Source organism: Chrysemys picta, chromosome 7 (assembly GCF_011386835.1).
Source record: "Chrysemys picta bellii isolate R12L10 chromosome 7, ASM1138683v2, whole genome shotgun sequence".
Classification (NCBI taxonomy): Eukaryota; Metazoa; Chordata; order Testudines; family Emydidae; genus Chrysemys; species Chrysemys picta.
The window spans coordinates 90493734-90565822 of record NC_088797.1 but is presented as its reverse complement, the minus strand read 5'-3'; the positions used below and the strand labels follow the sequence as shown (position 1 = coordinate 90565822).

The following is a 72089-nucleotide window of genomic DNA, read 5'->3' as shown; positions in this document are numbered from 1 at the left end:
CTTTTTTTTTAAAAAGGCTAATAGAATCTTTGTAAACTCTTTCCACCCCAAGCTACACATAAAAGATCTTAAGAACTCTTTTTTAACATCCTAAAAGGAGTATATACTTAGTAAGTACTATGCAAATACGATAAATATCTGCTGGGTACAATTTCGTTAGTTCATGGAGAAATACGTCTAGAGTCAGACTAACACCCGCACTCAAATTGAGTAGTACCTTGCTTCACAAGAAATGCCAGTGAATCCAATGGGAATACTAATGGCATAAAGAACTATTCAGTGAGAGTAGGGCTATCACAATTTTGCCCATAAAAGTAAGCATAAAAATCCAAAACCCTTTTTTAACCTGGGGGATGGGAGAGGGGAGTGATCTGCTGGCATTACACAGTTATTTTTACAAATATCTAAAACAGCTCAGACAAAATGCATCAGTTATTTGTTTAACTGTATTCACAGATGTATATGCAAGTTTTACTTATGCATTTAGGTGACTAATGGAATTGCATGGGAAATGTTCTCACCATCAGAGTGATAATTCACCCCATAGACTGTAAATCTCTTTTTAGTTCAATGTATTCTCCTAAAATAAATGGTATCCATCTGAATTTAATCTTCACCCTGGAAATATAGTAATAGAAACCACAGACCAAATTCAGACAAGTGGTGACTGTGGGTGCAACTCCACTGACTTCTCTTCTGGATGCTCTATTTGGAAAGCATTACTGGTTCCCCTTTGAAGAACATAAATTGTGCAGGGTTTTGCCTTTGAGAGATTGTTATAAATTCCTTCTCTGAAAGAGGCACTGAATCAAATTCTGGGGCAATGCCTAAAATAATCTAAGCGGGTGAGATTTTTTTCACCATGTAAGATAATGCCAACAGACTCCCTTAACCCTACCCTACCCTAAATCCGGCCCCATTACTTCCTGGGGAAGTGATTGCTCTGAAGATGGCAAGAGTGAAAACATTTTATGTCACACAGTTAGTCGGCCTACTGAATAGTGGGACTCATTGGAAAGTTTGAGGACACTTTCAGGAACTAAGTGTCTCCTTTTCCCTCTCATTTTTATAAGCATCCCTCTTTCTTATTAAAAAAAAAAATCTTTAATTTTTAAGCATGTCTTATTCACTGTTCGAGAGATTTGTAAGTGTCTATAAACTTTAGCATAATTTCTTACCACTTTTCAGAAAAATAGTTCAACACGTTTGAGAAACTTGGAGTATTCTCCTAAAATTAAAAAAGAATATCTAACAAATATTGTAATATTCCAATATGTCTTTTGTTACATAACACACATCTTAAGAAACCAAAATAGATTATTCAAGTTTGTTTCAGTACTAAAGATAACAACCAGAAATTAAGACAAAAAACAAATTCATGAAGAAATTTCTTAGAAACAGGCAATTTGATTTTAGAAAATGCACTTTTAAAAGTCATCTAGTTGGAATCAGCTTTGCATTCCAGCTTGTCCAAGATGTCTAAATAGCCAACAAGAATAGTCAGCCTAAAACAGAATAGATATAATTTTGGCAGGAATCATCTACTAAGAGTCTTTCAGCAGCTACTTGAATGCCAGTAAACGTAAAGACTAACTTTAAGAGTATTACTCAATAGCTATTGTACAGCATGATCGGGAAGTGTAAAGAACGTACTAATGTTGCCTGTGGTGTATTTCTTCTCTGTGTTAAGGCCCTATCTTTTGCACCACTGAAGTCAGTAGAGCAGCATAAAGGCCAAAAGGAGAATGTCTGTCCCTTGTGTCTCTCAGTTAACATGGATGGAAAAATGAATCACTTTTGAGGCTGGTACTTTCAGACAAGCTCTAAGAATCATCACATATTATTTAAAAGAGAGCAAGTGCTCTCTAAAACATTTTTGGCCCAATGGTGTAAGACAGAATAGAAGTTAATCAGAAAAAATATTGTATGGATATGATAGTTCATACCAGTTGTTCATATTATACTACCAACAAATCTTTTCTGATGTTTATCTCTTCTTCTTCTTGAGATTTATTTTTATAATGAACTATCAATATTTTTTTTAACTACTACAGTTCTTCTAGACTTAGATTCAGGAGTTTTAAAAGTCCCATAACTGCATTTATTGTGGATCTATGAGTGACACTGGGACTAATTAGTTATTGCAGGAAAAACCTGATATAATCAGGAAGCCACGCAGAGTCTGAGAGGATTGATCACAATTTGTTTCTTATCAGTTCTCATGAGAAATCCTAGAAAAAGTAATGAATTATGCCTGACACCAATTATTATTGAGCATATGCCTCATTCTGCCACCATTTTGTGCATCCTCAGGACATTGAACAAAAGTTCAAAATTCAATAAAAACAGCCAGAGAAAAATGCAATATTTTGGATATATTTTTCCACATCTCTTACAGCTATTAAACAATGAATTTTCACCAATGTCCACACAATATATGATTTGGGATACTGAGCCACACTTGGTAAAATACCACTTTATATTCCAAAACCACATTTTTTTGTTTAAAGATCCAGTTACGGTTTTTAAGTGCCAAACTGTATATTCACTAACATTTACAAAACCCCAAAACATTTAAAAAGGAAGGTAGAGGGGTGGTTCCTGGTCTTGCTTGTAGACTATGGAGTTCTGTAGCAAAGTGTGCAATCTAGCAGCAATCACTTTGCAGACAGTCTGGAAAGTAAGATGGGGTGAGCTGTGCCTCTCTGATTTAGGAAGCAGCAGGGGTTTGGGTCCTTGTGTGCTAGGATTCTCAATTTGAAGAAATAAAGTACATAAGAATAGCCCTACTGGGTTAGACCAAAGGTCCATCTAGCCCAGTATGCTGTCTACTGACAGTGGCCAGTGCCAGGTGCCCCAGAGGGAATGAACAGAACAGGTAATGATCAAGTGATCCATCTCCTGTCGCTCATTCCCAGCTTCTGGCAAACAGAGGCTCGTGTTACAGTGCCACCTTCCAGGAAGACTTATCTTATTATCTAACTTCTCTGCCATAAAACAAACACCAGTGTCTCCAAAACTTTACACACCATTTAATGATGATTAGGGTAGAGTGTTCTTTTGTTCCAGTTAGTATTTTTAGAATCTTCTATTTATATAGAACATAGTGAAGAACTGATTATAGAAATATAAATTTGCTGAGTCCACAGACTCAGTCAAATATGCGACACATACATTTATTTTTATTTCAATTCTAAAAATCAACTCCACACCAAAACACACCTATTTGGAGCTTTAGAGGAGAGCAAATAACACAGAGGAGTTTGGAGACCCATAGGTAGAGATAGGTCTATGTGACCTACAAAGTATGTGACAGGAATAGAAGACCAAGATTTAGGATGAAAATCATCCCTACACAGAAGGATTGCAGAAGTCTCTATGCATTACTGAAGTCAACACTAGGATTTAAGGTGAATAAGACTTATTGCAGGCCTTCTGTATTGGCGTGAATTTCACCCAGAAATTATTTTATTAAGCATTCCAGACTATATCATTACCAAATTGGCAGAATTCATGTTTGCAAGTCCAAAGCACCAAATTTCCTTTCGTCTCTATACTTTAATTAGTTCCCTCTTTAATTTTCAACCCTGTTTTCTGTACAGTATTATATTCTATTCATTTCTCTGTACTGTGCACAATACATAGTTTAGGCTAACAAAGTGTTCATCCTCCAAACATTCCATTAAAAGAATATTAAGATTGTGGCACAAACCAATAAAAGCAACGAAGATTGCAGTTCATAGTGAAACATACCATATGTCCTCTAACATTTATCTGCAATAGGATACATTAAGAGGCTATGGTACTCAATTATGCCTAGGTACTGAGGAATGTGGATGCATTAGAATAGATTGGAATTCATTCCAGTCTCTCTTTGGGGAAGCCCAGAGGTCAAAATAAAGATCTTTCATATATTTGGAAGTGAGCTAATGACATGTATTAGGTGTATGAATAATATATGAGAATGTAAAAATATTTGAACTAATATAAAATCGGCCCCTTTTCCTAACATTTAAATTTTGCATGTTGTAAAGCAATGGATTTTCTAGACAATTCATCCCTCCTTTCATTGTAGAATTGTTTCCTTATTCCCTTCCCACTCACTCTCATTGCCTAGCCTTGATTCGCATCTTTAAACAAAGTATGTATGCAGATGTTGCCAGTTTAGGATTTGTTGAAGCGAAGGGGAGTGGAGGTTGGCACTGTCTCCTCAGAATCTGACTCTCACCTCTGACATGCTCTGCTGCTCTGGAAAATGCAAAAATTAAGGTTGCCTCCTGAAACCTGAATCTTTTATAAAACTGTTGCTGCCTTCATTGGGTTGGCCCAGTTATGGAAAACAACAACAACAACAACTTGTAGCTGTATTTCCCACACACTTTGAAACAAATGTTTATAGAACTTGGACTGTAGAGGAGATGACATGAACTTATGGTATCCTTAGGACAATAGTTAGCAAACCTGTTCAAATTATGTATTGTGAATCATATGCAATGAACATAGCCCTCTTTCCTGTAGGTTATTTGTGAACTGATCTCAATTGAGTTGAATGTATTTGTTATCCTTATCTTTAAGAACTCAATGAAAAGAGTTTGGATAAATAACGTCCAGCCTATTTGTGTTGTGCGATTGATCCCATGTTATTGTTTCTGCTCCTTACAGAGCAGATTCAACCCTCCCAATTAAGTCAACAGAAAGAGTCCCACACACTTAAATAGTGCAGAATTGGGGCCTAACTGAAAACTTTTTTAGACAACGGACATTGAGGCCTTGGCAAGTGGAGGGATTGGAGTCATGGAATGGAATGACTCCAGCTGACTTCAACAAGCTTTGGAGCAGGCCCTAAAAAGGCTAAATCCTGTATACTGCTGATTACCTTCAGAAAAGGTCCTCAGTGAAGTCACTCTCAGCATGAGAATTCCTGGTAGAAAAAACAAGCAACACCATTACACCCAAGTAATCCAGAATCATCACAGCCCTCACTATAGAAGAAACAGATTTCGGGCTGAGGTTTTCAAAGTTAAGGGATATTTCTGATAATATAGACTGTCAATATTTAGCTTAATATAAAACTACAACTTTTGTAGTATATAAAATATGTAGATTAAAAGATTAGTGAATTATTACTGTACACTTTGTAAAATATGATTATATAATAAAACAAGAGGACAATACCTCACTCTTGCATAGCACTTTTCACTAGAAAAATCAGAAAGCACTTCAGGAAGGAGGTCAGTATCTTTATTCCCCATTTTACAGCTCATTAAACTGAGGCACAGAAACCTAAAGCAACTTGCCCAAGGTCACAGAACCAGAAATAAAAATCATCTCTCCCGAGGCCCAGTCCAGTGCTCTATTCACAATGCCACACTGCCTCCTCCATAAGTTATGCAGAGATAAATGTAATGTAAAAAAGCTATAAGAAATCTCACGATGCTATTTTATTGATATACAATAATCATAGAATAAAATCCAGTAAAGGAACATAAAATATGACACGAATATAAACCGTATATTATCAACGTTCTAACATACATAGATGTACTAAAATATAACTCAGTTACAGATATGCACTACTTAAATTATACAAATTTAAAAATATATAAAATCTTTCAGTCTTGAACCTTTCATTTCATGTGTTCAAATTTTCCTTATAACACTAAGGGATCTGTATGCTATTAATGTGCTACTGTGTTGCGTGGCTAGAAGTTACAACATTAAAGGTATGCCACATATGGTAATGGCTCAACCCAACTCAGTATCTATCACCTGTAAGACCCTCCCACCTCTGAGTCACTGGAAGGATGATTGATCTCTGGGGAAATGAAACTGACAAAAGATTTATTAAACGAAAGATCATACAACAAATAACCCCTTGGTTGAACTTGGAACTGTGGGCATTGAGCCTGGACCCAATTACCCCTTACAAATATGGGTGACCAACAATGGTGTTACTATACTTCCAGATGGACCTCCGGACATGGACAGGCTCCATGACTGCAATGTCAGATCATGGACCGACTGCCTACTACCTAGATAACAGTCAGCAAGAGGAATACGGAATCTGGATGAATCACAGCTACGGAGAACTTTGGATGGAGATCAGATAAGCTCTTTTGATGGTACATTGCCTCTGGACTTGCACGTCTCATGGGCTGCCACTCAGAAGGACAGCCCCGCTTTAGTCTCCCTCAGCCATAACACGTGACCTTAGATCCAGTGGTCTTCCCACGCTTTTACACTACATAACATAAAACACCTTACAACTGAGTCTATACCCTACTTATAATCTCTCAGTCAGTATTGAAAGATTGACTCCCACCTCTGATGCCATCCTCCATTACTCACTTATTAACTTTTCAAACAGACACTTTTGTGCTTTCTCCCATACTGCCACTTATGCTTGGGAGAAACTCCCAGTAAACATCCAAACAAAACTAACATCCTCCTCCATCATATCTCCTTAAAACTCCCTTTGCCATGAAGCTTAAAAAAAGCCCCCGACACCATTTAAGATGCTAGTGTGCCGAGATCACTGCCTATCATGCTGACTAATATTGCCCTCATTGTTTTCTTGCATTCTCCCATTGGTCTGTCTGTATCCAGCTATTGTCTCATCTTATACATAGATTGTAAACCCTTTGGGAAAGGGACTGTATTCTTGTTTGTACAATGCTTAGCACAGTGGGGTCCTGACCATCACAGGGGCTCATAAATCTGATGGTAACACATATAAATAATATTGTGATATAGGGCGGAGGGTGGGAAGTGGGGGAAGATGGTCCTGCTTTATGATACTTCTTGTTAATCACATATCAGCTGCCTACAGCACCATTGAATTGCCTCGGAGTATGGCTACACTACAAGTTGGGATATGATTCCCAGATCATATATACACACACTAGTTCTCATCTGAACTAGTGTGCTAAAGATAGTAGCGCCGCCGTGGTAGCATGGGCAGTGGTGGCAATGGCACGAACTAACCACCCTGAGTAAGTACCCAGGGGTTCAGGTGGGTTTGTACTTATGGCAGGAAGCCTGTGCCACTGCTGCCTGTGATGACTGCACTATTTTTAGCATACTAGCTCAGATGAAAGTTAGCATGACTATGTATATGCGAGCTGGGAATCACAGCCCTAGCTTGTAGTGTAGATGTAGCTCTAGTGACGCACCCTCTTTTTGATCAACCACAACCATGTTTCCAGATATAACACACTGTTAGTACCAGTTGGTAAATAATACACTTTTTGTCCTCTCTTTCTTTTGGATTAATTTATATATTAACTATTCTTTAGAATATTTATCTTCAACAAAGAGTATGTCTGAATTCTAATAGGTAACCCTCTTCAGGAATTTATTCATTGTGTTGTATTTAATAACTCTTAGACACTTACAATCTGTAAAACTCCAGATATTTTTGGAAACTATCTCCTTAACACACACATATATACATATAAAAATGCATACATATATAGACTTAGGAAACTAAAGAGATTATTGTTATAGCAGATGTTTTCTGTTGGTGAAATCAACATGGAAGAATGACTGGGGGGGTGAGAAACACCGACAGAGATATTAACTTGAAGAATTCTTCATCATTCCAGCTGTAAATAATCATGCCGTCATACATGAATCAGGTAAACTGAGAATGTATAGAAATGACATCACAACATATGTTTCTGAGGGAATATTCTTGACAACTAGGTTTTCTTTGTCTGAAGCCCTATATGATATTGATATGAAAACTTACACTGGGGGAATGAAAATTGTGCATCCCTTCCAAATGCAGGAAAGACACATATCCAGCTCTTAGTCTGACAACAAAGGGTGATAATGTATCTATTTCTGTATTTGGTATAGAGCTGTACTAATCTAACTAATAATCTTAGATTAAATAATACCAGTTGAGCCTGTTATTTTGACAATCTTGAGTCATTAACTCAGACATGCAACAATATCCTGGGTGACTAAGGCCTCAATATTGCAATCCCTAGTCATGTGGAAAGAAGTGGGATTACTCATGTGAATAAGGGTGGATGAATCAGACCTGCAGAGATGCAATTCAAGAAAAATTCAGTAACTAATTTGGTATTTAAACCCATTTGCTATTTAAATATGTAACCGACATCACTGTAATTTTATCCTGTTTTCCTCTGCAGAAAACTGTTTATCGGTTAAAAAAAAAAAAAATCCACCAGAGTTCATTGTCCAGAAGGCTCAAAGACATTAGCTACCTTAGTTGAGGAAAATCCTGTTCTGTTTATCCAGTAGGAACAAAAAGAGAAAAGGGTAATTTGATTAAATTAACTACAAATTGATTGCGTCACGTAATTAAACAATTTTTTTCATGGTTTCTTATGTGAATGCTGCACAGATGTATTTAATTAGACTAAAGAGTAGTGTAACCCCAGTGGGGTTGGTTTTGATTAAAGTAAATCAGATGCTGCTGGAAGAGTTAAACACATTTGACAATTATACAATTTTCAATATATATATTAAAATTACATTAAATCAGCTATATACCTAGAAAGGGTACATAACTGAAATGTGAAACCATGACATGATTTAAATGAATGAGACATACTGCTCATCGTGTTGCAAGATTTTCCTGTAAAAACTGCATGCTCATATAGCTATACCAACTACCATACCTCCAATGAAATTCAGATTCCAGCCTTCAAGCTGCTCTGTTTTGTGTCTATAATGGCCCTCAATGAAGTGGAGTACTGCTAGTATGTTCCAACCACTACCCTTCCTGCTTCCAGTATGCATCTTATACCTCAAAGGAGGCTAGGAAGGGCTGATACAGCTTTTATTTTACATAAGTTGGTGGTTCCTCTATGCCAGCAGAATCTATTTTAAGGCAGCTTTACCATGCTTTTCTTTCACTCTTGTGGTGCAAGAGGTTATAGCACAGACTGGATCTGACCCTCTATTGTGTTTAGCATTCAACTCCTTAGATTTATAGATTAGGGGTGGGAGGATTGGGAAAGTTGTGAAAAAGTTGATAATTTTATGTAGAATTTGATACATTATACGTATTTCAGCTCCTGAGAGAAAGTATTGTATTCAAATAAGTTGGCATAATCATCAGTTATATCTTCAGTGTGTATTCCGCTGTTGCAAAATCCAAGGGTGGAGACTAAGGCTATGTCTACACTTACCATTTAAAGCACAAAAAGTCCCTTTTTGGTGCTAAAATCGTGGAAGCGTCTATACTTGCTAGTGACTTTTTGCAGTGAAACTCAGAAGTTTCATCACAAAAACAAAACCACCTTCACAAGAGGCATATAGCTCTTACGCTGTCCTTTTTGCGCTGTTGTGAAAGCGAAGACACGTTCTACCAGCGTAAACACCTTTTGGCCTCCAAAGGATATCTCACAGTTCCAAAAGTGACCACTCTGGCCAGCATCTTCGCTGCTCTGACTCCAAGTAAACGGACGTCCGCCCCTCCCTCGTAAGCCCCAGGAAATTTGAAACTCCCTTTCCCTTTGTTTGTAGATATGGCAGGGAAAGCAGCCAGACAGCAGGGTTTTTTTTTAAAAAATGCCATGAATGAAACAAGGAAGTAATGGGGTTGCTGGACATGAAGCAGGGCAGCACAGGGCACTGAGCAGGGACCCAGAATGCCTTCCACTCACCCTCCCCTTCCCACAAGATCTATCGAGAGAGCTGCACTGTGGGATAACTGCCCTACAACGCTGCTCTCATTCGCGATGGAAGTGCTGGTAGTGTAAACACTATGACGCCTGCGGAATTGAGTAAGTACACAAACCAGCACTTTAATTTCACCGGTTCCCTATCACCGGTGAAACTTACAGCACAAAAACTATGCAAGTGTAGACATACCCTGGGTCAAAGAAGGTGGACTGTGTTGGTGGGAAGACCTCAGGCAGCTTCCCTGTTACTGCGGCAGCAGCAGATACTCAGCAGCAGTTTGAAGGCGTTTTAGGCCCAGTTCCTGCAGATGTGCATGAGTAATTTTACACATGGGAGTAATGTCAGTGCATAGGATTGATCCCATATGTAAAAGATACTCCTGAGGGTAAGTGTTTTCAAAACCGGGGCCTCGTTTTACAACAGTTTGAGTGCTAATGGTCTCTGACTGGTCAGTGGCACAAAGTCATGAACCAACAGCAAAAATAAGCTTGTATCCAGCCACGTGGCGATATTTATATTAAGCAAGATTTCCCCCCCCCCCCCCACACTGAACATTGAATTTTGGGAATGGGAGGGAAAGGTCAAAATAGAGGGTGTTCGCCCCTCCACACATACACAGCAGCAGGAAGTGTTAAGACTTAAAATAGAATCCCTACATATAACAAGGATGCATATTCCATATGGTTCATTTTACACAATTCTGACGATAGTGGGACCTGCTTATAGTTAGTCCAGCTGCTTCTATCCTACACTGTAGAAATTTAAATGTGACAAATACAAGCTAAAAAAAACATTCAAGGCTAGTACAGAATTATGACAGTTAAAACTATGTGTGTATATTATTAGAAGGCACAGGTTACAGATGGGAGATTACCACTTTATTTTAAGTCCATTTTAACTAAATTAATGGACTATAAAAATATTTGAACAGTAAACACTGAAAACTGTAGGAAAAAGCGCCTCAAAGATCTATAGTCAAACCTGAGGTCGGGTCAAGTTTGAAGGAAAAACTGGAATCAAACTTCACTGAAATATTCACAATATGTATTACCCCACAGTTCTTCCTTTCTCTTATTTCTTCCCCCCAACCCCTCATCTAATATTTTGGTGCCAAATAGAATGGTTTACATTCAGCTTACAGAATTCTTGTTCAAGCTGTGGGCCTTAGTTTCCCTCTGTTGGACTGTCATTTGATATTTTTAATTTGTTAAAATTGTGTAATTTTTGTTCTTGCATTACAACAGCAATTCTTCTGAAGGCTATTAATCCCTCAGTGTATACTGAATATGAAAGACGACATAGCATAGCATGTGTTAGGGCATTTCCCATAGTCTTCCACACACCTGAAAAAGCTTTAGGTAAATATTTCAAAGAATGAATCATGAAGACATCTTAATTGTCCACTGCTTCTTATGTCATAAAAAAGTATTTTTCCAACTTTTTTTTTTAAAATCCGGAGGAAAGGGTTTAAAATTTAGTAATTCAGTAGCAGTACCTTCAAAGTTACCTTTTGTTTTTTGTTTTTTTTTGTTTCTCCTGATTAGTTAAGAACATTAGTGTTGGTTAAAAATTCTTACAGAACCAATTAAACATGTAGCTCATAGCATCAGAATTCCCATTCAAAATTATTTTAATTGCTTGTTAGATTTGAGACGGTGTTAGAAGTTCCATGGTATTACAAATGGGGAAGATGTAAAACGGTGTTTGGAGTTACATATTTGTGAAAAACTGCAACTTTGATGTGATGTCCCTTCTTACTTAACGTCAAACTTGTTTGTTTCTTGCCTCGTTGTTTGTTGCCTCCTTATTAATAAAATAAAAGGAACAAAGCTGGCCAGTTAAACATGAACATGCTCATTAGATCCTCACTGAATTGCAAATTTATATAGCAAACACACTACAGCATTATGTACACACTGGATATTTTATCTATGGATATGTAAAGCTATGCTAATTTTGGCTTTTGTATTTAAGGGTTTTTTTTAAATCTAATGGATCTGGATGCCCAATACTTATTCTTTCAAGGCATTTTATTTAGTTTACCTGCACTTGGATGAATCCCAGAATCTAAATTAAATACTATTTATGATATGTAATGGTTTGCCTAACCTCAGTAGGGATAGAAAATATTATCTGAATGTACAAGAACCACTACCTTTGCTTGGACATTAAACTTAACAGAACTAGAACTTCTATCTGGTTTTACCATTCCCCCCCCGCTCAGGTATGGCTGGGTTAGAAGCAGAAAAGTAGAATACCCTGAGAAAGGCTATTGTCACAGAACCGCTGGTCCAGCCCATATCAAAGAATAATTGTTTAGTCCCATTGTTTCATGGGAAAGTCTGTTCTCATAAAAATAGGCATGCATAATCATCATCTGGATCGATCGGTCTTCAGCTGTCGTTAAGACTGTGCCGATCACAACACATCCACCATTCTTCTTGTACTCTTGCCTTTCTTCTCCACGTTCATCCGAGACGTTTAACAATGTCATCTTCCCGTCTTTTCTGTTCTCGCAGGTACCACTCAGCAACGATTGTCCGTGAGCAGTGCTGTGTGGCCCGCCCATCGTACCTTGTTATATCTGCTTTCCATGACAATATCTTTCACACCGCTGCATTCTCTGATCATTTCATTTGGGATACTATTCAGAAGGGAAATTCCCAACATAGCTCGTTCCATTGCCCTTTCAGCTACCAGCAGCCGCTGCTCTTCTCTCTTCATCAGTGCCCACAAGATCTGTGAGAGTAAAGGATCATCTTTCAGGATAGGTTGTAGATCTCTGATGATAACAAACCCCGATGCCAACTCTGTCCACATATCTATTCAAGTGACATCATCATAGGACCTAATCACATCAGCCATACCATCAGGGGCTCGTTCACCTGCACATCTACCAATGTGATATATGCCATCATGTGCCAGCAATGCCCCTCTGCCATGTACATTGGCCAAACCGGACAGTCTCTACGCAAAAGAATTAATGGACACAAATCTGACATCAGGAATCAAAATACTCAAAAACCAGTGGGAGAACACTTTAACCTGTCTGGTCATTCAGTGACAGACCTGCGGGTGGCTATCTTACAACAGAAAAACTTCAAAAACAGACTCCAACGAGAGACTGCTGAGCTAGAATTGATATGCAAACTAGACACAATCAACTCCGGTTTGAATAAGGACTGGGAATGGCTGAGCCATTACAAACATTGATTCTATCTCCCCTTGTAAGTATGCTCACACTTCTTATCAAACTGTCTGTACTGGGCTATCTTGATTATCACTTCAAAAGTTTTTTTTCTCTTAATTAATTGGCCTCTCAGAGTTGGTAAGACAACTCCCACCTGTTTATGCTCTCTGTATGTGTGTATATATATATCTCCTCAATATATGTTCCATTCTATATGCATCCGAAGAAGTGGGCTGTAGTCCACGAAAGCTTATGCTCTAATAAATTTGTTAGTCTCTAAGGTGCCACAAGTACTCCTGTTCTTCTTTTTAATCACGATAGAACATTATCACATTTGAACTGGTTCCTCCAGCCCAGATAATCTCAAAGGATAGGAAAGAAAGTTATTGGGATGGAAAACTAAATGTGAAAGAGACTAGGGATAGGAGAAGGGAGAGAAAAAAAAATCAGACAGGCAGAAGAACTAAGATGGAAGGAGACACTTGAACTTAAAATCTGTAGTGGTCAAGTCATACCATTCCTCCCAATTACTATCTATCTAGAAAAAAGAACAGGAGTACTTGTGGCACCTTAGAGACTAACAAATTTATTAGAGCATAAGCTTTCGTGGACTACAGCCCACTTCTTCGGATGCATATATGTTCCATTCTATATGCATCCAAAGAAGTGGGCTGTAGTCCACGAAAGCTTATGCTCTAATAAATTTGTTAGTCTCTAAGGTGCCACAAGTACTCCTGTTCTTTTTGCGGATACAGACTAACATGGCTGCTACTCTGAAACCTATCTATCTAGAGACCTCAGTGGTCTGATTCTGAAGGATAAGTGAAGTTTAGCAGATCTGATTACAGATGGAGATGGAGTAGTCTCCCCATATATTAGAAAGGGAATAACTACTCAAGTTTGATTTGGACTTTTTTTAACCCCTCCCCCCCCCCAAACCCAAACAAAAACAAACGAAAAAAAATATGCTGAGTGTCTTTCTATAGCCTGTTTTTCCTGCTTGGTGGGAAATACCCTAGAGAGCCTCTACGGTTTTGGTGAGTGTAATGTATTAGTATCTTAGAAGAACTCTGAAAATTTCTCATTGTATTTGATAGAGCAGGGGAGAATGTCAATAGTTTTTATTTTAGCATTACCTCTTTAAAATTTTGTAAAATGCAGGACATGAGTACTAGGGTTTCAAGCTTTCCAGGCAATTCCGTCCCTTGTTTGGTTTGTGGTGCACTTCTCTACATTCCTTACACTCTCCACTTCTGCTTGGCCTGCATTATCCACGGTCATTTATTGACATCTGGAAAATAATGTTTTTAGCGGAGTCTCTAGTGGGTGCTCATATGCATTTAGAGTCATTGCTTGATCATGTTAAGATAAAAAAAAAGATCATTTTGTCTAAATGATCATAATCTGTTAAATCCGATTCCTAATCTGTACTGATATTGATACAAGGGAAAGTGGCACAGTCCAGGCTCTTTATACCCAGCTCTCAGATTTCCGTATGGCTCATAGCTCAATCAAAACGACAATCCACACTACCAGCACTGTCAGTTGGTATGGTTGCACTCTGATCACTCAGATCAGTGGCTATTTCACAGCATTAGATTCCAAACTGCTTACACTCACTTTATAATGTCATCAGACACTTGTGCTTGGAGGCAGAGCTCAAGCATTTTTATCAGTATTTATCACATTTCTCAAAAGCTGTTTTTGGTGGACTGTGTTCTTACACGTGGATGCCAGATCCAACTAATTTTTTTTAAACATGTGACAAGCTATGTTTATCATCTGAGGTTTTTTTACACTTGTTTCAGTAAGCTTGTGAAATAGGGTTGCCTTCCTTTTTAAGGGCCAGGACAACAACCCAGCCAACTTTGTTCTGAGGCAGAGCCCCTTGAAATAAAATAGGTGTTTGGGTCTCACAGAGGGCATTATCAGGCCCAGCTGGGAAGGAATCAGGGGACTACCCAATTCTGATAAAAACTAAAGAGCTCAGTTTGAAAGAGGAGCTAAAGGAAGCGGGGAAGCTCTCGGGCACCTGGTCTTTAGGATAGCTGCCAGGAGCAGGGATGCTCTGGGTCAGGGGAATTCTTTGGCTGGTTTTATTTTGGGGTTTTGCTGAAGACTGTCAGTGCAACCAATAAATGCTGCCTTAAAGGAAAGGCCTGAATAGACTCGGTGTCATGGTAATCTTGTCTGGGCTGGGGATATAGGCCAGCAGCCTATGCCTTGAAAATATCAAACAGATCATTCTGTGGGACAGGGAAAATGTAAATAGAAGGTGTATAATTCATAAAGGGCTTGATCCTATGAGGTGTTGAGTATCTCTTGCAAATTGTTGCAGGCCTGCAATTCACAGTGACCTCCACTGGGGTTAAGAGTGCTCAGTACCTCTTAGGATTGGATCTGAAAATGACTTTTTCCCAGTAAATGCAAGTAATAATGTTTTTGGTCTACCAGTGATTCACTTAATGCAGGAAAAAAAAAATGTAGAACTCCAATAGATATACTATTTATGAAAGCTACACTGCTGCTGAATAAGTTCATCATGATTGATATTCATTATAACAACATCAAAGAATAAGTAATTTGGCCATTATTTTAGAGTGACATGTCATTTAAATATTTACCATTCAGTAATATTTATGTGGTTTTTCTTTTAGCTTAAAACAAGAGATTCTTTTGCATTCCCGCCCGCTGGATGACTTTATATCCTGCCTTATTACTTGTTTTACTGGTGCCACTAACACACCTATAATTAAGTTTGTATCTAAATTTTCCAGATGAACTGTGTTTTGAGACAGTTTTTATTGGCCATTAATTTTAAGTGATACAATTTCACTACGATGTTTCTAATGTTATGTAGCCATCATGTGTACTACAATGATGGGGAATACTTACCCGAAGGTGGCACACTGACATTGTGTCCTTTCAAATATCTATACATGAGCATCTTAATTTGAGGGGCTGATATACTTCTTTCTTGTCAGACATTAATGCCACTGTGCTTTCAGGGGTGGTGTGACCCAGAGTTCAAGCTGAGGTCCTATCCTATCTCCTAGAACTGGAATGGACCTTGAAAGGTCATCAAGTCCAGCCCCCTGCCTTCACTAGCAGGACCAAAGTACTGATTTTGCCCCAGATCCCTAAATGGCCCCCTCAAGGATTGAACTCATAACCCTGGGTTTAGCAGGCCAATGCTCAAACCACTGAACTATCCTGCCCCCTGATCTAGCAGAAGTTATCAAGGGATAGGTCCACAAAAGAGGACTAAGACTCAGCATTACAATGCCTAATTTTAGGTACCCTGCCACTTAGTGGAATCCACAGGTCTCAGTTATGCACCTTGGCTCCCTTTATAATGCATAGGGAGAGTGAGGTGCCTAAGAATGGTATTTTAAAAAAAATGCCAGCACTTTAAGCAGGGAACAGCCTTGTGTAGCCAGTAGGAAATGCTAAGGAGAAGAGTGTAGCCGGAGGTCCACTCCCTAACAGGAACTAGGTGCCTAACTCTGATACAGGTGGAGGGGCTTTCCGCCACTTGCGATTCACAACCATGAAACCTCTCCTGGAGTTAGGCACCTAAGCCAGGTCAGCCTTCTAGTCTTGTAGTTAGAGCATTCATCTGCAAAGTGGGAGACCCAGATTCAAATCCCCACTTTGCCTGATCTGGAGCAGAGAATTGAACCTAGATCTGCCCCCGCCCAGGTTAGTGCCCTAACCAGTAGGATATATAGTATTTTGGGATAGGAATTCTCAATCTACCCTGTTGAAGCTGGTCCATTTTATATAAACTACTTAAATTTCAACCACAGAGAATAACTCTGTAGCTAGTTATTAGGGTACTCACCCAGGAGACTCCGGTTCCAATCCCTTACATAAAGGTGACTATGGTGGGTGAGACAGTCCATTGAGCCCAGTATCCTATCTTCTGACAGTGGCCAGTACCACATGCTCCAGAGGGAATGAACATAACGGCAGGTATCAAATGATCCATCCCCTTTTGTCCAGTCTCAGGTTCTGGTGGTTGAAAGTTTAGGGACACTCAGCAATGGCTATTAGTAACCCCATGCTCTATCTTCCACAAACTTATCAAATTCTTTTTTGAACCCAGTTATGCTTTCAGCTTCACAGCATCCCCTGGCAACAAGTTCCACAGGCTGACTGTGTGATGTTTTCTGGACTGATGCTCCCATATGTAGTCTACAGTCATGTAAATGATAGTTGTTTTGAACCCTACTCCAGTTCAAGTTTGGCCAATACACATTGGCCAAAACTATTTGAAATACAAGCAGAGAAAGTTAGATTTCAGAGTTTATGAAACGGTTGTTGCCAAAATCCTTGATTATTCTATACAGGAAGATGTGTATAATTCTATATAATGTTGGATTTGTTTTAGTGAATGTGTTGCTTCACTAAAAAAGCAAGTCTAGGTTTTGTTTTGCTAGAGTAGATTATTCCATTCTGGACATCATACCTCCTGCTAGGATTTCAGTTTCATTGTCTCTATTCTTGGATTGCTGTTCTCCCTCAAGCAGCATGAAGCATCATCTTTGATGTATTGACAAAGTATAAGTCCTGAAATGCTGCGAGATAAAAATTGATACTCATCTCTTATTTAGGGCTCTCCAAGACAACCATCATGGTCCAGAACTCCCCCCCCAAACTCCCACAAAGACAAACAACATGAAGATTGCCTGCTAAAGCACACAAAGGTGAGAAAATGCCCAAGCTAAGGGTCACACCTGAAATCTACCTCATTGGGGCACCTGCTACTCCCCACCTCTGCAAGGGGCAGATAATCACCCTTTTTCACTTCCAGGAGACCAAGTTCTGCAATGAAGGCGGATCATTAAAGGCAAAAATAGACCAAAGTTTGTGAGGGCAAGCAAGTGATGCACAGACCCTGCAGAAAACAGATACTGGCTCTGTGAGACTCCCTGTGATCAGTGGGCTGATGCGGTAGATGGAGTGAGCCTACAAGTTTTTTTGTTGATCCCTCACCCACTGAGAGGCATTACGGGCCATGAGAGCTACTGAAGCTGCATCTGTGGAGCAACTGCTAGGGAGATGCTTTGCAGCTATGGCATCCTCTTTGCTGCCCAGCTTATCAAATAAAGATTACTAGAGTGTAGAGTAGCATATTTGTCTTTCTATATGCTGTAATCCTGGCATTTTACCACTAGATGGCAAGGCATTATAAATATACCTCTCCTCTAAATACTTGGGCAGAAATTCTGGATTCTGTTCTGAGACTATCCCCCCCCACTGGCATAAAATGAAGCGTTACATCTGGATTTGTATGTACATTGGAATTGTCTAAAGCTGCATAACTGACATGATTTTTTGGGGGGTGGAGAGGTCAGCACTGAGTACTTAGCAAGCTATTTTCAAAAGCTACCATACAATACACATTTAGGCCTCAAGACTTCAGCCTTTAGTCATTTGAACTGTATTGAATGAGGTCATGTGATTATTGACAGCAGGATCAAGCCCATGCTACCACTATTAAAAGCACTGGAACATATCCCAGAAGTCACAAACATCAACAGCCTTCTAAGTTTATTTTAAGAAAATAAATAATTTTCAAGTCCCAAAAAAGTAAAATTATAATATCAATAGAAATTATAATGGTGCTATGACTACTTAGAACTTGCTGAGGATCTTGACCCTTTGACATAGCATGAGCTTATGGTTTTGTGGTTTTTCCTCTTTCATTTGATTTTCCTTACTTAAAAAAAATAAAATAAAAAGGAAGAGCTATGTTTCCTGTATCAGACTTTAAAAAGTTAACCACTAGTTGATTGCCCAATCCCCAGGATCTCCTTTCATACTGACAGGTAATACAAACAATTAATAAGAACCACAAAGCCTCCTGAGGCTATTGCAGAATACAGAGATATTCCAGTGAGTAAACAGCAAATGAAATATTATCCTATTGGTTAGGAATTTATTCCACCAAGAAACTGAACCTGAGAACTTAGTCCAGAAAGCAACAGAGCAACTAAAAGGAGAATCTACCAAATATTTGTCATATGGGGCCTTTTTCTGACATCAGTAGGAGTTAGGGGTGCTCAGCCCCTCTCGGGATCCAGTTCCTAGGCATCCAGCCCCTGCCTTTTCAGGTACAACATTCTCATACTTCTCACACTCTTTAATTCATTTCAGCAAATCTATAAATCTCCTTTTATACTACTGTTTCTCTTCCTATGCACAGGAGGCCATCTGAAGAGTGAGAGGTACTGTTACACTAAAGAATTAAACACTCTTTCCTGGTATGTAAGTTTGATCAATACACACCACAAAAAATAATTTTCTGGTATGAACAATTTACCAGGTCCAAACCATGCTTCCTTCCTCTTGATTTGAAGATGACCAAATAACCAAAACAGGGCCTCTATCGGGATCAATGGAACTGGTGTCTGAGGGGCCCATGCTCCCTGGAGGGGCTTACTGAGGGGAAGCCTCGAAAACAGAGAATGGAGGAATTGAGCTGGAAGCATCTCAGCCACATGGAGAGAGTATTGCACATGGTTCAATAAAGTTCCACTTAACCTGCATTCAGACTCACTCTTTGCAAATGAAACAGTGACAGCATCAGAACTGCAAGTTCTCTGAAGCAGTACGGCTGCCAGTGAGCCATGGAACTTGGTCTGAAGCCCCCTTGAGCCCTGGATTTTGCAAACACAACCGTAGCCCACTGAAGAATCTAGTTGAGGAGTTCCAGCTGTACACAGACCTGGCCATACAGGACAAAGACCACTGCAGGAAAGAAAAACTAGTATTATATCTTTTAAAGTGACCTCACATTAAACAAATCCTTAGGCATGGGGTGTGCAGCAGAAGACAGATGAGAAAGGATGGAAGTACATGCAGTGAGACAACAGCAAATGGAAGCAGGTGGCTAGGGTTCTATACTGTGGGAGACAGCATAAGGAGGTTGAGGACACGTGTCCTGCACAAGGAAAACTTTGACAGAACCCAATTTACTCCTGAAGAATGGGAGTTTGCACACAGCTGGGAGCTTGACTACAAAACCTCCTCCCCAGCAAATCCCCAGAGTAAAGATAAGGTGGAATTAGCTGTGAAAACAGCTAAGAGAGGGTTACGTGAGGTTGTCTCTTCTTATTCAAAACCACTTGTTAGAATTCTTGGCATACAGGAATGTCAAATGACACAGGGGCTAAAGCAGCCCAGTACAGGCAGTGATGGGACAGAGGACCAAAACCTGGCTACCAATGAGGGAAGAGCTCTTGCAGTCAGAATGACAGTGACACCACAATGAGGAAAAGGCCAACAATCAAAGAAAGCAGACACTAGAGTATGACAGGACACTCAAGAACCTACTGGCCCTGGAGACAGGCATTCCTTTGAGGCTCCAGCCATTAGAAAGACACTAGAAAGAACTGACTAAAATTGCGAACTGACTAAAATTGCTGTGAGGGGTACTGTAGCACCATCATACAAAGGTGACAAACAAAAGAGAGATAGGTGAGCCAAAGACCAGGAGGCATGACACCTGGAGACAGCCTACACAGATCATCACAGAACAGAGAGATGGAGAATCAGCTGGAGACCAATCCCACAGGGAAGGAGGAGACCGAAGAAGTGGGCTGTAGCCCATGAAAGCTTATGCTCTAATAAATTTGTTAGTCTCTAAGGTGCCACAAGTACTCCTGTTCTTTTTGCGGATACAGACTAACACGGCTGCTACTCTGAAATTCCACAGATAGAGTTTGCCAGACTCAGACAGATCATTTCTGGTGTGGTCACCTGTTAACAGGGGCGGTGAGTTATATAGGCCCGTGGTGCCCGGGCTCCAGCAAATGTTTGGGGCCAGATCTCTCCCCAGACCCTGCCTGCCCTGGGCAGCCAGCGGCTGCCCCCTGCAGCTCCACGGTGTGCTCCCTCACCTGCCACTGCTGGCTACAAGGGAGCAGTGCCGGGGGCAGGCTAAGGGTGTTGTGCCGGGGGGCCCCTCTCCCCCAGAGCTCCTCATCCCCAGCCAAGCCCCACACCTCCTCCTGCACCCCAACCCTCTGTCCCAGCTCAGAACCTGCATCCCAGAGCCTGCACCCCATCCCAGAGCCTGCACCCAGCATCTTAACTCCCTCCCAGAGCCTGCACCCCTTCTGCACCAAGACTCTCCCAGCATCTGAACCCCAAACTCCCTCCCAGAGCCTGCACATCGCTCCCCCTCCTGCACCCCAACCCATTGCCCCAGCACAGAGCCTGCATCCAGCACCCAAACGCCATCCCTGAGCCTTAGGCAGGTGTGGGGGGACTTGGACCCATTCTGGGCACCACCAAAAATTATACAAACCTGCCACCCCTGCCTGTTAAGGAGACCAAACTATCTCAAAAGACTCTGTTACCAGCTGAATCTGTGATAAAGACAAGACTGAACTTGGCTATGTGCTAATAACCTATAGCCTAAGGGGCTTGGGGTTGGCATTTGGTTGTAATGTTTATATTAAAATGCCTCTAAACTAGGAAACATGCATCATGATCAATGGAAAGTCAGTCGACCAATGTTCCCTCAATAACAGTCCCTCCAGGGAACATCAGGAAAACAGGGAATGAGGGAAGTTGGGCTGGAAGCAACTCAGCCACACAGACAGAGCTGTGCACAGGGTTTAATGAAGTTCCACTTATTCAACTCAACCTATATTCAGCCTCACCCTTTGCTAATGAAACAAGGCCTGTTCAAAATGCCATTTGCAGCCTCAAGTCTTTCCTGTTTTATGCTCTTGATATGCTCGGCACGCTGTTTTCAGATAGTGATATGCATCTCCTTACATTTCTTCATACGCATCAGAGACTAGCCCTCATTCAGGCCTGTACACACACGAAGCGCTCAACCAAAATGGTTTGAGTGAACAGAGTGCAAAAGAGTAAATCTGAAAAATCCTTATGGTTAAATTATTTTTTTTTAAATTCAACATCATGCAGAAATATCAGGATGGATAATTCGGAAGCTTTTCTAGACTGACAGTAGAATGAGAAATTCAGCCCCCAAAGTAGCTTTCTGAAGAATGTTAGAAGCAAGTAAAAGATATGGATTTAGAATGAAAGTGCCATCTCAACCTTAATTATAACATTAGTACTTTGATACTACATTTGTTTGGCCAGTGTTGCATAGCAATGTTTCAAGTCCTAGAAATAGCAGTGTTAGGGCCAGATTGTTATTCAAGGTGACTTGAAGTCTGAGGCACATGGGGTTTTGATTAGCATTCTGAAGTTGAGTTTAAAAAAAGGGTAGTCTGTGGGGAAATAATTGATCATGTTAGGACTGAGCATCCTGGAGCAAAACAGAAATGACTTAACACTGACAAGGTCCATTATCTCTTGATGTCTCCTAGAACCAAACATTAATAATAAAAGGTGATTGCTCATTGAATAAAGTATCTTGGTATTTTTTATTTTTCAGCCACCATCAGGAGGCATTTAGTTTATATCAAGTGACAATGAAGTTGAATACTAAGTTGGAATTTTCACATTTAGTTGTTGTGGGGAACTCCCCTCCACCCCCCAGATTTAGAGCACTTAGAAATTGGAAGACATTTCTTTCCTTGACTGATGGTTGGGGGTGGAGGGGAGGGAGGGGGAAGTCTCCTTCTCGCCCCGGCTGTTGCAAAAAAGCCAAGTTGCCTCCCTAGCTCTTCTCAGCAGCATCAATGGTGAGTTCACCAGTGAATGCCAATGATTCTGGAATAGAAGTTAGTAGTTTAATTTATGTCCCCTTTTCTGCTTAATTTGCTCTAACAGCAGTTTTTCTAAGGTAGTTCCTAGAGTGGCTATTTGTTAACCTTTAAAGTGACATTTGCTAAACTATTGAGCATGCTAAGCATTCATTTGGCTAGGTCCACAATCTCCAAAGGTCTAAACGATCAGTGACAAGATGGTGAACTTAAATATGAATTCACAGTATTTCCTTCCAGATTATTATGAGTAACATTTTTACTGTGCTACTTGTTGAAAGTGTCCCTATGAATATTTCTGAAATATATGGCCATGGTTTTGTAAAATATTACTATTTTAAAGTGTTATTTATTTCTAATACACATTTATCAGCAAAGAGTGCATATTAAGAACCATGTAATTGCAAAGAAGGAATAGAACATCTCAAAGAGCTCTTGCAATTAAAAATATATTCCATAGATGAACTAGAATTTATGAAAACCTTTACTGGAAAAACAAGTTGTCTGACTGGCAAAAGGAAGACTGGTCACTTTTCCAGAAATAGATGCTGAGAAACTGATTTCTGTTAAAAAAAAAAGAATGCAAGTCAATTGCTATGCAGCTAATTCTAACATCAGCAACACATCATAAATTGCAGATTGCATTCAAACTTTACATGAAGTTTAGAGGCTTATTATAGGTTAATATTAAGAATGAATAATGGTTTAGTTTTGCATCTACATCATGTACATCTCTAATTTGCATATTTTTATGACTACATGATTTTTCCCTTGGACCAGATGTTCATACCAGTAAGATTATTTCTTTTTGTACTTGATATTAGTTCAGTTTACTACTCATTTTATTTTCTTTCACTTTTGTTAATGTCAGCAGGTTTTTATTGTCTTGCAGTGTCACTTGCAAGGAAAGACAAGTAAATATTCTCCCAGATCATCCCATTTAAACAATGGATTATAAAGAGCACCGGGTTTAGTCTCCAAATCCATCAGTCCATCTCCCAGGAATATGGTAGCATTGTATACCCGCTGGTGCTTTTAGAACTTGGAAAATGGGGAGCAGTTGAACAGCACAGGGAAGAGCACTTCAGATAATGACCTTGTAAGATGATGTACTCACCACTCATAGCACTCCCTGGTGTCATACTGCAAGGGGTACTTGTTTCCATTGCCAACTGACCCTCCCTAGCTCTTTCATGGCTCTGCCTAAATCACAAAGTTCAGTCCCCTTCCAAAGGTTAAGAAGGTATAACTAAGAGTTCACCAAGTGTCAAAATATCAAAGAGCTTTGGGCCACCTTCTTGAGCTATTCCTCATCCCCATCCTTGGGAAGGCGGGAGGAAGGGGGAGTCCATCTTCAGCCCCATTCCTCAGTGGCTGGTAGGGGAATGCAGGCCCACCCTCTACTTTGTGTTCCAGCCCAGGGATCCTGCAGGAAGCTGCTAGGTCTGCTTCCTCAGAAGTACTACTCTTTCTCTAGGCCACTTCCTGCCTCTTTCTCCATAGCTTAGGGTTAATATAGCCCCTCCTTTGCTTCTCAAGCCTCTGGTTTCTCCCTAGATCCTCCCAGCTTCTCTTTTCTCTCATGTAAGAGCCACTCTTCCACCCAGGTCCGGCTCTAGGCACCAGCAAACCAGGCACATGCTTGGGGTGGCACAATTTCAGGGGTGGCATTCCAGCCACATTTTTTTTTGCACTTCAGCAGTTGCACTCCCCAAATTTTTTTTTTTTTTTGGTTGCTTGGGGCAGCAAAAAACCTAGAGCCAGCCCAGCTTCCACCCCTGCTGGGCTCCACTCAAGCACTTTCGCTTGACCCCATCTCAGGGCCTTCTCCACGGCAACCTAACCTGCTCCTTGTAGAGCCTCCTACCTGGCTTCTTGCCTGTTTAAAACTTTATCACCAGGCTCCCTCCCATCCACAGGTGCTGGACCTGCTTTCTGCAGGTTTCTCTACACAGGAGAGTCCTACCTTTTTCTTCTCTTCCTTCCCCCTCCCAGGACTGGTTCCTTACAAGGCCTAGATGCCTAATGATCCTTACCTAGCTCCAATCCCTCTAGTCAGGAGGCACTCAACCACAGGGACCCTAATTGGCTCTTAACCCCTTGTCTAACGGGTGATGGGAGAAAGCCATTACTTGAAGTAGAGTTTACCCCTGGAGAAATGCTGCCTTCACAGGCTCACAACCATATCCACCCATCCATCCTCTCTATATAGCCTTAGAAACATCACTAAGTTTGTCCCTGTGATTAAAGGGAACAAAGATCCTGAGACTAGCCCCTTTGAATCTGTACAGTTTCCAAACGAAGTACAAGATCAATATAATATCCAAAAGAACAGCTAAGAAACAACAAGCATGACCATGAATGGTCTCATCCACTATATTGGATTGTAAAACAATAAACCTGTTAAAATAGGCAGTAACTGAAGGATAGATTACATAGGAGGATGACATTTATTCTGTTATCTTTGCTGTTGTGTCCTGAAGTTCTCTCAAAAATGTATTTTGGAATGTCAAGTAATAAGGATCTCTAGGTTTTATTTACCATATGTCACAGATATGGAGTCAGCCCAGGACAAAATTTTGCAAGCAAGAATTGCAATAATAATCAACACATGAAGTAAATAAAGTCTGAACAGACAGCAGTGCTGATAAGAAAATTTAAATCTGATCATATTTCTTCTGTTGATGAAAAACAATGTTTGGCACCTGATTCAATTATGCATCAAAAAGCTGGAAGTTGGGGAGGACTTCAGTTGTGTGTGTTTTTTGTTGTTGTTTTTAAAACAGTATTATGTAATCAGCACCAAACATAAAGAAAGGAAGGGGAGCAGTTTATTATATTTGTTGCCTAAAGTAAATTTCAGGTTGTGTTAGAACTGAGGAGTTAGAGCTGGGTAAGTAGTAAAACATGTCTGAATACTCATCTGAATGTGTAAGCAAGTTCATTCACTTTGGCTGTATTGCTGCCCTTTGTGTGTTCACATTCAGTGAAGATTTGTGCAATTGAATTTACCGACATGAATGCTTTTGGAAAGCAAATTTTATGCTCACACAATCGAATACTTATGGAGAGAAAGAAGTGTGACATTTGTTTCCTGCAAGCATTCACACCTGAAAACTGATAAGAATTCTGCCCATCCAATCAGGAAACAAACAAAAATACTATGCGGCTTGTGACCAGTCACAAAGCAGTGAGTCTTCCATTTTAGATTTTAAAAAGAAAAATAAGTGAAACCAGGGGGGGGGGAAATGTATCTAGTCATTTTAAATAGTGAATAAATTTGAAAACCACCTCTTAGCAGACATTGAACAAAACCAGGCTCAATTTATCAGATAAATTATTCATTACAAAATATTCTCTCAGTTGCAGTTTTAACTGCTTGTCAGATATCAAATGTTTTGTAGGCACTGAAGTAGCACAGTCATCAGCATAAAACTGAACATCCAGGTTGTGGTACTATACTATCTACTCCAACAGAAACCCAGTTGGTTTTCTGCCCTGGAAGGCAGTATATAAGGCCCTAATCTCAAACTAATCATTGCCTATTCCAGAGTCTAGACCATGACAGGGACATGAGTATTACAACCCCACTATCCACAGCCAAATTTAAGATTAGGTCCTGGATGTGTTTAGGTCTGCAAGTAGGTATACAGACTATGTTTGAAGCACACTTTGACATATTGCACGAGGTTCAAATCAGGATGATTGGGCATTTCTTTTGGACAATATATTTTCATTAATTGATATTTGCTACTTTCAAGGTAGTGGACCCAGTTCTGCAAGGTGCTGAATGTCCTTTAATTCTTATAGCAGCAGAGATAGTCTTAGGCTGCAAAAGAGGAGTACAAGATTAACAATTCAGCTAGTAACAAAGGGCCTGGTCTTGATCCCACTCAAGTCAAGTCAATGGGAGTAGGTTTGAGTACTTAGCTATTAATTGCAATAAGCAGCAGTTTAGATTAGTATCAACCTTCGGATAAAAGATTTTTTTTTAAAGTTGGGAAGGGTACCTAAATGTTCTAACATTTAACCAGCTTTGTGCTTTAATATAATGCATGCTTAAAAATGAAATCTTTTTGAACATCTTAATACTCATACACTGTGAAGTTATTTAAATGATTGATGAGTCACATGGGAGAAAAATGATTACCAGACTTAAAACCAGGCCTCCTTAAGTACTGTTTTTATTCACTAAAGAAACAAAAATTGTTTGTTAAATAATGAATGATGAATTCTGGATTCCTAGAATAGCAAAATTTGCTTTTTAAAAAAAAATACAAATTGTAATACAATTGTAATACAATTAATTTATTGTTCTGAACTAACATTCAAAAAGTATGCTTTATTATAGCTATAAACATGATTCAACAAAAGTTCAAGTGAAGGATATAAAATTCCATATGTGGGAGTGCGTTCCATATAGCAGAATCTATTGGTAGATAAGTAGAAACATACACTCCATTGCTGGGAGCTCAGGAGATTGTCTTTGGGCTATGTAGCCCATTTAGTCTCTACCTTGCTAAATATAACTAATAGTCTGAGTCCCCCATAATGTCATTTACAAGTATTTTATTGTCCTTTTGTTTCAATTACAGTATATTCCAGTTTATTTTTCTTGGTGAGAATATTTGCTGCAAACAAATGATATGGCATTGGCTTGTAATTAAAAAAGTGCCAGAGGCTAAGTGCTAATAATTAAGATTGTTAATTTCCATGCCTCTTATCATAATACCAAATAATATGAAATATATTTGCATGTGCTGGTTACATTATTAAACACAGAAATTTAAATTGGAAAATATTGACTAATAAACGGTCCTATTTTAAAATTTCAGCTGTAGTTATTTATTCAGTTTTGTACATCACCTCTGAGCCAAACCATAAGTCAAGCTAAACATCAAGTAGATTTTCACTATAGCTTTCATGTAACTTGCCAAAAATATATGAGTTGGTATGGAATGAGACAATATTTCAGATTTTGAATATTTCGTTCAGTTTATTCAGAAATATTGTGTGGATATGCCTTCATATTGTCAGACACATTCCTGACATTCATTAGATCATCAGGCAACTAGGACATTCATGTGTAATCATTCAAGTAGATCTACCGCTAGAAATAAACATAGTTGCAATGAAACTCAAAATTTGGATTTCTTGAAACTGAAGCTAGGTTTATTCTTCAGTGTCTAGTCAAAACAAAGAAAATATAAGAGTTAAGTAATACAATATACAGTAAATTTAGTTCTTAAGGTAGGAATTCTGATTTGTTGGCATTTTGACAAGGAGACTATGGCTACGGTCAATCTTTTGTAAACTATGTGGTATTAATTTGTATTCATATCCTACTGTGTGACTAAGATGCCTTAAGCTTCAGAGAATCAAAATACAATAGGAATTTTAAAATCTTAATAAAAACCATGTACAGTGCGAATTGCAATTTCCCAGTAGTAGGGTTGAACAAGCTGAACCATGTTGTTCAGTGAGGAGAATTTCCCACATGTTGTATTAAGACAGAGGATATGGGCACAACCAAATTTATTACACCAAATGTAATGCATAGCTGCACCAGTGTTTTTTGCTTATCTGCATTTTGTCTTTTTGTCATTTTAATGGCATTTAAAAAAAAGGGGGTGGGGAGGTGAAGAGAGGTGTATAATGTCACTACTGGCAGTTTTGAACAGTACAACTGCTTTTCTCAAGTCAGCAGCCAGCACATCCACTAAAGCTGCTTCTCTTTTGATACACAGCAGTACATAAAAACTTACTGACCCTGGGCAGGACATCAGTAACATGAGTGGTACTAACTTTGTCTGCTCCTCTCACTTAAATTTGTTTTATGAACCATAAGCACCTACAAATCCCATAAGCTAGAAAATCTAGTTCTGCCTGTGTTCAATTTCTATTGTGATTTTCTGCTTTTCATTAAATCAGAGATATTTGAGGTTCAGCTTTGCTGCATATTAGCAGCTCATAGCAGTGGGACTGTTAGATAAGACTTCATCAAATATATAGAACACACAAAATTAAAGAATATTAGCCTGTTGAGGCATCAGAATTGAACTGAAATAGTTTCAGTGAACAATGTCATGAGAGGAGTGATTAATTGTTCCTAGCATTATAAATATTCTCACAAACACTTTAAAAACCCACAAGAACCATGTACAGTTAGGGATTACATCCATATACAAGCTCACAGCACCATTAGTAGGGTCTTTTGGCTTGTGCTTCATCATAAGCCTTTAGAAACGTACCTGGATCCATGTTTGGAACATCAATCTTGTAGGTTTTTCACATGGGGTAGATTGGCCACTGAATGGGCAAGTAAGAGCTATGTGACAGCTGCTTCAATGGTGGCTCCAGGTGCAGGGATGGAGAAGGGGGAGCTCTGAGCAGAGAGGTGAAGGAGAATTGTGGAAATGGGAAGAATCCTTAGTCTGCATTCACCTATTTTGGCTGGGACATAGGCGGAGTGAGCTGATCCATGGAAGAAGGAGGAGAAAAAAAAAAAAAAAAAAAAAAAGCTATGAAAACATTCCCCACCACCACCCAAGCAAAGAGGGAGCAACAAGAAAAAGTCTCTCCTTCCATGTTCTGCTTCTCGGGAGCTGTAGCTACCCCTCCCCCCCCCAGGTATTGAATGAAGATCTCAGAAAAATGAGATTTTTAGAGACATTTGTTAAGCAACATTGTTCTTGTTTGGGCCAGGCTTAGGATTACCGTGGAATCGTATTCCCAGGAATAGAGTTTTATTTGGAAAAGTTAATTCCCATCCCTTCAACCCCGGTTATGTCATACTGTAATGTCTTCTAAGGATATTGCTGGTCTCTGAGGTATCCTTTCTCTACAGATTACTGGTATGAGAGGATGTTAATGGGAAGGTGATCTTTGAGGCTGCATAGCCTCTCCTCATGTTAGTGTCCTACAGTTCTATTTAAGATCTCATCCAGGGATGGAATGCTTTGGGCTGTGGCCCATTAAATTTCCTTGCCTTGCTCAGTGAAATTTTAGTTATGTACCTGCCACTCATGTACTGTGTATTAGACAGGTCTCATGGTGTGTTTACATTTGGGCTCTAAAGAATCAAAACTGAGAATCATTTAAAAATTGCCTGAATAGTTCAAAGGCAGGAAGGAATTACTCACTTTTAAGCATCATTCACGTGCTGATAACCAGTGTTTGTGGGAGTGCTTCTCAGACTTGATTACAAACATGACTGACCTAGCCTGACAGTCAAATGTTTAGCAGAAGTTGCAGTAGCGTTCCAATCTGGGCCAGATTCTGCTCTCAGTTAACAGTATAAATCTGGAGTAACTATTATTCACATTTACACAAGTTCTGTCAGATTTTGGTCCTTCGCTTCTACAGATATCCCATACAAATCTCAGAGCCACATAAGGGGCATTTGGATAAAGTGACCAAAATGGGGAGAAGGAAGTTTATTACAACAGAACAGCAATGAAGTAGTGGGGGAGGAAATATACAAAATAAGACATCTCTAAAAAAAACTTTTGGATATTTTTCAACTGCTTAGTGTTATAATATTATAAACACACACCTAAAACGGATTATGGATCTAATTAAAGAAATAAAAGGCAGATAAAAAGTTCCTTGTTAAGTATAATTGATAGCACAAATCTAATCTGAAAGGTTAACAGGCTCTTGAAAGTTGTTGAATCAAGCACAGAGTGAGTTTTTTTTTAATATAATTATATATAGCTAGCAGATGGCATAGTCCTTTTTTATTATATTACAATGTATTTGAATTCCATTTTTTAAAACAAATCCCAAATTTAAGTATATTTTCTTTTAAAGAATCAGATTTAGAAACCCGATTTATTTTTACTATATGTAGACATGTTTTAATGTGTTATTGGCAAACAATCTTTAAGTTACAATTTAGAGTAGTATAATGCCTCATTTTAAAGCTGCTTCATTTTCACGTGTACTACTTTAAAAGTTGTGTTATCTTCTTGCAGTGCAAGGAGTAAGGCATGAAATTCCCTGCTCAGCCCAGCTTCGTGGCAGAAAAATAATTTTAGAATACCTTGCAGGAAAAGAACTCCCTCCTCCCCCCCTCCCACACACACACCCCTGTTCTTTAGGCAAATATTGAGGAGTAGTAGTACTCACAGAGCAACAGGCAAATTAAATGCAGACAGGGGGCTCGGTGAAGTCAAACAGCTCAGAAAGATAAAAGTGGGGCAAAACTACACAAAAAATTAAGCAGTCTGCATTCTACTAAGCCAAACCAAGGTGGACTGATTTTAAACCCAAGTGATTGGATTTTTAAATCAAGACTTGCTGCTTGGTGACTTAAACTGATTTTAATCTCATTTTGCATTTGCACTTTAGTTATTTTCCTAAAGAAAGGCAGTTTCTTATTGGTTGGTAGCCATTAATACATGTTGATTTGCAACGAAATATTGCCTTTGCACTACATTTAGTGATTCCTTTTGCTAAGCAGGAGGATAAATAAATGTGCAGGTATATTGTGTAAGTAATTATATAGCTTAATTTACATTTGTTCAGATCTTGAATTTTTATACTGTACAAATCTAACACATTTGCTATTTTTAACATGTGATTTGTATCAAGTGGCATTTGGATGGAAATTCAAATTCAATTAGAAATATAAAACAGCATTTTTGTATTAATAAAACTGTCGTTCTGGATTCATACGAAAGTTTATCAGACCTTGTTTTATATACAAAACTGATTTATTAAACAGAAGTATTGTCTGCAGTTAGTGAATTAAACTGATTGTGTCTGGTTAGCAGATCTTCCAGTATGTTAGAACTAGAAGAACATCCTCACCCCTACTTTTTATCCAGAGAATAGGAGAGGGCAAAAAAGCTCCCCTATTTTTTCCAACTCCCAATTGGTTTCTTCACTTTGAATAAACTCGTCATTGAATTGAACTAGGAAAATAAACTTAAAAGGAAAGTATTCTCTCTGCACCTGGAGATGAGGCCACTGTTATCAAAAGCTGGTTTTAACACAGCAGCAAACTCTGGTTCCTGGAGGTTAGGAAGCAACTTCCAGCAATTCAGTGGTTTAACTTGTTTTATAACTTGGCAAACATGTATTGCTTAAAATGTAAATTAATAATAATAGACAAGAAGCTGAGGCCTTAACAACTGCATTGTATATTTCAAATATTTAAAAAACAACAACAAAAAAACCTAACTGAATTTAAGTTTTTTTTTTTTTTTTTTTTTAACTTAAAAAGAGTGTCTGATTTGCTTGGTTTAAAAAAAAAAAAAAAACACCAAACCAAAAAAAATAAAAACACAACACACAACCACATAGTTTGGCACAGGGTACATAATAGTGAGCTAAAGGTTTTGAGTTAAAGTTGTTCAGAGTATAATAAGATGCTGCTTGCCTCATGCAATGCAAATATGTTATGAAGAGAAGCCCTGGAGTCCATTCTCTAGGATACCATCTCTGGATTATAAAAAGTGATTTTGGTTCAGATTGATATTTGTATGTGTCAGATTTGGGTCCCAATCTAAACGCCATTGCAGTCAATAGGAAGCCTCCTATTTAGTTAAGCAGGCCCTTGGTGATTATAATTCAACTTCCGGCAGGTTCACCCATTCCTAATAGCAGCCAGAATTAAAATCTGAGAGAGCATAAATGTTGAAGAGTTCACAGGTGATTAGAATCTAGGTACTGCTTTATTTGAAAAGCTATAATCGCCAACAATTTATGCTCATTGGTTTGGGAAGTAAGCACGGCATGAAGATGAATTTTTACTGTTTCAAGAGCCAGCCTTGTTAGGTACAGGAGCAAGTATTTCAACTAACCATTCAAACCTCCTCAAATTTCAACTTATTAAAACCACTAGAGTTCTTGACTGGGAGAAATAAAAAAACATACATCTAATTCCTCACTTGGCAGTTGCCTTGAAATAGCACCCCCCCCCCCCCCCCCTGCACACACACAGATGTTCAGTTTTGGAGCTGATCACTTGAAGGAAACTAAAACATTCAACATTTTATAGATGTTAACCACAAGATTGCAATCTTATAGTTGTTACAAGAATGGATTAAGTATGTACTATTTTCTGCTCTTGTTACAATCATTGCCACAAGACCAGATTTATATTGTGCTATTTTTCTGTCCTTGTTACAATCTTTGTCAGAAGAATGATGTATTGGAATTTTATAGCTTCATATGTTCTCTGAATGATAACATTAAAGTGTATTACTCTGACCTTTTCAGAGTTCTACAATTTCATTGAATGGTCATTCTTATTCTTACTTTTATATTTTCAGCAACATACAAAAAAAGATGGAATGACCATCAGAATAAAATACAGCGTGGTTAAGTTGTTAAAATAGTCATCCTGACTACTGTCTCTCACAATATGCAGGACACGAAGATTTAGGTTTCATTCTTGTCAGAATCAGACCAAGTGGTCTTAAGAGCCAGTCCAGGATTGTGGAATGAACTCCTGCAGGAACTAAGGACCATCATAAACCTCACCAACTTCTGCTCTAAACACAAGACATTTCTTTGAGCTTGCCATTTCTAACAGAGGTATAGAAGGGTGTATGTAGGTATGCATGCATTAAAAATATCCCAAGGGACCAAAAAACCACCCACACACCTGTAAACACCTCTCCAAGAGAGAATTAGTCTCATTGCTTACTGCAGTACTAGAAGGTGCTCAGATACTACGGTGATGAATGTGGTATGAAAGCTTCACACAGAACAGAAATCTATGGATTTAACAAGAACATAGAATTCCGTGACATTTACAGATTTGCAGTAAGAAATTAGTGATTATAGTGGATAGTGCTAGTTACCATTGCAGGCAAACCTCTCTACCTAGGGAGTTTTTTCTAGAGGTAAACTTTTTAATTGATCTGCCATGTGGTTCACCTGATCCTTAACCTGGAGGCAACATGCCCTCCGGGAAAGTCAATATGAAAAATCTCTAGTAGTGTGGGATGTGTTATTAGCAGGAATAGGAACTGCTGAATTACAAGAAGATATTTTCTGGTCCTGGAATTGTTCTCTCTCAATTTGTTTTCTTCTGCATACAGTATAACTAAGCATAATATTATTTAAAAGAGGGAAAGAAACTAGCTTTTGTAATCTGAGGAAAAGAAACAGATTTAAATAACTAGTTTACACAAGAACAGCTATAATGGCATCAATCTCCATTTTACTGCTTTGCCATAAGCTTGTTTGTTGAGAATTTTCCCAAATAATGTTCAACTGGTGAAGTAAATAGGGCTATGCAGACATATGAATTACACCAGCGGAAGGTCTGGTCCATTGCGAAGATTTGAGATTTTCTTTTTGAACTGTGCAGAGTACCTACCAAGTCTCAGTAACCCCCCAAATCGTGGCACTGTGATGGACAGTTCCCAGAAATCATTTCTCTTCTGTATGCAACTAAAGTCTCCTGACCTTTGTTAAAGTGTCATACAGCTTTGTATTGAAGAACTACATTTTCCTGCAATTATTTGGAATCAGATCATGTCCTTTCCACATAACCATCTCCTTCCTTCTCTGCAGAAGGATATCTGAGTCACCATTCCTCCTCATGTCTGGACAGGCTATAATTCTATGTGGTCAGGTTTCAGAGTAGCAGCCGTGTTAGTCTCTATCCGCAAAAAAAACAGGAGTACTTGTGGCACCTTAGAGACTAACAAATTTATTAGAGCATAAGCTTTCGTGGACTATAGCCCACTTCGGATGCATCCGAAGAAGTGGGCTATAGTCCACGAAAGCTTATGCTCTAATAAATTTGTTAGTCTCTAAGGTGCCACAAGTACTCCTGTTCTTTCTATGTGGTCAGGCTCCCTACAGGTGAGGATGAGGACAGTGCGTGGGAAAGAAAAGACTTACAGCCAAGATCTAAACTATATTTTATGCCGAGATCCCCTGGAGAAGTTTAGGGCAGTCAGAAGAAGTGAATCCCTATTAGCATGGCTTCAATGGGCATCACTGCCAAGAAATCAGGAAGCCATGAAGGGCGTGAGTCAGTGCAGAAGCATAGAGCTTCTATGTTGACTGTCTTTGCCTCACATGGATCTCCAGGGATCTACAAAGTATGGAAATAGTCCTGCTACTTTTTCCTTGTATGGGGGTGGGGAGGGAGAGTTGGCAGAGCCTGAGGGCATGATGAGAGGGAGTCTCCAAACAGATTCCTCATGGAGATGTCTACCCCAAACTTCCCTGCCAATGATTTTTTATCCCATCTAGTCATTACTCTCAGCAGCTTCCATAGAAGTTTTGTAATTGCATATGTCCACCTTTATTACTTTGTTGAAAGATAATATTCCTATGAAATAAAAAGGATTAATACTTGAAGGGTATGTCTATACTACCTGCTGGAGCGGTGGGCAGCAACCAATCCAGCGGGGGTCGATTTATCGCATCTAGTCTAGATATGATAAAATCAACTCAAGTGCTCTCCCGTTGACTCCTGTATGCCACCAGGTTGAGAGGCACAGGCAGAGTCGATGGGGGAGCATCAGCCGTCAACTCACTGCAGTGAAGACACGGTGGTGAGTAGATTTAAGTACATCCACTTCAGCTATATTATTCACATAGCTGAAGTTGCTTAACTTAGAGTGATTCCCTGCCTCACCCAATGTAGACCAGGCCAAAGTAACTGAAGTTTAGTTGAGCAAAATCTGCACAGTTTTCTTTATTCCTAGCTTACCCCAGTAACTTTTGCCTTTACATCCTCTGCTAATGGCACAAATGTTGACTTTTTGGCAAGGCAATTTATGAGTAAGTTCTGGTGTAACTTCTTTCAAACATACATACAAGAAGCTATGGATGTAGCGTTTACTATTCTTTGCCCCCACACCCCACCCACTGCTGATGTACAAGGCACAAAAGCAGATATACACCATTTACTGCATAAGAGACATCATCCTTGCATTAAATATAATGCTATCACATTGGAGTGATTAACTTCATAGATTTATCACTGTACTTGAGAGATTGGCAAGCAGAGCATACATTACACTATAAGAATAGGTTTCCACATATTGGACGAGACATTTTTAGTTTTATACCTCTATATACTTAGGGGAGGAAAGCTCAACTGAGGCATTCAAATAAGAGTCTGAAAATGAGTTTAGCTGAGAGGAATATAAGTAATTACAAAAATATTGCAGTTGCCTCAGGGAGATTTACCAAAAATATTTCAGTGTTTATTATTTGATTATTCAAGAACTGCATAGTTATAGAAGCTATGTGGGTAGAAATCAAAGGTAATATGTTCAGTTCCAATGTCTTCATAGTTTTCAACTCCAAGCACAGAGTCCAATTGGAGCTTTTACCAGTCAGGAAGGCGAAGCAGTACAGTGAGTAAGATGGCAGTAGGGGCAGTGACTTGTGGCATCTTGCCTTCAAAAGAAAACAGGTGGCAAGAATGCATCCAACTACATCGCACACAGAGCAGTAATTGTTGCACAGCATAAAGGGGTCAATGTACACTTCACAGCATGGATTCTGGGCAGTCAGCCAATGTGGAAGACTGGAACCATGATGTGACCCCAAGAACCTGATGTGCAACAACAGCTCACTACACCTGGCACAACTGTTTTCATAGTATTATCCATAAAGAATATCAAGCCAGCCTCACACTGGTTATGAATATTATTGTAAGGTATGTACAGAGGATATTTAAGGAGTTGTGTATATGTACTGAAGATGTTTTAAAGTCTCAACAACCAAAACAGGTTTCTTCTAGACAGTGGTAAGATGCGTTTTTCAAACAGAAGTCTAACATTGTAAAGTTAGCCACGATCGCCTGGCCACACACAAAGACAATGAACGGGGGGTGGGAGGTAAATATGTAAGAGGCAAAGATGACAACCTTTTATCCTGCAGCTGATGAATCACAGTTCATTCGCATTCCTGAAAACAGGATCCCAACTTGTCTTAGTTGGAAGCCATGCAAAAGATAGACTTTCCTAGACGGCAGGTTAGCCTGTTGAGTTTAAATTTAATCTCTAGAAAGCATATTAAGATAATGGAAACAGAAAACAAAATCCTTACTTACCATGTCTTAAAACTTAACCTTTGATAATAAGCTTGATTGCTTTCACTATAAATCTACCTCACTTCTGTAATGTTACATTGAAGTTGGGCCCCAACTGAATCATTCAAGCTGGTGTGTACATGGTCTCCTTTGGGACAGCAAACCTGATATTTCTGTAAGTGTTCAGAATCTATGGGGCTGAATACTACAGGGAAACACTTCAAAGCGACTCAAGGACTCAGATGCACCTATTAATTTGCAAGGCAAAGCAGGGGCTGGGATGTTCCAGAGGAGACTGCTTGGATGAGAACAGACTGGAGATGTCAGGGAGCTGAAACCCAGCAAAAACACAAACAATGCTCTCTTGGTGGAGGCAACAGGGGGTGACTCAGTCCTGAGCACCCTGAGAACCATCACACATGCTAATACCCCTTTTGGAGTATCTCCTGCTACTGGTGGAACAATTATTCCATTTCACCCAATGTCTCTTTGCATCTTGTCTTACTAAAGGAGTATCGTAGCCTATGTTTTGAGAGCAAAGAGAACTGAAACTGTGTGCTTCAGAGACCTAGAGAATGCATGCCTACCATGAAGTCCCCAACTTTATTAACAACCTCCCCCATACAATTTATCTTAGTCTTCTCTAGGAAGTGATTGGACATGAAATCTGAGTTTAACTTTACTCCATCATGCCCAGTATGTGCTTTCCAAAAAACTCGAGAGTCTGTTCTGAAGAGTGGATAATCTAAAGGCAGACAGAAATAAACACAGATTAGGGGAAGGAGAACAGACAACTAGTATGCAAGTTAGCTCAAGTCACTGTAGGCAGCATGGCAAAAGTGAATCTTTAAGAGAATCTTAAATGTGGATGGGCTTTGCCAAGGACTTCACAGATCCCACCCAGAATTCTGAGATTACCAGGATAAGTGCTCCCAGAGAAGGTATAAGCAGAGAAGGTATTCCCCACTTTCAAGCAGAGTCCTGTATATGAAACAAGGACAACTGTATTTGGGGAGAATAGATCAGCATCAATGTAGGAAAAACATAATTGTTGCTAAGTAACACACATGCACACATAGCTTTGGCAGTAGTCAATTAGCTTGGTTCCCTGCTGGCTGGTGTGCAAATCCAATATACAAATGTCCCTGTATCACATCACTTCCCCCTTCACTATCTGCTAATTATATTAAAAACCTCACTTTGTGCTTGATTCAACAACTATCTGCTAAGCAACATTCATGGTGTGGAGTCAGTAGTAGTAGTAGTATAGTATAGTGCACTCAAGCAAGCTTATCACCCATCTCTCAAAAAGTGCAGCTTCATTCTGTCCTGAGGTTTCCCCACCACCCAACCGAGCTATGGGGACTTCAGGTTTTATTTAGTGGCCGAGTAGGAGGGGGGCCTCAGCCAAGTTCACTCAGCTTTGCTGCTGTACTCTGCAGCTTCAGCTAAGAGCACTCTTTGCATTGCACCTTTTTGAGGAACTATCCTCTTAGCAAGAGAGTTCTCCCAATGGCTCAGAATGGTCAGTCAAGAGGAACCAGTAGTATATAGGATCACTGAACAGATTCCTTACCAGAGTGTCACTAGAGGAATTCCACATGGAAATCTTATGCAAATAAATCTTTCCGTAATCTTCCATTCTCTGGTCACCAATGTATTGGGCAAAGAACTCCATAACCGCTAAACCATCCGGCCAAAGGGCTTACAATTATGATGAGAGATGGTTAGTTGGGTATCTGAAGGACACCTGCTGGTAAAATTGTCACATATTGTAGCATTTAATTAAAAATAAAATCAATCCATGAAGAAACATTTAAGTGTCAATAGGCCCAAAGATATGATTTATCAGAGTAGACCAGCTACCCAGATGACAAGCTCTTTTGGGATAAGGAACTGGTCTTCTTATCTTTTTGCAAAGCACATTACTATGTTAACTAGCGTTAACACTCTTAAAAAAATAAATAAACCACCAACCACACACAACAATGGCTAAACCAAGAGGAGTTGGGCACCTGAATCCTTTAGGCAACTTTGAAAAATCCCAGAGATATTAGTAGGGCTGTTTGCTTATATTTAATCAACCAATGATCTTTGTGATTTTTCACTAAGTTATTCAACTATTTTTGTAGTTTTTTTATAGCTTGCTCAATACTATTCATCAAATTCCCAGGAGATTAATCATTCAATAGACTTGGTGATTTTTCTGCTCTTATTAATAGTAGCATGGTAGATTACTTACATAAAGTAGCAAAACTTTGAACAGCAGATTTTTTTCTTCTTTAGAAACAAATGTAATAAACTATTCCATGACTAATCTATCCACATTTATTTGCTAACATCAGAATTTATTTAGTTTTTATAAATACACAGGTTGTTGGCCCAACCCATTTTAATGCCATACTTCCCCTTTGCAGTATTTACAATGAGAAGTGAATGTTTACTGGTATTACAAAAAGTAAAAATAAAATAAACTTACCAGTACATAAAATTGTACTTTATACCTTTTTCCATAAAAGTCCTATAGAAGTAGTCAACATTTTCTTCTAGTTTTAATGGGATCTGTAAATAGCCCCCCCTTCAGCTCCTGGAAACCCTAGCTAGTAAGCCCTCTTTGTTAATTAAGAAGCAATAGAGTCCACCAGGATACCACCACAGAGTAGCTTTATTGCTGTTTATTCTCCAGGTGCAGCACACCATAACAGCAATTATGTAGACCCCCCCCCCTTCCAGCTCCCTGGCTCAGGCTTTTATACTGCTTGCTTTCTTCTCAGAGCTATCCAGCTGGCAAGCTAATTACCTCATTAGCCCATCGGTCTCCCTACAGGTGCAAGTGATCCTTCTTTCCTTCCAGGCCCAAACTACCTAAGTCCTTCCTACTCTAACTACACCCAGTGCCCTGCTGGCTTTCAAAGGGTCCAATTTATAGCCCCCTGTCAGTACCCTATTACTCAAACATTTCTTTCAACATGAGTGTTAAAGCTGTTACATATTTTCATTGTACTCCCTTAAACCTATTTTGCTGTTCATCATAGCATAGTCTTAAAAAGTGCCATTTTTTTTGTCTATTCTCATTTAGGCCTTTTAATTAATTAATTCATCTGAATTTATCTTTTCTTTCAAGTTTTGATGAAGAACACAGACAAAAACAAGTAAAACCACTTCTCCCCTGACACAGAACTCCTTCCTCCTGACCTGAGCACAGAAGTAGCACTTCATTTTCTCTTATGGACAGTTTATTTATTTATGTGTTTTAGGCACTGTAACAGTGGTATCATTTAATACTGGTAGAGAAAATAAAGGTGCTCTGTTGGCCAGCAGGATCTTCACAAGATCACCCAACACTGAGTGTGGGGTGGGGTGGTATTGGTCCACAAGTAGCTTCAGCAAGAATCCTACCTCAAGAACACAGACTTCCTCCTAACCTCCAGCATGAAGACTGCAACTGTGACAGTGACCCACTTTGCCTTGCATAGTTCCTCTCAGTACAACTCTCATAGTGGCTAGCAGCAGCAGGATGGATGAAGTGCAGCTTTTATTACAAAATGGATTGCTTGAGGTTGTGGCCATTTTAATATGCTATTGAATAGACCATTCGCTGCATTCCAAAAATACTAATGCCCATTTATTTTATGTAGTACAGCAAATGGAATGTTTAATTTCTCTTGCTCCTATAACCTAGTGATATCACACACACACTGCCAAAGTATCAGCTAACTTAGCATTTTTCTTCCTCAAAGTGAGTAGGTTTGCCATTTATTCCTTTTTATTATTTATTAGCAATTTCTTCCATAGCTTTTGACACTTATACTTGTTAAAATGACTGATTCATATTGGGTGACACTAACAGAATTGTTGAAGAGGTTAGAGACTTTATATTTCAAACTTCTAAAGCATCTAGTTAAAATTATCCACCTCCATCCTTAAGGATCTATGATCAGTTCCCTGATCTCTCATCCACAATTGAAGGATGTGAGGGTGATGAGTCAGACATTAGGTTTGTAAGTATTTAGGCTACATCTCAAGATGAGTAAGAGTGGAAGAATAAAGCCCTCAATGAATAGCTTTGTGGCTTGAGAATTTCAAACCAATTGCTTGTGTACCTTAAGAAAAAGAGGCTTAAATATGAAAGATATATATAGTAAAATATGATTTATGTAGTTTCCATCTGTTTACACTATGTTGATTCTGACCAATACACTATACTGAAGCCCCTAATGCAAAACCCACCTAACCTTAAAGTATATAGTAGAGGACAATGTTGAAATTAAGAAGTTCACAGATCTATTTAGTCTTCCCCAGTGTCCTTTCCACTGACTGAAACAGCAGTGGTATATTTGCTTGGCTGTTCAACTACAGTTGATGAATACATTTTTTTATCTTTCTATGTGCAACATTAGGCTCTCTTTGGTGCCATCTGAGGTTGTATATCTGGTTTTACCTTACTGACTTTATATTGTAGCTCATTCATAAACCCTGGGCAACCTAGAGTTATGGGAGAGTTGTGTAATAAAACCTGTAAATTCCCAATCATGCTCCAGATTTGCCAAATCATTTAATTGTCAGGATTTTAAACAAGGAATTTTCTGGGATATTGATGAGTAGACCCCCTGCTCCAGCCCATTTGTGCTATTCTGGTGTTCAAAGGGGCCAAAAAGCTTGTCTGTTGGGGCATAGCTGAGAATATCTCCAAACTCCCTTGATTTAGGACTGTTAGGTGTGCAGCAAAGCTATAGCTGGAGTGTTCTGTGTTCCAGCAATCCCTAACTGGCATAACATTGCCAGCGAGGCATTGCAAACTGCAGAACTGAAAGTGCCACTGAAACTCTATCAAATATCACACCAAAATGACTCATCTACTCTGCTCCTGCCATAAACTGCACAAACGTGGGAAAGCATATTTAGAGCTCTTACATTTGCATCTAGCTTTCCTTTAGCTTGGGCATTAGTCCATTATTGAAGTCATTGGAAGTTTAGCTATTGACGTCAAAGTGAAAAGTATTTGACCCACTTGATGAAATACTGTTGTTAACCAGTATTAAGAAATGGGTAGCTATAGCTATGCAATAGTCAGAAGAGTCACACTGGAAATCGCAGCCTCCCACCTGTATAGACTGGTTATACTTGATCTGCTCACTAAAGCATTAAGGCGAAAGTGACACACTCAAAAGACAACTGGATTTTTTTTTCCCTTTTACAAACAGATGGTCATGTATTTCTTATATCCTTAACTGTACACGATCTTCCTCCTCCTCTTGTTATAGCATGTAAAATGCACTTTACCTTCTTTCAAAGAAGTTGCCTTATCCAGCCCCTGTAGAGTCAAGCCTTTCTCTCCAAAGACATCTTAGGCTTTTCTTACTGTGTAACTATATTGTGCTTATCTGTTTGTACTTAACTATTCTTGTCTCAGTATATTATGACTTACTTGTTTGTGAAAAACTAAATAGAAACTTTAGTATATTTGCAACAGAATCAGACCTTTATACAAATAAATTTACTTTTATAATAATTGAATTATAGTATGGTCCTACGAAAGGACCATATATTACTACTCCACTACAATATTCAAATGTTGTTATTTTGTCCTCATTCTTTTAGATGGTTCTGAAACAGAAATACTATACTTTTCCCTCCCACATGTAGGGAAGCTACAGATTGCGTGCGTGCATGTGTGTGTGTGTGTGTGTGTGAGTGTGTGTCTAGACAGATATAGACAAAGTATGTGCATACATAAACCCAGCACACAAAGGAGCCTGAAATAAGGTGCTTCATTCCACCAAGAAAAACACAGGAAGCAAGTCTTTGCAACTACACATGTGGGGCTTGTCTACTATGACCCACAGTTCAGACTATGAGTGTGTGAATAGGAGTGTGTACCAGAGTGCTACACTGTAATTCATCTGTGTTGATGCTACAGGTGTGAACTAAAAGGTTCCAAGTTCACATTAATGTAGTCCTATTTGAAAAGGATTAAGTAAATGCAAACTAGGAGGTTTTCATTTCATACCCGCAGCATCCACAGAGAGGACGTACGGCGCAGCACTTTGGTATGCACTACTATTCACACCACCATGGTCCAAACTGCTGGGCAGTGTAGAAAAGCCCTAAAAGTTGTGGTTTCATTCTAGCTATTGAACCTTATGTGGGGGAGAACCAAGATTCAGCTGCAAGTCAGGCAGAGCAGGGACTTCAATGTGGATGTCCTACATTGCATGTGAATGCCCTAACCACCGGGCAATTGAGTCTGTCTCTGTCTTTCTTTCCCAATATCTCCTGCTGGATCTGTTCCACTTTGTATAAATAAATATTCATTGTGCCAAAAAGAGAAATGGACTCTATAGCCCAGTAGTTAGGACACGCACCTGCAATTTCTCAACTTTTTCCTGATGTGGAAAGAGAAAATTTTTGACGTTTCAAAAGTTCTCATGGGAGGGGAAAACCAGTTTCCTAACCATCTCTAGTTAAAATTAAATGTAGGAAGAGATTGTATCTCAGATTGGAGAAGGCCTGGACAAACAAATTGGCAAGCCAAGTGACTGAAACTACCTGTGAGAAAGAGAGGGTACATTCAAAGCTGATAGTTCTTTTGAGTTAAATAGTTAGTCCTCCTAGCCAGACTCATTCCAAATGTCATTGTCATATATTCCTGAGAATTTTGGCATTTTGCAGACTACCAATCGATCTGAAACTTCTGAAGGGTTAAAATATAGGAAAATGGCATCAAACTCTGCTAAAACAACATCACTAAAGGGCTATGATGACAACCTCAAATGGTGGCCATAAAAAAAAAAAAAACATATAAACCTTGAATCACCCAGCTGTTTGTGAAAAGAACATTGCAGGCCTGACATTTGGTCTGTTGTTCCCTTTGCTGTGATTTCCAGAAAGCCTTCTACTAAATTCTTTGCTATAACTAGCCCACAATTATATGGACTTTTTTCTTTACAATGTAATTCCATAGTTTTATGAAGCTCTGCATCCAAAAGTAATGCATGATTTCAAGAAAGATAAAAGGCATCATATACACATTACCAGAATTATGTGGACCAGCTGTCAAATGGTTAGTTATGTGCCTACTGAAGCACATTAGGAAACCTATCAGGCAGCCAGCTCTTACCTATCCAACTGCAATTAATAGGAGTGATCTTGTAGTCCTTACTGTAGATTGCAACCAAAGGTATAATTAGAAAATGTGTTCCATTATTATTAATTTGTTGACTTTTCTGTGGTAGGAGCCTTTCAGAACAGCAGGTTCTTTCCTCCCTTATTAAATATCAGCTACTGTGGCCTTTCACATGAAAAGACATTGCAAACTATCCAAAAGTGCTTTCCTTAAGTGACATGTTTTTCAATGCTTTAAATTGTAATTTGCTTTCTGTAAATCACAAAAAGTAACAAAGGTAAAATATTTCTTCTTAACTTCTGATTAATGTATTATTTCTAATAATTATTTCAGAGAAACCTCTTTTATCATAACAATTATTCTATAGTTCTACCCTTGCCTCTACTCAATGTAAAAAACACAGCACCGATCACTGTGAGGAATGATCTTTTCTTATTACAAAGAAAATCACCCACATCTGAAATGCTGCAGTGAGAAAAAGAAGCTAAAAGCAGCACATAATACCTTCCTTCCAAGAATTTGAGCTGTTTCACAGAAACATTACTCAAGGAAGCACTGATGGCAATCAGGGTCATAGACTATAACTATGACCCCTTCCATTCTAGGCAGAGAACACCTGGAATCCCTATTAGCAGAGATTGTCAACAACTCACTTGATGAGGGAGATCTGCTGTTTACACTAAAACATGCCACAATCTGACCAGCACGAAAGGCATAATTATAGTGTTTGCGATCTTGCAGAGAGTCTGCCTTCTGCTGCATCCCAAGCATGCTGCGGCCCCATTGTATAGAGGCTGTAAGATCCCTGCAGTTAACTGGAGGACAATACCCCTGCCCAGTCACTGTATAGGCCTGCCTTTCAAGCTCTGGTGCAGTGTCAGGATGGGGTGAGAAGTGGAGCGTCATGGTCAGCAGTCCCTGTAGTACATGCTTCTTCGGGGATTCTGGTCTGCTCTAATTTAAGCTGGGAGCTACCCAGAACTCTGGGGGTACAAAGTTTGACAGCTTACAGCCACCTTTACCACGTCTCCCCCAGGCTGCGCCTTCTGAGTTACATCTCCTGGAATTCTAGCCCCAGTGTCTAACATTCCTTTTCTAAGCAAACCAATTAAAAAAAGCCAGCAAAAAGCAACTGCCAGTGCCACTTGACAGCTGCTAGTATCCTGGATCCCTTTCAGTCAGGTTTCATGCCAGGAAATAGTAAAAACACAGTAGTTTTTTCTTTGATGGATGACCTCTACTAGTCCATAGACAAGAGATACCCAACCACACTAATCCTTCTGAATTCTATACCATTGATCACTATATCTGACAGGATCTTCACCAAAAAGAAGTTACTGGAATAAAAATATACCCTGCATAAAGAATAAGAGGCTTTATTTGATATAAAGCTATAATGTCTCAAAAGCTGTACAATCTTATGTACAAAAGAAACCCTTGAATCAATTTCACAGAAAAGCTGCAGAGAATTTGTTACAATAAGTTTCAGAATAGCAGCCATGTTAGTCTGTATCCCCAAAAAGAACAGGAGTACTTGTGGCACCTTAGAGACTAACAAATTGATTTGAGCATAAGTGTTTGTGGGCTCAACACTTGATGATGATGTTCAGCCCCCAACTAAAACCTCTCCAGCACATCATCAAAGATCTACAACCTATCCTGAAAGATGATCCCTCACTCTCACAGATCTTGGAGACAGACCTGTCCTTGCTTACAGACAGCCCCCCAACCTGAAGCAAATGCTCACCAGCAACCACACACCACAGAACAAGAACACTAACCCAGGCACCTATCCTTGCAACAAAGCCCATGCCAACTCTGTCTACATATCTATTCAAGTGACATCATCATAGAACCTAATCACATCAGCCATACCATCAGGGTCTCATTCACCTGCACATCTATCAATGTGATATATGCCATCATGTGCCAGCAATGCCCTTCTGCCATGTACATTGGCCAAACCGGACAGTCTCTACGCAAAAGAATAAATGGACACAAATCTGACATCAGGAATCATAACATTCAAAAACCAGTAGGAGAACACTTCAACCTCTCTGGTCACTCAGTAACAGACTTACAGGTGGCAATTTTGCAACAGAAAAGCTTCAAAAACAGACTCCAAGGAGAAGCTGCTGAACTTGAATTAATATGCAAACTAGATACCATCAATTTAGGCTTGAATAGAGACTGGGAATGGCTGAGCCATTACACACATTGAATCTATTTCCCCATGTTAAGTATCCTCACACCTTCTTGTCAAACTCTCTGAAACGAGCTATCTTGATTATCACTACAAAAGTTTTTTCTCTTACTTAATTAGCCTCTTAGAGTTGGTAGGGCAACTCCAACCTTTTCATGTTCTCTGTATGTGTATATATATATCTCCTTATTATATGTTCCATTCTATGCATCCGATGAAGTGGGCTGTAGCCCACGAACGCTTATGCTCAAATAAATGTGTTAGTCTCTAAGGTGCCACAAGTACTCCTGTTCTTTTTACAATAAGTTGGTGCCCACACATACATGCACAAACACACAACATTTTGTTTAAAACAGTCGCTCTGAATTTGTGATTGGAGGTATTCATTTTTATTGGTGCAGGGATATAATCTGAAATTGAGAGAACCTAGATAGACTGAAATCTATGATTAATATTATGGGGGTTAATTTTGTTGGTTTTTTTAAAGCTGAAAAAATCAGTAGCTCAGGAAATATTAAAATTATACTGCAGATTATCTCATTGTACAGTAGCTAGATTTAACAATTTCAAGACTATTCACTTTAAATCAAATGCTATAGAAGTCATTGTTCAGTCTAAAAATGAGGTATTTAGAATAACAAGCTTCAGTGCATTGTATTATGAATATATGACCCATTGGATCTTTTGCTTCTGAACTGATTAATCACCATTCTTGTGCTACCATTATCTTTAAAAAAAACTGATTAAGTAATATTATATCCTTTTTCTCATACAAGGTATTGTTAAAACAGTATCTTTATGATTTCTGTTTAGCATATTTACAAGTAACACAGTGGAACTATTTATATATTTGCTAAGGGGGAAGTGTGTGCAACAAATTCCAGTTCAATAAAAGTTTATCATTTGAACTTTACACACATTTGAAGATTAGATGAGGGCTCTAGGTGAGATCTATGCTAAGGTTCTTTGTCAAACTGTGACCAATTAGTTGAACACTCAAATCAACTGATTGCTCACTGATTTCCCTGTCAAAACTATAACTCACATGAACATAAACATTGGACTTGTTGAATCTTAGTGAGAACTCCAGTGTTCTTAATAATTGTATTCATTTTTGATTCCTTTGAAGTTCCTGGGAGTATGACAACTAACGTCAATAGGAGCAAGATTAGACCTTACTGAACTTTTTGCCACTATTAACTCTTTCCCCATTAAGTTAATCTTTGCCTCACATTGATCTAAATACTTCAAGAGACAATGAATGAATTAGCTGGCATTTTAATCATAGAAATGCAGGACTGGAAGGGACTTCAATGGGTTCTCTAGTCCAGTCCCCTGCACTGAGGCAGGACCAAAGTATTAGCTAGACCATCCTTGACAGTCTAAACTATTCTTAAAAAAACTCTAATGACAGAAAGAACAGGAGTACAGCAACTGGAACATACAGCAAGAAGATATTTATACATACAGAGAACATGTTCCAGTCTATGCATCCGATGAAGTGGGCTGTAGCCCACGAAAGCTTATGCTCAAATAAATTTGTTAGTCTCTAAGGTACCACAAGTACTCCTGTTCTTTTTGCAGATACAGACTAACACGGCTGCTACTCTGAAACCTGTCTAATGACAGAGATTCAACAGACTCCCTACGTAATTTATTCCAGTGTTTAACTACCCTGACTGTCAGGAAGTTTTTCCTAATGTCTAACCTAAATCTCCCTTGTTGCAAGTTATGCCCATTACTTCTTGTCCTGTCCTTTAGTGGTGAAGGAGAATCATTTATCACCCTCCTCTTTATGACAATCTTTTTATGTACTTAAGGACTTATATTCCCCCCCTCAGTCTTCTCTGCTCCAGACTAAACAAACCCAATTTTTCAATATTTCTTTATATGTCATTGTGGCAGGACAGGGGTAAAACCCTCTTGAAAGTCCTGCCAAAATGCTGGCTGCAGTCTGCTCTCTGACCAGGAGGCCAGAGTAGAGACACAGGTATTTAGCAGGGAGCCCAGCTGCAAGCCCTAATCAGGGCTGGCTCAGAGGAACATGCTGAGCTGAGTGCTGACAGCTGGGCTGAGGCACAGGGGGGGTGGCTATAAAAACCCTGAACAAAACTCACCGAGGAGGCTAGACTGAGAGGTGATAAGAGGGTAGTATTTCTGTCTTCTTACCAAAGGTGGACGCCTCAAAGGCAGGAGACCTCAGGGAGGGTCTGTGGGGTGCTAGCTGTCGGGAGACCAGGGAACTGTATGAATGCTGTAAATACACTTGAGTGATCCAGCAAAAGAAGATGTGGAAGTCTCTTTATTATACCAGCCTAAGCACAGGATGCAGGCACAAAAGTGGGAGAGCCTGCACAGACCCTGTGGCAGTCATGTTTTCTAGACTTTTAATCACTTGTGCTGCTCTCCTCTGGATTGTCTCCATTTTGGCCACATCTTTCCTGAAGTGTGGTGTCCAATTCTGCACACCAAATACTCCCGTGAAGGCTTTAGCAGTGCTGAGCAGAGTGAAAGAATTACTACTTGTGTCAATTTTTTTTTTTTTTTGGCAACAGTGTTACACTGTTGACTCATTTATTTTGTGATCCAGTGTAATCTCCTTTTTTGTAGTACTTCTTCCTAGGCAGTCATTTCCCATTTTGTATGTGTACAATTGATTATTTCTTCCTAAGTGTAGTACTTTCAATTTGCCCTTATTGAATGTCATCCTATTTAGTTCAGATCATTTCTCCAGTTTATCCAAATTATTTTGAATTCTAATTCTGTCCTCCAAGGTTCTTACAATACCTTCCAGCTTGATATCATATGTAAACTTTATATGTTTACTCTCTCGGCCATTATCCAAACCATTGATGAAGATACTAAATAGAACCAGACCCAGGACAGATCCCTGTGGGACCCCACTGAAGATGCCCTTTGTGCTAGACTGTGAACTAATAATTACTCTGAGTATGGTTTTCTAACCAGTTGTACACGCACCTTATAGTAGGTTCATCTAGGATATATTTCTCTAGTTTGTTTACAATAAGGTCATGTGAGATAATATCAAAACCCTTACTAATGTCAAGATATCACATCTGCTGTGTCCCCCCCCCATCCACAAGGCTTGTTACCCCAAAGAAGTGTATTAATATGGTGTGACATGATTTGTTCTTGATAAATAACAGTTAACATGGATATATCACCTTATCTTCCATGTGCTTTTAAATTGATTGCTTGATTATTTGCTCCATTATCTTTCTGGGTACCAAAGTAAAGCTGACTGGTCTATAACTCCTCTGTTGTCCTTATCCCCTTTTTTATAGACGGATTCTATATTTGCCCTGTTCCAGTCCGCTGGGATCTCTCCCATTCTCCACAAGTTCTCAAAAATACATAATGGCTCAAAGAACTCTTCAGCCACTTTCTTAAGTGTACTAGGATGTATTTTGTCAGGCCTTTTTGACTTGGAGTACAGCTTAGAATACATGTAACCATGTAATGAATTCACCTTGCTGTGCTCCCATGGTTTTACACCTGTGAAGTAAAAATGAAACAAAGGTACCTCACAAGGGCATACGCCACTAAATCCCTGACTATTGTGTTATATTTTACTAAAACCAGACAGATACATCAGAGTCAGCTAATTTGTGTACTAGCCTTTTATTCAATTAACGTATCAATTTACAGTTTAAATGCTGATGATAACTTTCCTGCAAGTAATAAATTATGTCTCTTTTGCACAACCATAGAAAGATAAAGAGAAAATTCCAATTACACATATCACATTCGATCACCCTTCTGATCACATGGCATAAATGGTTACAAAGTTAAATTCACTTTCCTGAAATGTCTCATTGGCAGAGTTAACTTTTTAAAGTGTAGTTATGGCCAGAGAAATGAATCCAAATAAATGCTGTATTAGTATTCCTTCCATGTCGGTACTTGTGTAATGACCTCCATATCACATTTGCCCAATGTGTAAGCCAAAACAAGATTGTTCTAACTAATTGCACTGCAAGCTCAACCTACTCTCTGAAAAGCAAGTAAAAACCATCATCCCCCACACATCATTACCTCAATAAAGTTGCCGGAATCGGAAAACTGCCAATTATTTTAATGATGGATGAAGCTGAATAAAATACAGCTTGTTTTTCCATAGCTATATTGATTCTATAATCCACACCTTAGTAAAAACCTAGTTCCACTAAACTAAAAAAGTTATGAGATAAAGGTAACAATGGATATATTTTGCACATTATGAAATGTCACCTTATTACACAGTGATGCTTTTCTAATTTTGGACAACATACTAAAACCAAATAAAAACTGGACATTAGCGTCATGCAAGATAAGCAAAATTTCATTACTGGTCTTGAAACCAAGTTAATCTGTGATCTCCATCAACTTCAGAGGAGCTACATGGTGCCAATTATGCATTTGGCCCTGGTCTCTCTTGCCATAAACCAGCAAGAGCCAAGAGGAGTGACAAAGTACCTGCCTCTGTTCCAGGGAGGAAGGAATGCCTCATGCTGCTCAACAACAAGCAATGCTTAAAGACTCTAAAGGGAGTCCTCTTCAATTCTTCTTGTCTGCTAGGTTGGTGGTTGTGACACGGTGCTGGTTCTGTGTGTGTCTCAGTAATAGAGGAAAAGTTGCAGCAGATCCCCAAAATAAACATTCTGTCACTGGGGGTTTCAGAATCTAGAGTAGATTTTGGCCTGAAACTGGTCCATCCTCCATGTAGCAGTATTACTATATCCCCAAAAGCATGTGAGACAGCTGCCCTCTTGGCCTAAACACCAAGGACTGAGAACTGGGGACCTAAAATCATGAACTGCTACAGCTTGAGCTAAAGAGTTAAGGCCCTTGAGCTGGAGGTTGTAACAAAACACGTCCTCTGTTAATCAAGCACAGAGAGGACAGGAAGACCTATAATACACTCACCAGCATGTTACATGTATACACACAAATACATCTAGCATTCAGAAAGAGCCTTGAAATTTCCACATGCAATTATTTTGCACACAAACGAAGTATATGTAAAAGTCTGCATCTGAATTTCTGAACAGGGTAATGGTGCATTTAACTAGCCCATATATAGCATACACAACACAAACGGAGGCACATACAAGTTTATAGACTGTTGAGAAAAAATTGGCCCTGTGTATTATATAGGGAAAAAAACAGTGGTCATACAGGTTATTTTTAGCTTGTAAAATCTAAATTCTTATATGTTTACTTGTTAAAGACTTAAACCAGAAAAACAAATTCCAGATCCTCACTCTTGCTATTTTCCTATTCTTCATCATCATCACTCCCATACCACATTGGTCATTGGGGCGCCATCACTGTTGAGCAATCAACTAATTGTCTCCACCCCTGACGATTATGCGTCAGTGCTTTAGTCTCCACAAAGTCCATTCCATTCCTGTCCACTCTTTTATGTTGTCAATCTATCTCTTCTTCTGTTTACCTCTTCTTCTCTTCCCCTGTACTGTCCCATGGAGGATGATTTTGGATAGGCCAGATGATCTTGTTATATGGCCATTCCACTTCAGCTTGCGCTTCTTCACAGTTGTCAGGAGGTCTTCATATGACTCAGTGCATTGGGTGATGATGTTTTGGATCTCTTCATTAGTGGATAGGAGATGCCCAGGATTTTATGGAAGCATCTCATCTCTACTACCTGTATTTTCAGTTCAAGTTCTGCCGTAAGGGTCCATGTCTCACACGCATACAGAAAAATGGAGATGACCAATGCATGCAGCAGTTTCAGTTTGGATTCCAGGGAGATGTTCTTATTCCTCCAAATTGGCTTTAGCTTTGCCACTGCTGCTGTTGTTTGTGTAGTTCTTGTCCGAATTTCTGCCTTAGATCCTTCATCAGTGATGACTTCCCCCAAATACTTGAACTGTTTCACTGTCTCCAGCTCTTGTTCACTGACAGTGATATGTGAGCTGATCCCATCACATTTGTTTGTCATCAGCTTGATTTTCTCTGCACTGATTTCCATGCCATATTTTGCGGAGATTCCATCTAATCATTTCACAAGGTTGGCAAGTTCATCTTCACTGCCTGCCAGGCCATCAATGTCATCAGCAAACTGAAGATTTGAGATTATTCGCCCCCCAATGCTGACTGTGCATATGTGATCTTCTAGGGCATCAGTCATTATGCGCTCCAAGTAGATGTTGAACAATGTAGACAAAAGAAGTCAGCCTTGCCGAACTCCAATGGTGGTGAGAAACCACTCTCCTATTGTGTAATTGACAAAAACTGCACTGCTGGCCTTAGCATACAGTTATTTAATGGTAAAAATAAGCTTACAACCAACATTGTACTTCTTCATGGTTGCCCAGAGAGCTTCCTGCCATACTCTATCAAACACCTTCTTGAAGTCAACAAAGACGTGGTAGATGTCCTGCTGATGTTCTAAGTACTTCTCACATAGAACACGAAGGTTGAAAATCTGTTCTGTGGTACTTCTTCCAGCATGAAAACCAGCTTGTTCTTCAGCAATGATATTGTCTGCTTGTGGCTTCAATCTATTCAATATGACTTTCAACGTCACTTTGCTGGGATGGCTAATTAAGCTTATGGTCCAGTAATTTTGACATAATTGCAGGTTGCCTTTCTTTGGCAGAGTGATGATTAGTGACTGTGTTCACGTGGAGGGACCCTCACCAGTCTGCCAGATCTTATTGCAGATCTTGGTGAGTACATCTATTATTATTTCTCCTCTGAATTTCATCAATTCGGCTGGGATATTGTCAATACCTGTAGCCTTTCCGTTCTTGAGTGATTTCACAGCTGTATCCACTTCTTCACGTAGTATTGAAAAGTCACCCCCCTTTGTTGAATCTGGGCTGCTTAAGACACTAGGATCTCCATTTGTCTGGTGGTTGTATAGATCAGAGCAGTAGTTTGTTCACCTATTGATGATGTCCCTTTCTTCTGTAAGACTGTTCCCTTCTTTGTCTTGAATTGCATTAGCTTTGGTCCATCTTTCCTTGGTCAGATCTTTCACAACCCGGAAGGCTTGTTTGCTGTTTTTATTATTGATACACTCTTCAATTTTAGAACATTGTTTTTCAATCCATATCTCCTTGGCCATCTTCATTCCTCTCTTGATCTTTCTGCCAGTCACTCTGTATTTATCAGCTCCCTTGGTGCTTTTCTTGTCTCTCAAGTTCTCTTCTAATGTCACACATTTATAGTATTTCATTTGTGACCCATGGTTTTGTCTTCCTATGATGTTTCCCAAGGATGTCCTTGCTGCCTCTTTCGTTACAGAGTTGAAATTGTTGGTCATTGTTTCTATGCCTTCCTTTAGAGCAAGCAGCGTGGCAAATTTTCCGCCGATTATTGCTTGGAATGACTCTACAATATTTTGGTCTCTGAGTCCTTCTAAGTCAAACTTGGTTCTAGTGAACTTTGGCCTGACGATTTTCCTTAGCTGCAGCCAAAAATTTAGCATCACAAGGTCATGATCACTTCCAATATCAGAACCGGGGAAGCTCCTTGTTTAATCTCTGTTAATCCCAGAACTAAATTGGTTTTGCACCATGATGTTGTCGATCTGGCTCTAATATAGACCATTAGGTATGTTCCATGTTGATTGTCTGGATGATTTATGTGCTCCTAATGTGTTTGCAAGAACCAGATTGTTATAGCTGGCAAACTCCAAAAGTCTCAATCCTCTCTCATTGGTTACCACATTACAGAAAGGGCCACAATTATCTCGCCAATCTACTTGTGCGTCAGTACCCACTTTAGCATTCCAATCTCCTTGTACAATCAGGATATCTTTCTTGTGCACCTTATTGATGATGTCTTGGAGCTGATTGTAAAAATCTTCAATTTGCTCATTGTCAGAGTCTGTTGTAAGGGTGTAGACTTGTACCATTGTGATATTAAATGGTACTACCTTTAGATGGATGGAAGTAAGCCTGCAGGACATTGGGTGTCATCCTAATACTGAATTATTGATATTTTTATGCACAAGAAATCCCACGCCATTGGCACATTTGTCCTCTCCACTGTAATAGAGTACATGGCCTTCTTCTGTTAGTACCTCTCCAAAGTTCTTTCATCTGACCTTGGAGATTCCTAGGAGGTGCCAGCTGTATTTCCTATTCCTTTCCTACTTAGTAAAATATTTTTTCAAGTAATTTTCCTCACTAGTGCAGATACAATGACTACAGAGAGCAACATGGTAAACAATACTGATTTTGATAGGCAAGGGATAACAAATTGTCTATTGCTGACATAAATGTGCATCTGTAGACTTGCTGTCAAGATTGGAGTCAACAATTATTGCTGAATATGGAAAAAAATTCAGTCAAAATATAAGGATGTGATAATCTGGTAATGGTGTGTAAATGTGATGATAGATTGAATAGAATTAAAGTAAGTAAAGAATTCTTAAAGAGATTCTTCTGCAACTACTATGGGTTTAATAAACTGTACTGATTCATTTTTTTTACCAAAATAATGTAGGTATCCATATAGAAAAATGGTCAAAACTATTGCGTCTGAAGAATCTATGTACCAGATTTGGCCTTTTTTGTCTAAATTGTACAAACAATTTTTTTTAGAAATAAACATTTTTTCTAACTGTTCAACAGTTATGTTTCATGCAAATATTTGGTACTATGAGTTGTTTGTATACTGGTCATAGAAAGTACTCTGAGTACTTGATATTTAGAATTTACCATATTTGGTGATGTGATTGGAGAAGGTGTAGTACAAGTTCCCTGACTAGACAAAGCTTTTTATCCAGGAACTCCTCCTGTTGGGACAGTCAATCAATCTGGCAGAGGCTGGGGAGCACTGGTGGGCTGTGGAGAGGATGAAGGAAAAGACTTAGTAAGAGGCGATTAGCAGTCACAGGAAGTTTGGGGACCTTTTGAATCTTTTCTAATCTTATTTTGCATAAGAAAGATGTTTGGGACCATTCTTCCCGAGTAAAAGAGAAAGATACAATTCACATTTATTGATTGTCCGGTAGATTTTATACTCAATTTACTTTTGTCACATTATTACAAGTAACTGTGGGTGTCAGAACATGCCTGGGTCTAGTTGTGACATTTGCAGCTAGACATTTGTCAGGATAATTTAAATATTCTGAATAATTGAAGAGAGAAGAGGATTGCTGGATATTCTGTCATCTTCGATAGAGCTACTGTTACCCAATTCACTTGAAGTGAAGATGTTTCACCTTGGATTTCTTGTTAGTATCCCCCCCTCACCGCATCTTCATTAAGTCTTCCCCTTATTTCCTTTTTTGGAAACTGCTATAAAGAGAAGTAGAAAAAAAAAAGTTTAGCAGAAGACTGCAAGGATTCCATGCTTCCCAAAAGGAGGTAGCAAAGAAGACTTAATCTAGATGGGCAAAGCTTGGATTTCTCTCTCTCCGGGCAGCAATTTTTTGTCTCCTTGTTCCCACTCGATGCTTTCTCTGGGCCTGATCAAATGCCTATTGACTTCAGTGGCAATTGGAGCAGATTGTCTGATTCTTTCAAACTGGGATGAGGAAGGAAAGTAGGCCGAGTTTTCTTTCTGTGTAAATAATTCTGTACATGTCAAAGACCAACTTTTTGCAGTTCACATGGCAGAAAAATCTTCCAACAGATTTCTACAAATAATGGGTATTAAAGTATACCCATTGAATAGGCAAGTATACATATTCTATGGGTATACTTTTGTGTATATTCTCAAAGCCTTTATTCATAAACATACTATGATTTTGTAAAGAATTTGTTAAACAATGTTTTTACTCTTCATAGTTAAATTTCAGATTACACTAGTTCCAAAATAAAGGTTTTTATTTGTTGAGTAATAATTTTGAATAAACATCAATACCTTCTTTTTTAAATCTTTTGTGCAAATGTGTGTATCATAAAATACCCTCCTTGTACATACATTTTATTTAATTTTGAGATAATCTGTTAGCATATTTAATATAAAGAGGTTGATAAATACTGTTCAAGTAAAGACATTTTATTTTGTGTAAGCAGAAGCAATTGGAAAGTGCTATTTTATAGTAAAAAGAAGCAGCAGAGATAATTACTACATTTTAAAGCCATTTTACCCCACACAGCTTTCTGCTTGATCTTTCCTACAAGGACTCAGATCCATATGTTAAGTTCCTTGACAAGTGTTCAATTTTATCTCTGCTTTGTGAATCAAATTTTCAATGGAGACAAATCTTCAATAGCCTGACCTTCCCATCATATTTAGAAATGGTATTTCCTAAGGTGATGCCATGCACGATAGAGTGACACACCAATTTGAAGACTAGGTCAAATAGCTAAATCCCATGGATAAGCAGATAGTACTGTGTTTGGTGATACACAGACTTCTCTGAAGAGCTAGGCACATCTCCCTCTAAGTGGAGAGTTGTTAGCACTGATGTGCATGGTGCCAATGTGCCCAAGATTTGTAGTAATATGAAGCAACCTTCACCCAACTTGAGTTTTGGGGAGCCCACGATGTAGAATCAGGCCCAGGTTTTGCAAAGATGGGGGGGGAGGACTTGCTTCAGTAGTGACCTTTCCTGATACTTGCCTGGCCTTTGTCAATTTGAAGGTGGTTTTTACATGACTTTTACATAGATTTTTTTTTCAGTTAGTCTGTAGAATGAGTCATTGTTAATGGATTTAGCACAAATATGGTGCTTCTAAGAAATGTGACACTTAAAAAGTTACACCAGTAGTTTGGCGAGGGATATCATATAAGTACTTCATTTTTTTAGAAAAGCCCCAGTTATATCACCACTGAATCAAAGGGGAAATAATTTCTTGTATCATGTTGTTGATATCATCAAACCAAAAGGTAGTGTGGGAGCTCCCCCTGCTGGTCATCATCATCAGGCGCTACCTAGCAACTAGACTGTTGCCAGAACTGTGCACATTCTTGCTGATGACCAGGATGATGTTGGTTTACAGATAGAGAAGCAAACAAACAGACAGTAATGTGGGCTTCTGCTGCACTAGAAACAAAGCCAGTTATGATGTCTACAAAACTATAAAGGACAAAAATAGGTTAAAAAAACAGCTCTTCTTGCCTCACCCTAGTGCTTGTACGGTCAACACTAAACAAAACAAACAAACAAACAAACAAATGGAATAACTAAATGACATTCCCTTGGCATTTGCAGTTTTTCCATGTATTCTTTACACAGAGATTTTGGTTCATCTCAGAAAAGAAAGACTTACAGTTTCATTTTCAGTCTTTTTGTTTTCCTGTACCTTTGTATTTTGGGGCATAGTCAATATGTATATAGAATCTTGAGAGTGTGAGAGATTAGATGTGTGAATTTATGTTACTGGTTCTAAATAGAAACATTTTTATTTTCCTTCCTATATGAAAATTTAATTAAAAAAAAAAAGCTATGATGGACCTGCTGGAAAACTCTCCATCCTCCACATGGATGGATGCCACTGTAAGTAAATCCATCGTGTCTAACTGCCACCATCACCTAACTGTGCTTTCAGGCGAGAGGAGGATACTCATTTAATGTCAGTTTGAGAAATACACAGATTACACGTGAGTTCTGGAACAACCAAATTTTTTTTGTCTTGTACCATTCTCTCTCTGGCAGGAATTTTATTTATTTCATGCCTATGTCAAAAATCTCAATAATAATTGCAAGTCTTGTGGCTAACACTTAAAGGTACGCAGAGCCCTGAAATGAAAAAAACATGTAAATCAAGTGGCTGCCAATTTATATCAGATTGTTAAAACATTAAGCCTGATACTTCCCTTCTGCCATACATGGTAAAGCAACACAACCATTGCACAACAAAGATAGATAAGTGATATTCAGGAATAGCTACAAAAAGTTAATTCACATTAATCAATGTGCTTGAAAAATGTGTTATTTAGCATGGGTTAGTGATTTTGTGTTCAAGACTGTATAGCAGTATGGAAGCCAAGAAAGAAGACGCAAGCCTTTTTTCAAAACCCATCAGCTCCACCAGAGCATCTTTAATAAGTAATCATATTTGGATAAGCAACCCCTATTTCTTAAAGACAGCAGGAGTCTGCAAGGTGTAAGTAATCCTAACAGAAAGTTAACTTCATTTAGGCAGTATGGTGTAAACAAAATAGAGAATCTCTTCTGGTATTGGAAAGGTTATAGGTTAAAGAATAAAGAAGCTGAAGTGAAATATGATTATGCTAGACATTTTGTTGATTTATTTACTTCTGCTAGACCTATGGACAAACCAGTTCAGAAAGAAATAACTGATCCCAACCTTCACCCAAAACATGACCCATGTGTTAATTTAAGAGTTCAGTTATCCTTATTTATTGATTTTAATTGTATGTTACTTAACCCTTTTTGGTTCTAGTCAGGAGAAGCAGCAGAAGAGCTAAACTACCATTAAAAAGAGTGCTTGCAGCATATCTGCTCCAACTGGAAGAATGACTTAGGGCTTGTTTACGTGGTATGTTAGTGTGCACAACTGGGGTGTAAATTTTAGTGAACATTAACTACCTGTGTAGGCCCTGCTGGTCTGCGTTAAAAGTTCCCTACGGAGTGTGAATGTAGTCCCATTACATCCCAGCTTGTGCAGGTCATATAAACTTGCCTTGCTTTTTTTATTCCCATCTACAATAGTGATATTCTCTTCCCACACCTCTGATTCACAAAAAGGTGACTCCTCATTTTTGAATCCTTAAGATGATAGTCGTACTCAAAATGTATTGGAAAGTGATGGAAGCTCACAGACTTCTGATGAAGCGACCAGTATTTCAACTGAATATAGTGGCTCACCCATAGGTTTAGACTGGGATGGGGAGGGAGGGAAGACTGCTCCATTCCTCAAAACACATGGAAGCCTTTTTTACAGGAGCTTTATGGGGTTCAAGCTTCATAGATGAAGAGTGTGTGGCCATAGCGTAGGGACACAGCAGGGGGCAAGCAACGTGCCATTGGATTTTCCCTTCCTCCAACTCACTAGAACAAGTTTTATCAGACAGTATGTGATACTGTTGCTCCCTAGGCTGCAGAGAGGTTCCCTAGCAGCATGGGTTTAGAATGATTGGTCTGTTCAGGGGCTGGAGGGAGATAGATGATAGGGAGAAGGCAAGAGGATTCTCCATGATTTCCCTTTGTTGCCAGTGGATCTGTGTACTAATGGGATAGCACCTCAAACTTCTTACAAGGAAAAGCTAGAAGAAAAACTGATATGAAAAAAATGTATGCTATTTCCATTCTCTGAGATGAAAATAATTTGTGAGGGAGAATTTAGGCTTGAAAATATAAAATAATCTCGTATTGAGTGTTCAGACCTCCTGCACTGGTGAGAATTATTCAGTAATAATAGAACACATAAGACATCTTCATTGCCCAGTCAGACTGACAACTTCAACCTTATTACTTAGGATGTCAGAAGAATTCTAAGTGACTGTCTCAAAAGCCACCCCAACATTAATGGAAAAAGTCTTTGGGCTAAACTATACAGTAAACATTACTCAAACCTAGAAATCAGAGTAGTAAATTCCCAGAAACCTATCTGGAGGGGAAACCATTTTTACAATCTGCTAAAACAGAAACCTTTTAGATGTAATTAGAAGTAAAATGGAACTATTTAGCCTGAATCAGCAAACTGCCCACATTCCAGATATATACCATGTCACACAATTCAGCAGTCTTTTAAAAACTTAAAAATATCAATGAAAACCTTGCTATTTGCTATCCTTGCAAAGCTGAGGTTGATTTGAATTAGCAATAAAGTATGTTTTATTATCCTTCTGACAAAGATTCTCCTAAGATGCCCATAAATTGCAGGATGACATCCTAAATGCCAATAGTGGATGTGAAGGTGAATCAAAAGCCCAAAGGACCTGAAAGCCATAACATATTAGGCTGTTATGCTGTCATTTCTTACAAGCTCAGCAGCATTAGACTGGGCCTATACATAGTGGGATACGCAAGTGTTTCAGAAATGATGTTGACAATTCAGATATTGCCCTTTCCCTTACTGAGTCAGTACAGAACAAATGCCTCATCATGATGTTGTTTTATAACATGCTGTCTTCTACATGAGATTTTAATTGAGATCCTAATAAACTGTGATGAAGATATCTAGACTTTTGTAATAATAGGAATGTTAACAATTCTGGTGCCCTATCCAAATTCCAACATAGTTAGATTTTGCTTACCTAAAGTTTGCATGCAATTGCAACTAGATAAGGTTCTTTTGTTCCTCAGTTCCTTTCCTAAATCCTAAATTGGTGTAACATTGCTATGCTGTTAAACAACAAGACTGTCATCTCACATAGAGCGGTACTTCAGTGCTGGATTAAGTTCATTTTACATAAATTAGATTTAACTTTGTAAATTTGATCTCAGAAGAATTAATATCTTAGATTTATATAAAGGCAAAACTTTGCCTTTTAGGCATGGCATTGCATCAGTGGTGGTGCAAAGGTTGCCAGCACAGAGGGGGAGGAGCATGCCTGCAGCACAGTGCACTCCTCCCATGACCAGTCACCAAACTGTCCCTTTCTGGGGTGGCTTGCAACACAAAGGGGACCAGCAACAGAGCCGGCTCCAGCATTTCTGGCGTCCCAAGCCAAAAAAAAAAGCTGCGATCGCGATCAGCAGCGGCAATTAGGAAAAAAAAAAAGCCGCGATCGGCGGCAGCAGTTCAGCAGCAGGTCCTTCGCTCCTAGAGGGAGTGAGGGACCTGCCGCCCCCGAATTGCCGCAGGTGCCGCCCCTTTCCCTTGGCTGCCCCAATCACCTGCTGGTTAAGCTGGTGCCTGGAGCCGGCCCTGACCAGCAGATAAGTCCCTACACTTGGGGTTTTCAAGGGGTAGGCAATACTTCTTTCACCTGTACAGAGACCAGTGATAATCTGACCCTGTCCACAGATATCTCCTGGAAAAGATGTTAAAGTATCCCCCACAAAATGGAATCAGAACACTCTGCAGTCATACCCAGGTGGCACTGGGCACACCACTCACCACCAGACTGGTGGCTCTTCCTGGTATCTGGGGATTAGCTTGAGACCAGTTAAGTTAAGCATGTGTTCTGTTTCCGAAAGTTCACAGAAGCCATACCAAGTATTGGGAAGATCAGGGCCCACTGTAATGTAATGAAGTTACAGTAATAATGTTTCTTTGTCCTGGTTTATTTTCATGTCATAGAATTAGCAATAAACATTGAAATTTATGCAAACTGGTGTTATTGCATAGATAATTAGATACAGCTCTTTGTTTCACAAATAACCCAAGTGATCAGCACAGTGTATTAAATCCATAATATTTGCAGAAGATATCTCTTCAAGGATTCTTTAGTTACATTAACAATATTCATCCTCTTACTATGTTGACACACCACAAAGCAGCTTACAAATCCTTGTATGCCATTTTTAGCTGAATTCTTTCCTTACTGCATCAATAATTGTTGAAAGCAATCTTGACAACAAGCCTTCAGATTCACACTCTTCTTCTGCAACAGATGACTAGTCATCTCTTGAATACCAAAATCAGTATAATTTATAGTTTGGCTTTTCGCATTCATTGTTTCATCTCTAAGGATGAAAACTACTTGAAAAACCATGACCTAGATTGTTCCTCAAAGGTACAGACCTGAATTGAGTTCAGAGATGGAATTCCTTCCAGGATTCTTAGCACACACATGCTGCAGTGGCAGCTCTGCTACCTTTTAGCTGGGTGCAGCATTCATTTCTTCCTTTCCATGACCCTTCCTTACCACATCCCTCCATGACCATTATTGGGTAGGCTAGTTTAACCTCCAGCATTAGCTAGGAGCCCTGGATCCGTGCCCCACTTCAGATGACCTCTGCATCAGTGAAGGATCCTTGCTTTCTGCACTCAGCCCAACATAGTGCACAAGATTGTAAACATCTGGTCATCAGGTAGTAGTTGGCGTGGGAATCCGGAACTTTTTTCTCACATTGTCATTGGTTCAATCTTATAAATTGAGATTTTACAAGATTAAGGAAGGCTATTTGTATTAATATTGGTGCATTTAGAACTGAATGATGAAGCTGAATGAATCCACTTAGTTTTCTTATTATTTTGTATTCCTGGTTAACCACACACTGTGATATGTAACTCTTTCTATGAATTTTTTAAAGTTCTGATCTTTTGAAACCAAGATTCAGCAGGGAGAGCCAGGGAGCATCTGGCATTAAGGCGGGTATTATTTAGGCTAAGAGTTTACATACAAACTTAAGAGTTTACATACATCAATATTCTGGAAGAGAGACTCTCTTCTAGGTGCAGATCTTTATATCTTTTTCTATTTCAATATCAGTAATTTGCTAGTATTACGAGTTGGATAAACATTGTACAATTCTGTCATGTAAAAATAGATCACAGTTTTTGTGCAGGTTGTGAGGAGTTGCTGTTCAAATTGGATACATCCTATCAACATTTAAGCCTGTGGATCAGTTGTACTGGCATTTTTTCAGTATATGCTGGAAAAAACAATTTACATTTTTCCTTTTATTTACTGTTTGGCTCTCATAGCAACCTCAAAAGCCTTGTTTCCTTAGCTGAGACTGTTTCTTGGATTCTTCTCAATAATCATTGCTAACATTCATCCTTCACCTGTCCAACTAAAGAGGAAAAAACACAAACTTGTGTAAGTGGGGGCAACTGAAATTAAGCCAAGTGCATCAAAAGCCTCATCCAAAGCCTCTTGAAGTCAGTGGGAATCTTTCCATTGAGTTCAATGGCATTGGATCAGACCTTAAATGTTTTAATTCCTGCAGAGAGAGAACTAGCTATGATATTTGGCATTGCACTCAATGTATTTCAAACTCATCCTCCTCAAGAGAAAACTGAGCATGTAATTTGTATTCTTTATTCTTGATTCTAGATCAAGTATGATTTGCTGTTTCTGCAAGTTCACAGAAGCCATACCAGGCATATCACACACTACTTCAAGGCAGATTATTTGTTTCTTACCGCCATAACTTCCCTCAGGACAGATGATCCCCATCTATCTGTTAACTTCCTTGACTATTTATGTTTCTCTGGCAGCACAAATCACATTTTATTAAAAACCACCAAGACATCTGCCTCTCCTTTACCTTTCAATCCTGTTGTTCTTACCCTGTCACTGTATCTGTTCATTTTCAGACTGAGCTTGTTAATTGGTACTGAATCTCCCCTTTTTGGTTTGCTTCATTTGAAGTGTATGCAAAATATATACATATTTTTTTATTTTATAATAGGATGAGTTAATCAACCCTTTATATTTTCTATTGATGCATCTAACATCTGTATATGAAATCCTAAATTTTTGGTATTCCATAAGAATACAAACAATGGGGAAAAAAACATTTATTCAATTAAACCATTATAAAGAATAGATTGCAATAATTCAACAATTTCTGAAGTACTGTACTTCATTTTTTAAGTTTAACAGTTTTTTAAAAATAGAAATAAAAATGGAGATACATCATCTAATTTATGTAAAAATATGCAATGGCAGCACAAAGGAAAGTGTACTGATCTTAAATTTGCAGTTGTGTCATGGATTTTGGTATTTTTGTTCAATAATTTATTAAAGGATTTTACACAGTAAGGGAGGATTCCTTTCTGTTATAGTTCACAGCTTATATTCTTTCAAATCTCATGGTCATAAAAATGAAATGTATTCAATGATCCATGTGTAATTGAAAGAAATCTTTCAGTTCTGGAAGATAATTCTGATAACAGCTGTGATCAAGTTGTCTATGGATCTTTGGTGATTTTATTAAGATGATTATTAGTTATTGAATAAGTACATTAGATTTTGTAATAGGATTTAATTAAGCTGTGATTGTTCTATTCCCAACTTCATGCTTTTGGATATATAACCATAACCTAAGCAAGTTTTAGTGAACCAACATAGTTCTGAACGTTAAGTGAATTGAGCCTTCTTTGCAGAACTGCAGTCTGAATGATAGGATATGTGCCTCTTTCTATACTTTTTTTCTATCAAAATGCTAAGAAGAGATCTCAAATCAATTATAGAATAGCTAGATAAAGGTGCTAATGACTTTTAACAGATGGAGCAGCATTTTTACTCAGAAGCATTTGGTAGTACTGTTTTGCTGTCTCCTTTCCACTGCCAAGATAATTACATGTGAGAACCATTTTGTATGGTCTAGTCTACAAGGAATCAGATTCAAGTGTTAAATTGTAGCACCTGTTAAAAAACTAATCTTTTGTCTGTGAATCAGGTTTTTTTTTTTTTAATGAAGCTCATATCCTCAGAAGCCTGACTTCTGGCCAGTGGTGATCATTTGTGTGTATAATGCCAGAGTACTCAAACTTTGTCCTATTCTGTTTTGCAAATCTCAAAGAATGGCCTATAGTAAGGGCTCCAGAAGTGGCCTTTCCTAATCCACTGCTAGCTTATGATAGTTTGATGGAATGGCAGACTTTTTCTGTGACCTTGATCTTTTGATATTTTTGTTCTCTCTCAATCAATACACACACACACTCACTCACTCACTCCTTTTTAAAGGACCTTACGAACATCTTTATGCTTGATGGACTACAGAAACCAGTCTCTTGAAGCTACCTTGTCAACCTGTTTAGGCTCACAGTTGGATGAGCGATTTTGTCTAAGCAATGATTTTTTTAGACCTTTCAAATATGGCAATATACATGTGCCATATTGTTCCTATCAGCGATAAATTTTTAATTCATGGACATTTTCACAAATAATTTGTCCAACCATTCTACCTGCTCTGTGTTTCTCTCTCTCTCTAAGAGATCTCTTTGTATTCCTGGACTAATGAAGAACAAGGGATAGTTACCTCAACATGTTTTGTTTCTTCCTTCATTATTTCAGGATCCATTGTTCCAGATCAGCCACAGTATCTAGTCCTGCCTCACTAATAACACACTCCCAGAGTCAAATTCATCCCCACTGCATATCTACTCATCTCATCTTAGTCACAGCAGGCATGAGTTTGGCCCTTTGTTTTTTCAGTCATATGAAACCCAAAAAAACAAGAGTTACTGGGCTGAATTATCGTCAATAATGCAAATTGCAGCATATAGTGGAAAATATGCAAAGCAACACAACCAAATATGATCCACCACAAGGAGAGAAGAATACCTAATGGTATCTGCAAGTGTTGACATACAGCAAACCAGTTTACTTTGAAAAACATTGCTTATTTAGGAAAATTTCATCATGTTTTCAGCTTAAGGTGATAATGACCAGAAAGACCACAGAAGAGTCTTGAAATATTTTTTTTCCCATAGTATCAGCTCTAGCAGAGTGACTTCACTAAAAGATCAGATTTGTGGAAGCAACTTCTATTTCTTAGAAACAGCAGGGGATTGGAAGCATTTATCTAGTGACCCTAATACAAACTCATCTGTTGTCAGAGACTGTAATGAAAACAAAACAGGGAATCTGTTGTTATAGTGGGATGACAAAGCTGTTAGAGAGTAAAACAACCGAAAACTGTCTTGAACATAAAAAAGGCAAATCATTCTGCTGAGGATGAGAGCCCACGCCTGTTTTCCTGGGGCTATTCTCTCAGGTCTGAGATTGTTAAAAGGAAAATTGATGAACTGGTTTTAACAGAATAAGTACTGACCCATGCCTCCAACCAGAACTTCATCAGAATGGATCCTTTCTTAATATTTGTTAAAAATGGGTTCAGTTTTGTTTAAAAATTGTTTTTCATAGTTGCCTGCATCTCCACGTCAGCCTCTTGGAAAAGAACAGAAGACGAAATGGAAAATTATCACACGAGTGGCTAGTGTTGTCACCTTTCTGGACTGAGCAGAGAAAGTAATAGGAATCTCCCAAGAAAGCCTGCTCTCTTAAAAAACTAATTTTATAGTCTCTAGTGTGTTTGGATCAGTATCTCAGTTTCTGCATGCTCATCTGAACCAAACCTTAAAAATCTTTGTCTATGCACACAACTCTAGTGGAGACAATATTCCCATCTCATACTGGTTTTACCAACACTGCAACCCACCCACATAAAAATATCAATAAGACCTGATAGAAGTGAATTTGCAATCAGCAAAATAATCTGGTTGGTCTATACCTTAATGAAAATACCTGTCCTTAGTCTTTCTGACTGGATTAAAACAGAGGAAAGCTGTCCATATTAAAAACTGGGAGAGCGGGGAGAAAGGTAGTAACTTTTGTACATCTTAACTTTTAATCATAGCTTGCAGTGTAAGTGGGCTAAACTCAAAACAAATTTCTTATCCTAGTTTTCCAAGAACTCTCAAAGAATTAGAAATATGGTGTAAATAGCTTCTAAACCATGAAATTAGGAAGCAAACAGAATTCCCCCTATTTTCATCACCTGCTCCTGCTTTCACTGATGATGGAAAATCTTCCATAGACATCAATAAAAGCAGGGTCAAGCCCTCCCTCTTCCAGTATAACTGGCCTTTGCCTGATATCTGTAATGCCCAAGAAAGTGACTAGCCATTTATGAATGCTTAAGATGACAATTCCCTTCATGGACAAATGTTTAGCTGTATAAGTGCTATGTGCTTAGTATTTGTGAAAATCAGGCCACTTATTTAGGTGGCCAAATATGGATTTTAGGATCCACATTTGAAATTTTGGCAAAATTTCTAGGTGCATTATAGAATACTATATTACATAAAGCTCAACTCTAATACAATTAAAAATAGGGCAAATCAAGGACTACATCTAAACTTTCAAAAAAAGATGTGTAGTTTTATTTGTGATGAGTATGTGTCAAATTCAGTTATTTTTAAACTATATTGGAGATACTAAGGTTTTTAAAAACCATCAACTTCTTAAAGACTTTTGTCATAATTAGGTATCTTAAAAAAAACTCCAACCCACTATTATTAAGCAGGTTGAATAGTTTTAACTCCTCTTTCTTGCCCTTGGTTTCTGCAACCCCCTGCCTTGTAGTTCTGTCAGTGTATACAGTGTACCAACCATGGCAGTGACACTCAAAGTGTAATAGCTCAATCCACTGGAATCATAGAGACACTGCAATTCATCTCATATTGCTTTGCTATGTTTATGCCACCATGCGTATCAACATGATGCTGGTGCATCATGATAACTCCATGATACTGTGTATTGATTCAACATCAGCAAGCAATAGCTTCGTGAATCAACAGTGTTTTTCTGCTTTTCCCTTGCCAGGTGAGAGGGAAGAGATTCTTCCCTCACACTCTTCCTCCTGGAAGGAATCTCAAGTGGGCCCAATGAGTCTTGAAAAATATCTTTGTTGCTTATTCAGTTTCAAAGTGATGTTCATACTATCGTGCATGCAGGGCCTGCTCCAGGCACCAACTTGCCAAGCAGGTGCTTGGGGCGGCCACTCTGGAGAGGGGCAGCATGTCCAGCTATTCGGCGGCAATTCGGTGGACGGTCCCTCACTCCCGCTCGGAGCGAAGGACTCCCGCCAAATTGCCGCCGCAGATCGCAATTGCGATCGCGGCTTTTTTTTTTTTTTTGCGTCGCTTGGGGTGGCAAAAACGCTGGAGCCAGCCCTGTGTGCATGTATCAAGCCAGATACAGAGCGCTTCTGTAATCCAGCGTTCTGATCACTCTGCCTGAGATCTAGGCAGAGCAAGGTGAGAGCTGATCAGAACTGTGATGTGTCTTCATGACAGCAATAAGTGGGACCTTGCAGATTCCCAGGTCAAGTACTACTTATTGACAATATACATTTGCTAGTGATATAAATGATGATGGGCTTGATCTTAGGCTCAGACAAAACTATTTTATGATTCACTATTACTCTCGTTGTACTTGCAGTGGAAGATGTCAGTAGCCAAAAAATAAGGACCCCCATTCCTTTACATATGAGGTTAGCACCAGCATGTTTGCTCGACCTCTCTCAGCTTTAGTTCTGCATGATATTTTGTCATCATAGTGTAGAAAGGTCCCATCTATTTCCTGCTAAGGATGTGCTATAGAAATTTTTCTCATACATGACTGAACTATTTATTATATAGTGAAACTATAACAATGGAATACTCCATTAACCCTAATGTAAAATTGCCATTAGTGTCCAAGAGGCCTACATCCCATTGACTTTAAATGAGATTTAAGCTTCTAAGTACCTATCACTTAACCACTTCTGAAAAATGCTTACCCCTGGATTTTATGGAACATACCCACTCAACTGTTTAAGAATAAATGTCTTAAAACTAACCATTGTTTGTCTACAACACAGAAGACAAAATGGACATGTTTCACTTAGAAAAATAAATGCAGTGGTTTGAGAACAAAAGGGATGAAGTTGTTGTCACTCCCCTTCACCTCTTATTTAGCTCTAAAGTTTTATCCTTATCTGTAGGATATAAAAACAGCAATTTTTTTTAAAAATGAGACCAGATAAAGCATAAAGTTATGTGTGCTTCAGCTGTTTTCCGGAAAAGCTCTTCAGTGCCTCAGGTTCTGAGATTTAAACTCTGGCTCTTGTTCAGGAACAGTGGAAGGACACCCTTTCAGAAGCCAATCTACTATAGATTGGATGCGGGACAACGAGCATTATACAAAGGTAGCTTCCAAAACTTGCAAATAAAAAGAAGTGATTTTACTTCATATGTGATGAAAGAATATGTTCAACTTGCAAGTGCTAATTGTCTTTGAAGTGAGAGCAAGTTTAATAGACTGAAAAATATACACAATGCTATAAAATATTTCCCCACACTGTACTTTGTGTGTGGGCTTACTTGTTCCTTTGAGGCACTGCTTCATATTGGAAGTGCTACAGAATTGCTGGCCCGGTGGGCAGTTTGGGAAGCAGCAGTAGGGACTGCTACTGTTCCTGTTAAGGGGCTACATCAGGAGCTCCGTTCCATGGCTGGCTAACTACTCTAAATAGAAAGAGCTAAATGGAAATATTTTCAGTTATTTATTGCTTTTTCATTAATGTGCCTTATTGATTTAATAAAAGTTATGTTTCCACTTTGAGCAATATGTATGATTGCCATTATTTACCATTTCATTCCATAGCAGTTTTGCTATTAATGACTTTACATTTCTAGATTCTATTTCTTTCAAATAAGGAAGTGGCTATTAAATGCATATAAAATGCAAGCTGGCTTTTAAAATAACATTTTCATTAGTATTGCATGTATTATAAACATAAGGCTTGGGAAGGCAGGAGTTAGAATGAGACTTGGCAATGAAAACTATGCCAGCAGACTCTTTAATGAATTCAGTTTTGTGCCCTTCAGAGCCCTCGTTCATTGTACATTGAGATATACAGTTGGGTAGTTTCCAGGAGACCGGCCCTTGCATACGCCATTGTATCACAATTTATCTTCTAGCATATTGTCACTGGTAAATTCAGGCCAGATTTCATTGAACTGATCATTGGGGCAAAGCAAACAAACAATCGTGTCTAATTTTCTGTATATTATACCTATAGGGTTATATACCATTCTCTGGGACCTTCTGTTTAGCAGCCATCATAGAAAGATGCCAATCATCATCCATTAAAAACCGATTTGTTTGTTTTTCAAATGATACATATTGTTGAAAGGTGAAGGAGCCGTTCTTTTCATTTGAGGTATCTCCATTCTTGTACTTGATTGGTAAATACATTGTAGATGGACAGTCATTGGGAAGAAACAGTTTCTAACTCTGAAAAACATTACAAAGACAATTCTCATTAGGGCGGTACTTCTTGGAGAAAAATTGTCAAGCATGCCCTAAAGAATGAGCAGACTATGCTTTTTTAACAGATAAACAGCTGTTTGTGGTACATAGTGTTGTTTTCCCCTCTCCTCCAAAAACCCTTAATGCTTCAGAAAAGTCAGTAATTCAGTGCCACTGGCATTTCTTCCATCTGTGGAATCCTTCAAAATATGCACTAGATATTTCATGAACAGTTTTTTATTTTTACTTTTATATGGAAATAATGCTTTTCTCTGTCCTCTGAAATCCTAGAGGCCTGACAAAGGGAAAAAGAGAAGTGTCTCAATTTGTCACACCATTAAATATTCTATGTTAAAGGTCTGCTTCTCACTAGTGTTTTACGCCAGGAGTTGTCTTATAGGACACAATCCAACTACTTCTAGCAGAAAAAGGTAATACCCCATGTGAGTAAGAGTGGTAGAATTTGGCCCTTTAGAAATAAAGAACTTACAGCTTTATTCTTTTCTCTTTACTTGACATTTCTGAGACTTATTTTGCACTGCCTATATTGTACAATTTCAAATTCCATGATCTGTCCTCAATACATGAGTTAGTGTCTCATATTCTATATGCTAGTGTGAGTACATTTTAAAAAATGGATACCATCAGAACCTTCAAATATAGAAAAAAAGTATAGAATTTAATAGAAAATTTCTGTAAGTTTTGGATCATGTAGAATTCAAATGAAAGTTACAGCTCCGCTTTAGAATTTTATAATATAGTTCAGCAAAGCAAAACCAAAATCACTATTAAATTCAAATGGATTTTAGAGTAATTGCCATAAAGCCCCATTGATTTTATCCTGTTAAGTTCTGTAGAACTTGTCCATAAGGGTTTTTAGCTGTATTTTTTTTCTAGTGTATGCTTGGGAATTTTCTAAATCAGGTTGATGTTTAGAAACAGCTTTTTTCCCTTTCTTCTATTTCTTACTAGAGAGGGAAAACAGTATGGAGACCTGGACAAAATTTTTCCAAACAGTTTTCCTGTCAGAAAACTGAAGTCTGACAAAAAATTACGTTTTCAATGGGAAGATATTGATTTTAATGACATGTTTTTCATTTTCCAGTTGGAGAATCCAAAATGAAATATTTGAGTCAACATTTTGGAATGAAACAAAATTGAGTTTTGTTTCAGTGTGATGTTTCCATTTTTGGAAACAATTTTGGGGGGATTTTCAGGGGTGTCTTCCCCTTCCAGCGATCCCTTTTACTCCCTTCACTCTCCCTTCCCTCCCCCATTAAAAAAAGGTAGTGTGGGGGAAGGGAAGAACAGGAAAAGTAAAAATACATTAAAGTAGGAAAAAGCCCACTATTGAACTTTTTATCCCTATGTCGTTGGGCAGCCCCACCTGAAGTGCTGCCTGTGGCAGACACACCTGCCTCAGTTTCTCATTTCAGAGTCCCCAATAACACCATATAAGCTTATCTTCTGTCAATCAATAGGGTTTATTATCAAACACAGTTCATTAGAAGTCCCAAATGTAGTCCATTTCCCACATCCAGTGTACATAGTCCTTAAAATCCTGTCACATGTAAGCTCCTCATCGGTCTTCTTTTGTCCCTTTGCTAAGACAGCCACCTCGGCCCTACCAGCTGCAATGCAGCTGCACTCTTCTCTGTGGGAACCCCCACAGCCTTTCAACAGGGAGATCTTTACCAAGGAAATGGCCATCACGCCCCATGAACTTCTCAGTGTTCCACTATATCCAGTTCTCCAGCCCTAAAGATGTCAGAGGATAAGCCCCACACTGCTCTCCTGCACTCAGCCATCTCTAGCCCTCAACTCCGGCTCTCAGCCAGTAGGTATGTCTTTCTGCAGCTCCCCCTGCCTTCAAATCTCTGAAGCCCTCTGACTTGGGGAAGGCAACCAGCAATCCCACTTGCGGCTCCCCTTGCCTTTAGCCTTCTCTCAGGTAACACTGTCAACTTCCTTCCCGGATCTTCCACAGTCCCCTGGTCTCTGATAGCTCCCATCAGCCCCTGACTCAACCAGACAACACAGAATCACTGAAACTCTCTGCTCACCGGATCTCTCCCTGATCCTTTATAGTCCCTGGGTTATGCTCCGCTTTCTTATTTGGTCAAGTGAGAGCACCTGAACTGGCACAGAGGAGTTGGACCTACTTCATTTACTGGGATCAGCCACACCCTGGCACCCCCATTGACCAGCTTTTTTCCCATTGATAAAGAACTTTTAAAAACAAAAACAAAAAAGCAGTGTGAAATGTGGGATTTGGGCAATCAAGCTGAAAGGGGATTCTTTTCCATGGGAAAAATCTAAGTCTTTTGACCAATTTTAGTAACATGGGAAAGCATTTAAAAGTGTCCCCTTTTATAAGTTGAGAGAATTTTTAAAAATGTATATAGTATTGTGATGCTAATGTTAAAAAGGAATAGAAGATGACTCTGTGCACCTTTTTGGAGGGTTGGTTCCTCTTTATGTGCCTATTGATGTATATCATATATCACCGTAGGGGCTAGTTGATCACTTCACATTGCCATGTCTTTTGGCAGAGTGATTCTGCTTGGTCTCCTGGGTGTCAGGAAGCTTAAGTGGAGCAC

General features: G+C 38.9%; 1 long non-coding RNA gene across 4 annotated transcripts; it reads right to left on the bottom strand.

Moving 5' to 3' along the window:
• Positions 1-21977: 21977 nt before the first annotated feature.
• Positions 21978-39412, bottom strand: LOC135972757 (uncharacterized). Of its 4 annotated transcripts, none has more exons than XR_010589256.1 (4): positions 39042-39412; positions 38139-38315; positions 28797-29019; positions 21978-23108 (listed from the first exon to the last, which is right to left on the bottom strand). It is a non-coding gene; the product is annotated as an uncharacterized LOC135972757 (long non-coding RNA). The 4 variants fall into 4 exon arrangements; XR_010589255.1 differs by lacking the exon at positions 21978-23108 and adding an exon at positions 26870-27731 and having other exon boundaries at positions 39042-39411; XR_010589254.1 differs by lacking the exon at positions 21978-23108 and having other exon boundaries at positions 26866-29019; positions 39042-39311.
• Positions 39413-72089: the final 32677 nt, after the last annotated feature.